Below are 71,294 nucleotides of genomic sequence, written 5' to 3'. Positions count from 1 at the left end.
GGTCCAGAGTGTGTTAGATCTCCATCAAACTGTGAATCCCCTCCCTTGACTAATAATCTGTCACAACTTTACAGAACACACACTGAGAGCAAAGAGGAGCTTCTGCCCTGGAGAACGGCCTTCCCCTCCCTTGCCGGTGGGGGCTTGATCCGGCCAAGGGGCGGCGGAGGAAAAACCGGGAGGAGGGAGACAAGGAGCGGACTCGTTCCCAGAAACTGCAGCGCATACCGAAAAGGTGCCCAGAGGCTTTCTTGGATCCAGATAAAGCCAAAAATAAAATAAAATAAAATAAAATAAAATAAAATAAAATAAAATAAAATAAAATAAAATAAAATAAAATAAAATAAAATAAAATAAAATAGCTATTTCATAGTCCTTAAAAATATGCCCCAGCTTTTCGTTGGCTTAATAAAAGGTATTGCCCTGAGATCGATTTTGTTTTTGTTTTCCCCCTTTCCTTTTTTCTTAGAGGCCAGCTACCTTCATTTTTAGTGCAGGATTTATTTGATGGGCATTTTTGCTCTTTTGACTCCAGGATCGTGTCTATCCGCGCAGATTCGTTCCTCTAACTAGACTGGATGGGCTTAAAATCCAACGATTCCGGCTGCCCGGTTTGAACGGAATCAACACAAACAATACACAAAAAGGAAACGACAGAAATAAAACAATGCCAACCAATGCGCTGGCCAGAAATTAGTTTTTGCACGGCCACCCACACATTTCTTTTGCATGTAAGTTTAGGGAACTGAAGAGAAGCCGCAGTCTGTTTAGGGACCGCGATGGCTGGCAAAGGAATGCGATCCGGGAGGTTTTCCTCTGTTTGAACGGAAGAAATAAATCCTGTTTTCCGAAGAGGCCCGATTCAGAAACCTCTCTTCCGGCGCCAGTACGAACGATCAGCCCGATCCTCAACTAGAAGGTTCCGCTGCAGCGCTGCGCTTGGCTTTAAACCTCACTCGGGACTAGTTGCTTGGATCCCTAGTTATTTCCGCGCAAACACCGAGAGAACTCGCTCAACGGGCGAAACGAAGATCGCCAAGCGCTTGGTGAAAACTCGGCCTCCTAAAAGCTGTCGACGTGGCATTTCGAGGGATTGTTTCGTTCAGGTCCCCTCTCCCGTGTTGAAATGAACGTATGAAGCGAGGACGCGCGCAAGATCCGCGGAGACGCCTTCTGCGACTCAAAGGCGGCGGTAGGCCTGGTGGAAGGAAGATATTGCAGTCCATCCAGTCACTGAACAGCCTTCCTTCTTTTAGGGGGGGCGGAGAAGACTTATGTTCACCCCAGCAGAAAGTTGCCAGAGTTGTCCGTCTGCCGGGAAGTGCTCCGGCCCCGATCCAACAACGCATTTGCACAATCCGAATGAAACTTTTTAAAAACGGAACCTTTGCAACGGAGGAGATTTCAATGAGACAGATGGACGGCATATAAATAATAAAATTATTATTACAATTACTCGGAAGCAAGTTCAAGTAACGGTGCCGAAGGAGTGCAGCGTCGGAGTCACAACGCTTTTTTTAAAAAAAAGCGTTTCGCTTTTTTTTTTTAAACAGGATATGTGACCTGCACACGCTTCTCCAAAGTGGGGTTAATTTTTGGTTTATTTGTGGAGAGCCCTCGAAGCTCCTCGCAGATCCGCTATAGTGAATTCCAAAAGACCAGTGCCCCCAATGGATTTAATTTATTATATTTTCAATAAAAGCCGAGCCTTGCACGTTTTAATCCCGGATCCTCAATGGACTCCCCCGCCCATGAAACCGATGTAAACGTACTCGGATCCACTTTAAAATGCGGGCCAGTTAATATATTTAAATATATATTATTATTATTTTAAAAAATCGGCAAAACACTGCGTCAAGGGGTTCTGTTCTGGCTTCTCAAGCGAAACCCACGTTGCCAGAAAGGTTGGACTAGATGACTATCGGGGTCCCGTCCGCCCCAAATCTCCAATTCTATGATTTTATAAAAGACCCGGGAAGCTGCGGGTCCTATTGCCTTGCCATGCGTCTCCTTCAAAACCCAAGGAAGACAGCTTCTTTTTCTTTTATATTCACCTTCCTCATCACCACACGCACACAAAAAAAGAACCTTGTTCTTTCTTCGGCTTGTTTGTTTTAGGAGTTTACATCATTTTTTTTAAAGACAAAAGAAATAAATCAGGTTCTGTTGTGTATTTCGCACGCACGCACACACACACGCCCGCCCCTGCTTGAACCCGGATTCCTCATTTCGCGCCTTTGACTTCTCGTGTGAATGGCAGTCTTTTGTTTCCTTTTCACAGTCCCTTAGAGAAAGAAAGTGGTGAAAATAAAAATTCTCCTTCAGATGCCCGGTCCCCGCTGACGGATCTGTTTCCGAAGGGGCCGGAAGCGAGAAAGCGAAAGTAGGATCCGAGGGGATGCGCGTTTCCTAAGCAGTTGCTCTAGTTTGAGTGAAAATGCAGATCTTTCCTCTCGTGAGGAAAGAGGTTTTAATTTTTAATTTTTTAAAAAAAATAATGTCGGAGGTGAGGAGAGAATGCGAGGAAGAGAAGTTCAACCAGAGGGATTTTTCAGGGAGCTTAAAATAAACGAATAAAGCCGCGCGCACATAATGCGTTTAGGAAGGCGAAAATAAAATAAAATCTCGGCCGGTATGTCTGCATTGTTACAAAAAAAGAAAAAAAAGAAAAACCATTTTCTCAAACACGGATCCGGGTCAACTTCAGGTGGGGGGGGGGAGAGCAATGCGGGGCGATCTGTCAGGAGTTTCCCTCCCTAATGATCACGCCGCGTTTGTTTGCGGACGTAACAATCGGATGGAATGTCTTTTGTCTTTTGTCTTTTGTCTGCGGGGGAGGCGGGAGTCTGGCCGCTGCTAACGCGCTTTTGTTACCCTTCGCTACCTCGCATTCCGCGGGACAAAAAAGTGGTGGAGGTACAATGGATCTCCGGACATTTCCCTGGAAAACGAAACCTTGCTTCTAACTCCCGCTTCGGTTATCCTTGCAAACCCCTCTTTCAAACATATTTAAATAAATAAAACTAAAACTATCCGGTTCCCCTTCTATTCTCCCCCCAATTTTTTTTTTTAAACAAAATATAAAGCGGGCTGCCTGTCCGTTACTGGGGTTTTTAGGGGAACGAATCTCTTTTCTGTTGTTCCTTGTAAGGCTCGGGACCTTGGTTATGGAATTTTAAAAGAGATCTAATTTTTTTTGGGGGGGGGGAGAGACCCCTCCCCAAAGTACTGAACTCATCAGTTTGGATAGACTTGAGGCGGCTTGAAAAAATACTGGGTGCTTTTTGTTTTTTGTTTTTTAAAAAAGCTCACTGTCTCACATCGAATGTAACTGATCTGTAGAGAAGACTCTACTACGACCTGAAAATACAGACCATGCACCTACTTTTGTAACCCAAGAAAATATTTAATAAATATTATTATTATTGTTGTTATTTTAAAAAAGAAAGCTCACTGTTCCCAGTCGCTGGGAACTGAAAAGCTAAATTCTCCCCAAAGCAAGGCACTTTACTCTTTAGCAAGCCCCGCCGGCTCCCGTGAAACTAAAGGATCGCAGCCTTAAAACTCTGGATCGCTGCAGCTTTGCGCCGATCAGAGGAGGGCAATGAATTCTAGTCTTGGCGCTGGGTGGGGTGCAGGGCAGAGAGAGATGGAGCTGCTGCGCATCATTTAGTCCCCTTTCGAGGGGTAAAAACAACCTCGAAGAAAAACCCCTCTAATTCTCCAAGGTATCGCCTTTTCCCCTCTCTGCAGGGAAAGAGCAACAACGACCAAAGATCCAACAGCGGTCCCTGGCAAGGATATTTGGAGACAACTTCTCCCGGAGCAGACACAACATTTCTATTTTGACTGCGATAAGAGCAGAGGATGCGAGGAGAAGACGACTACTTACATTTGAGGCGTGTGTGCCTGCCTTCCACCGCGCCCCGGCCTGCCTCCTGCGCTTATACATTTCTCCCCACAAACAAGTGGAAAATTTTGCATCCTACAGCACCATTTTATACATGATGAGCCGTCAGTAATAGGATTATTAAACAAAAACCGTCTCAGGCGCTGGCGTTAACCTTCTCCTCTTTTTTTTTTCTTAATGGCTAATTAGGTTTTGCACAGGAAAAAAATTAGATTTAACATTTGCTTACATTGCCTGCATTTTCAGTGGATGCTACAATAATTTGGGGGGCCAGGGCTGGTAAAACAATTCGGAGAGATAATAAAAAAATTAACCGTTTTAACATATATTACAGGCTCCCTATCCTAGGATAAGGCAAAGAATATTTCCATGATCGAATATTTTATACCTAAAACTAATTATCTGGGGCTTCTGCCTTGATCAAGTCACAGCCCGGAAGAGAGGCGAGCGGTGCCCTCTAGCGGCTGAGCGGAGACATGCAGCAACCTGGAGGAGCAGAATCCGTTCTGCAAAATGTTCATAAGCAATAACGTGTAAAATGGACGGGAGTCTGATTATCGGAGGACGGGAGTTGGAAAGCGATCGGAAACTCGGACGACCTGACTGTTATTCAGAACTGAGATGCGCTATAAATATAGAAATATACCACAAGAGTGCGAAGCTCTGGCCCAGTGGTTAATGCAGGATCAGATCCTATAACAATACCACCTCTATTTTGATTTGTTGCAGGGGCGCCGCACGGAGCAATAAATGGGCAATTGTTCTCGAGAGGATCTTTGAGGTTCATAGGAAGGGAAAGAAAGCCCCTCACAAGCGGGTGGGTGGGTAGTTATAGGAAAATCTGGGAGAAATGGCATTTAATAAGGCGATCCTCTGAAGGAGGTACTCAGAGGTAAGTCCCATTGAGCTCACCGGGATTTACTCTCAGGGAACTTTGTGCAGGAATGCTGCCTAAATGTAAATACTGGAGAAAACCAGAGCAACCGAACGTCTTTGAAACCACTAATAAAATTGCCATTTTTTCCTCTTCGGTGATTATTCTCTATCCCTCTCCACTTTTAAGCCCGTTGAAGCTATTGAAATCATTGAAATTTACGTTCAGGTATATTGTAAACCTGAACTGAGAAAAGGGTCCCATTGACCACTGTGGGATTTTCTTCTAAATAAACACAACATTCGTAAGGTTGCTGCCCAGTCTATTGTGTGCTTCTTCCGAAGTAATCCCAGTTGATTTCTATGGGACTTTTTACTCCCACAATAGGATTGCAATCACATACGACCTTGTAATTTGCTCGCGATTTTGCTCTAGTCTATAGCAAAAGCGACGGTATAATTTCTCTGATCTGTAGAGAAAATGGAAAGAGATGAAAATTAGGATATGGGTTTTATCATTTCCTTTAATCATCGGGCATGCGGGTAGATCAATATCACTTCTCAAAAGGCCGGCGGACGTCTGCTTTGGTATAAACACCAAATCCTACTGACATTCGTCCCAGTTGCGCATTGATCCTCTTCAAGTCTTTTGCTGTTCCTTTGAGATCTGACCCGGATCTCCTTAAGAAGTCGCTATCCCCAACAAAACATCTCCCTGTTTATGTGGGATGAAGGAATGGATCGATTAATCAGCGCGGGAGCCTCCCTTGATGCGATGCAGATTCAAAAGGCGTGCGTTTTAAATTCGATTTATATTCAGCGCTGAGCCCCAGATTTATTCTGTTCTGTCGATGGCGATTGTAGCAAGAATAAAGGGTAACTAAGGAGCCATTTATTTCACAGTCTTGGAAATGCCTCTTCAAGAAGTGGAGGACCACTGGCTATGCTCAATGGGCATCAGGTCCACATTTTTAATTTCTCTGCCAAAAAGTGATGAACTAAAGAATCGCAATGGAAGCACAAATAAAGCATGTACCAATGGTGGAATCCAACTGCCTTTTTTAAATTGTAACGTTTATAAAGTCACATTTCTTCCAGGGAGCTCAAAGTGGCAAACATGGTTCTCTTCCCTCTCCATATTATCTTCCTAGTGGGGTAGATTAGGCTGGGAGACAATGACTGGTTTAAGCCCACCCAGTGAGCTGAGCTGGGATTCGAACCATGACCCTGGAGCAGAAATTGGAAGCCTGTGGCTCTCCAGATCCATGTGTCTCGAGAAACACTGGAGTGCACCTCTGGGGGTGAAGTCAAACCGCTACTCTAGCAGCACTAAAGTGACCTCCCTCAAGGTGCAAACTTGGGCAGTGCATATGGAGGTCCTGGGCTGCCCAGATAACAAGACCCCCCCCCTCTCAGCCTTGCTGATGTGGTCCAAAGGAAAGCAGAACGATACGTTTGGCACCAACTTGGGCTCAGGAGTTGCCAGAAGGAGGCCTACAAAATATCATCCAAACATTTTAAGGACTTTATTCCAGATTTGTGTAGGATGTACTCCTTAGCCTTTTCTTCTCCCAAATGTATCCCACAAGGTAGCAGAAGTTTAGGGCCAGAGTTTCCCTTCTCCTAGATGGGCTACCTTCCCAGATTGATGAGCCCCATGTCCTGCCCCCTCTACAGCACATGCAGAAACCACCTTCCAAACCATTGGACCCACTATTGGTCTCATCCAATAGTGTGGTGTAGTGGTTAAGAGTGGTAGACTCGTAATCTGGGGAACCGGGTTCGCGTCTCCACTCCTCCACATGCATCTGCTGGGTGACCTTGGGCTAGTCACACTTCTCTGAAGTCTCTCAGCCCCTCTCACCTCACAGAGTGTTTGTTGTGGGGGAGGAAGGGAAAGGAGAATGTTAGCTGCTTTGAGACTCCTTCGGGTAGTGAAAAGCGGGATATCAAATCCAAACTCTTCTTCTTCTTATTCATCTGCTCAACCCTTCGGACTTTGTCTTCGCTTGCAGGCGTCCCTAACTCACTGAGGGCTCGAGACCCTACCCTTACCAGATTTAGCTAACAACTCAAAGCTGTTTCCTGGGGTGTGGTCGCTGTCGCAATCTGACAGCTTCTAGGAGCCACAGGTGAGAGCTGAGTGCAGGGTGGAGACCAAAGGTGGACAAACTGTGGGATGTGAAACACAAGAGCAGTCAAGTACAACATCCCTAGAGTGGACATAGAAGGGGATGTCTGGTCCAGCCAGTTGGAACTTCCTGTTTCTCCTGGGCTGGGACACACTTCCTCTACATGTGACTGGAGGTGGGTGTGGCCTCACCTGTGCAGGTAAAACAAAAGCAAAGGGGCCAGACGCCATCTTCCTCTTTTGTCTTTGCTCTTCAAGCAAACAGCATCTGCTTAGCTAAAGATGCTCTCAGAGGACAAAAGGAGCTATCTCCCCTATGGAATAGTCTCCAATAACTATGTTACTTTTTCTAAGCTTAAGTCTGCCTTCTGGGATCCTATTGTGAACAGGATGATGTCTGTAAGTAAACTTTTTATACTGTACTTTTATAAGAACACTGTGTCGTGTCTTATCTTTTAGGAGGGATTAAGGGGAAAATACCAGGACAGTATTATTATAGAGGTTTTAGCGAACTTGAGCAAGCATCCGCTGTGTGTGTTTAAAAGGGGAATGTAAACTCTGCTGATATTATTGAACTTGTTAATACAAGTCGGAATAGGATATCTTAAACAGTATATCCTCTCCTGCATCCCTGAACATTCCCACAAAAACTACCCCAGAAAGAGCAGGACAGGTCCCACACTACCCCCCTCCTAACACCCCATACACCCCTTGGTGGCTATGGCAGTCCAATAATATCTGGAGGGTCCGAGGTTGTAGTCCATAACAGCTGGAGGACCACCCCTGTGTATATGTCAATGGTCCATCATGCTCAATATTGTCATCAGGGGCACCATCCGGACAGAGTTTGGGGGCAGATGTCCAGGGCACTCCTCATCAGCATAAACAGGATGCCCCTCAGGTATGTGAGGGCTTCCCTGTCTTCTCAACTGGCAGGGTCTCTCCAAGACCTCAAGCAGAGAGGCCTCTTGTCTTCATCTTCTACCTACTCCTCTCAAGTGGCGATGGAACCACATCCTCATGAGAGCTCTGCTCCTGAGCTGCCCTCCATCACGTCTAATCTGCACCCAGAACAATTATTTTTACCAGGAATATCTTCTCCTGAGTCCTGACTCTCCCACTGTCCCTTGGAGAGTCATATTTCTGTGGCATTCTCTTCCATGCACCAAACCATCATTTCTTGAAAGCGAATCTGAATCATCTCCATGGACTTCTTTCCGAGGAAGGATAGATAGAATCATAGAGTTGGAAGAGACCACAAGGGCCATCCAGTCCAACCCCCTGCCAAGCAGGAAACACCATCAAAGCATTCCTGACAGATGGCTGTCAAGCCTCCACTTAAAGACCTCCAAAGAAGGAGACTCCACCACACTCCTTGGCAGCAAATTCCACTGTCGAACAGCTCTTACTGTCAGGAAGTTCTTCCTAATGTTTAGGTGGAATCTTCTTTCTTGTAGTTTGAATCCATTGCACCGTGTCCGCCTACGATATGTAGGCGAGCAGCATGGGGGGAGGAAGTGGCTTAATGGCTTATATTTTTGACTGCCATTTTAAAGTGTTTTTTAAAAAAAGATGAGGGCATTATTTTGCTAAGCAACATGAACTGGGAACCCATTTTCAGGAGCGTCTGCTGTTAATTAATCATATCTTTAAATGGGAGGGAGGGAGAGAACAGGGTATGCTGGTGGTTGCGTCTAATGTAATTTCACCCCAAGGCTATAATTATCTTCTAGAGCTCATATCTCTGCAATGCCATCCTGGATTCTTTATCTAATCAATCATTTCCTTCCTTCAACGGAGGGTGAAAATCTACAACTGCCAAGGGAAGCGGCATGTGCCAAGGGAACCGGGGAGCTGCTCCCTTTATCTTGGAAGTTGGCTTACACCAGGTTGTAGAGACGCAGGGGAGGTGCCCGTGTAGTGCAGTGATTCGAGTGTTGGACTAGGACGGGTTCGGCAAGGTTTACCTCGCTTGGGCCGGTTCACTCCCGTGGAGATCGCTCGGTGGGCCGGATCACGCCAGCGCAGATGCAATTTTCAGCATCTGCGTTTTCGCAGATGTGATTTCTGGCGCTGCGGAAGTGAGTCCCCGCTCCGCGCTGTGCCGAGCAGGGACTTGTTGAGCAGGCGGCTCAGTTCAGGGGCGGCTCGTGGGCCGTTTAAATGACCCCCGTGGGCTGCTTGTGTCCCATGGGCCGCAGGCTGCTGACCCCTGGACTAGGACCTGGGAGACCAGGGTTCAAATCCCCACTCAGCCATGAAGCATGCTGGAGCCAGTCCCTCCCTCTCAGGCTAACCTACCTCAAAGGTGGGTAGCCGTGCTGGTCTGCCATAGTCGAAACAAAATAGAAAATTCTTTCCAGTAGCACCTTAGAGACCAACTGAGTTTGTTCTTGGTATGAGCTTTCGTGTGCATGCACACTTCTTCATACCAAGAACAAACTCAGTTGGTCTCTAAGGTGCTACTGGAAAGAATTTTCTATTTTGTTTCTACCTCAAAGGGTTGCTGAAAGGATAAAATGGAGAGGAAGGAGAGCCATGTTCGCCACGTGGCGATACTTGGAGAAAAGGTGTGATATGACTGCAATCTCACAAGGGTGGTTAGCAATGGCTGCTTTTCGTATGGGCTCTGTTTGCGATCAAGAGAGGGGTGCGTGCACCCAAAGGTTTAGCTGCACAAATCAACGTCCGCCCCCTTTGTGCTGCTTGTTCCTGGCCCTTTTCTTTCGGCGTTTCATCTCTTCTGGCAGAGGAGACATCAGCGTCAGCTTCACCTAGTCCAGGGGTCTGCAACCTTTAAGACCAAAAGAGCCACTTGGACCCGTTTCCGAAGGGGAAAAAAAATCTGGGAGCCGCAAAACCATTGCGACGTTTAAAACAAATATAACACTGCATTTTATTTTTAAAAATCCGATTTAAATTTAAAAAAATCCAATTTAAATAAAAAAAATCCGATTTAAATTTTAAAAATCCATTTTTTTTTATTTTTTTTTTAAATCATTCATTTTTATCCACCCTGGGGACCACTACCAGGTCACAGCCTGATCCAAGGTGGGTTGCAACAGCATACAAATATTTGATTTGTTGTTGTTGTTTTTTTAAAAAAATGAGTCCTCAACTGCACACTTGTGTTAAATGTTTGTCCCATGTCTTATTGAAGACTGCTGGCTTTTACAATAATCTTAGTATCTTTTACCCTTAATATTCCAGACCAGAGGCTATGTTCACCTCTTCCAACCTCCTCTCTTGCTAAATAAAGCACAGAATTGCACCAGAGAAGCCTGTGATGTTTGTGCTGACTTGCATACAGGTGGCTGTAGTAGGTCGTAGTGTTCAAACCTTTTTAGGGGAGTTCCCTGCCCCCTTAATGACAATGGCGATAGATTTTGCACATAAACACAGATCCAAGTTAGGACTCCTCTCTTCCACGCCAACAGGTGCTTTGTCAAGGCTCCCCTAACACACACTCAGGACAGAGGAAAAACTGCAAAATGTCCCGGCCTTGCTCCTGAGGCCTTGCTCCTGAGGCCTTGCTCCTGAGGCTGCGAGCGGAACCAGGAGCGAAGGAGGCAGCAGCAGGGAAACAGGCGCCGCTTCCTCGACCATTTTTAAAAAGAGGGCTCCCCCCCTCGCCCGCCACCCTCCGCCCCTGGCCCAGCCCGCAGCTGCCTACCTCGGCGTCGCCACGACGCAGCAGCCAGCAGCCTTCCGAGAGGAACCGCGGCCAGCCCTCCCCCGCGGTCCCACAACCCAGCCGAGGAGTCCTGGCCTCCAGTGCCCGTGCGGGGACGCGTCTGAAGGCCCCCTTCCTGCCCCCATCCCGTCCCGCCTCCCAGCTGCCTCTGGATGCCCCGGGTCCCACATACCCGCCGACCCCGGAGCTCCCCTGTCCGCCCCAAGGCCGCCTCCCATGCTAGGAAGACTCCCGGAGCTGGGCAGGCTTGGTCCCGCCAGGCAGGCTCGGGGGGGCGGCCTCTCCCATGGGCGCCTGCTTCGGAGGCGGAGGCGGGGTCTTCAAAGTTCCCCCTCCCGCTAGCCCAGCTCCATCTCTTCCCGAAGGAGCGTGCGCGCCTCAGGCGCGCTCCCTGCCAGAGCCCTCGGCTGAGCTGCGCCACCTCTACTGCACCCCCACCGCCTCCAAGCCCCGCTGTCCCGCTGTTCAAGGCCAGGTGATCCTGGGTACGCCCCTGAGCAGCGCCCTCAGCCTCCGGAGGGCGGGCCGCCGGCCAGCTGGAGGGCGGTCGCTGCCAGCTGGAGAAGTGGGCGGGCGTATCCGCCCCGGAGCCGCGGCAGCCATGTAAAAGAGCCGCATGCGGCTCCGGAGCCGCAGGTTGCTGACCCCCGACCTAGTCTAACTGACAGGCAGCTTTGTCCGTTTCTTCACACTTCCCCCCTCGCTTGTCTTCTTGGCCTTTTTCTGTCAGGGTTTTGACACTAACATGTGAACGTTTTCTTAAGGTTGTTTCTCCATCCCTTTTGTCTCCCTTGCAACCTCAAACAGCCACAGTGGAATATTTGCGGAGCGGGCCGGCAATGCAGAAATGTAAGTTCCTGACCCGGCATGGTGGAACAAGGGGAATAAATATGGAGACCAGATGCCATGGAAAACAGCAGCCTGTTAACTTGAGTGGCGGTGCAGGTGCAAATTTCACCAGGTGCAGCTTTTCTTACCCTGCTGCACAACAAGTTGCACAGGCCAAAACCCATTCTTCAATGCAACTATTAATGAAAATGGTCCAGCCCCCCCCCCTTTTCTGTCGTGTGCAGTTGTCCCATCAGGCAGAACTTGGGGGCTGGTGTCCAGGGTTCAGCTCAGCAGAATAAGTAGCAGAGGCACCAAACATAGCTGGACTGGCTCACTACATTTGGAGGGAGGTGAAAACAGAGGTGTGAATTTTTTGGTAGGGGAACAGTTAGGGCCAGAGGTGCTCGCTTGAGAGGGCGATGGGGTGGGTGGGGGGCAACATTGTGACATCCTGACACCGTGTGCATGAGCATCTCACCTCCCTCTCTAAGCCGGGCAGAAGCTTCCTGGGCTTTGGGATGGAGGCACAAGACTTTAATACCAGTACTTTAATACTCTAATTTACCAGGAACATTTAGGAGACTAACGTAGTCCCCCTAGTCCACTGACCAAAAGCCACTGATTAGCATCTAAAGCAGAGGTCACCAAACTAAGGCCCGCGGGCCGGATACGGCCCACTGGGCTCGTTAATCTGGCCTGCGAACCTTGCAGACCCTGCCACCCGCTCAGTCAGTCCCCGTGCTAAACAGGCGCAGCATGGCGGCCTTGCCGCGCGGAGACTGACTTCCGCGATGCGACATGGCTTCTGATTGGCTGCAGGAAGCTCCTGCAGCCAATCAGAAGCCGTGGACACCTCTGGGCCCCCTTCCTTCCTGCGGTTGAGCGGGAAGGAAGCGGCAGCGGCGCGGAGGCTGCCTCTGCAGCCCAGGCAGCTAAGGCCCTCTGCGCCCCGCCGAGACAGAGGACGCCAACACTCCCATAGACGAGGCGTCATCGGCATGAGTGGCATCGTGGGGTGTGTGTGCTTTCGGGAGGGGGTGGGTCCGCCCCCCCCAAAAGGTCTGAGGGACAGTGGACCGGCCCTCTTCTGAAAAAGATTGCTGACCCCTGATCTAAAGTCTCTCTCTGTGTGTCTGAATGTTTGTGTTAAGACCATTAAGTCCTTTTTTTAAAAAAAATGCATACCCTCCAACATTTCTCTGATGAAAATAGGGACTTTCCCATTCCATAAAAATAACTTTACTATTTATACCCCACACATCTTATGGGGTTTCCGCAGCACTCTGGACAGCTTCCAAAATATATACTCGTACTTACAGGACCGCCTCTCCTGGTATGTCCCGCAGAGGACACTAAGGTCCATGAATAATAATAGCTTAAGGGTCCAGGGCCCTAAAGAAGCCAGATTATCTTCCACCAGGGCCAGGGCTTTTTCAGTGATGGCTCCGACGAGACTAGGGTCCTGCAGGACTTGATCTCCTTCCACAGGGCCTGTAAGACAGAGCTATTCCGCCTAGCCTTCAATTTGAATTAGCCTGATCCCACATTCCCTTTTCCCTTTCCTTTTTCTAAGAAGAAACACTTCTGGGACCCCAGATTTAAACTCTTCCCTGGTGTCCTTGCTGGCCCTAGCAGGACCAACTTGGCCAGTTAGCCCTGGCGATCACTTGATGTCATGGATGCTACATTTATGTTGTATTTTATGCTGTTTTTTTAATTATGATTTTTATTATTTGTTACATATTATTTCCAAACATTTTATCACATTCAAACCTATCTTAAACAATTCTCCGACTTCCCTCACTCTCGCCTGATGATTTCCCTCTTACTATAACATTTCTTAATTTCACAATTGCTCAAAAAGAGATATACCTTAACTCCCCATCTTTCTTAAATTATTTCTGCAATGTTTCAAACAATCCTCTTTACAGAACTAATTCTAGCCCTACTAGTGTAATCTGTTGTTTACAGCTATCTTTCAAATAATCCACAAATTTCTTCCAATCTTCCAAGAACCTCTGGTCCCGTTGGTTTCAAACCCTTCCTGTCATCTTATCCAGTTCTGCATAGTCCATTAATTCTTGGCTGGCATATAAATGGTTGCAGAGGGAAGGGAAGGGAGATAAGTGAGGTCAGAGGGAGATGAAATCTAAAAAGATTAAACCAGGTTAACTATGTAAACACAAGATAGGGAGTGTTGGTGGCATCACAAATATCCTGGCTTGGTGAACAAATTAAAATGTGTATTTTGATTAAAAATTCAAAATCTTGATTGAGGTAAAAAATTGAATTTCTTTATGAATGGTAATTCATTTTCCCTCCCCCTTTTCCATCCCCAATGTCGCAGTCTCCCCTTGCAATTCGTAGGAGGACAGTGTTATAACAACAGTCACTTCAAAATCTGTAACAGTGGTCTGGGATGTTGAATTGTTCTCTTCCTAGTTTCTGGGCATCAGTTCTCACTGTTTGCTCTTTTTGCACATTGCTGTCCTCTGAGCTCCCTCCTCTTCGATTCGTTTTTGTGGGAAAAATAAGGACTAGGAGCAGGATTGGCCCAATACATTTTGACCCCCAAGGCAATCCACAAAAGGGCTCCCCTCTCCCCACCGAAGAGTGAAAATATACATATCAGGAACAAGGGGGTAATAAAGATTTACATCGAGAGCTGCTGCCCCTGTGGATCCTGCCACCCGAGGCATCACCTCGCCTTGCCTCATGGGTGGGCCGGCCCTGACTAGGAGCCAGAAAGCCCAGTTTCATGACTGCCCTCTCATTGCCCTCAAAAAGAGCAGAGAGGCATTGCTGATGAGATCAGGGGAACTATTTGTTATTATAATTTATTGAATTTGTTACCTGCTTTATCTTGCCAAAGTGGCTTACAACCAACCACGCAGGCAAATGCCTCATAGATAAATGATTGTTGTTGTTGTTTATTAAATTTGTATACCCGCCGGTACCTTAAAATGGCAACTTAAACGGATGGAACATCAGAATACTCAGATGGGCGGGGTATAAATAAATAAATAAAATAAAATAAAATAAATAATAATTAGCGCAACTTGCGAATTTAACATATAGAACAAGAGAACAAGAAGAATATGCGTTTCAAGAAGATTGGAAATTTTTTTATTGACTACATGGAGGAAAATTGTGTACACTTGAAAACGTTGGCAGCATTAAGATAAATTCAACAGTGTAAACAAGTTTGATAGATGTAAAAATGGAATACTGAATGGTATGTTTATGTAAAATATGCAGGGATTTATGATAAGTAAAATGAACCACGGAAATAGAAGAAGGGAAGTCATTGACATTTTAAGGTTGTTTAAATGAATATTCTAAATTGTAAAACAGAAAATTTAATTATATATATATGTGTGTGTGAGAGAGAGAGAGAGTGAAAAATAAATGCATGAAAAGCACCCTGCCCGGTTCCAAAACTAAATACCAAATCGACCTTGTCCCGAAATCATGTGGCTGCGCCTCGAAGACTACATTACCCAGCATGCTCCACCGGATGACCGCCCCCTACCCGAACGACCCGGAAGCCGCCCCTCTGCGCCTGCGCGACGCGGGCTGCTCAGCGGCGGGGCTGCCTTGAGGAGTGTCCCTCGTTCGGTCGCCTCCTTCCGCGCACCTGCTGCCGCTGCCGCCGGCAACCGCCGCCTCTTCCTTCCTCGCTTCCGGCCTGCCAGATACGGCCCTCGCGCGCGGCACGAGCAGGCCCCGCTCTCCGCTTAACCCTCTCGTCGCCGAGCCTCTCCTTTCCTTCTTCTTCTTCTTCTTCTTCCTCCTCCTCCTCTTCCTCGCGCCCCGAGCGGAGCCGGTGGGCGGCGCGGCCATGGCGGACACGGCGCAGAACGGGCCCATGCAGGGAGGCGCGGGCGGCGGAGCCGTGGTGAGTTGAGTCCGGCGGTGGCGGCCTAGCGGGACGCGCAGCGCGGCCAGGCTTCGCGGCCCTGCTTCGACCCACGGTGGTGCGGCATTCCGACGCGCCGCCTCAGAGGGTTTTATTTTATTTTATTCGAAACCGGTTTCATGCCTCTTCAGCCCCCGGGATAGCTCAGTCGGTAGAGCCGGGGACTCCTAACCTCAGGGTCGTGGGTTCGAGTTCCGCACGTCGGGCAAAAGGATTCCTGCATGTGGCAGGGGGCTGGACTAGATGACCCTGGGGAGGGGTCCCTCCAACTCTGTGAACCGCCCTGAGAACCCCGGGTATAGGGCGGGATATAAATTCAATTAACAACAACAACAACAACAACAACAACAACAATGTCCTTCTGTGAGTCTATAAATGCGCTCCCATGGAGAGCCCTGTGTGGTTTTCTTCCTAGGGAGAGCTCTGATTTCAGGTCATTTAAAATCTTGGGTTGTCTCCAGTATTGTACCCACTTCTTGTAGCAGGGCAAATCTGCTCAAATTCTGAGATTGGAAATGTCCTAGCTCACCCCCCAAACCCAGTTTTCAGGGCTACGAACGAGGCAGTGTTAGTTAATTGATTAAGTTGTATGCTGCCTTTATCTTCCAAGTGGCTTAAGGTTGTGTACGTGGTTGTCCTCTACATTTTCATCCTCTCAACAACCCTGTGAGGCAGGTGAGGCTGAGAGATGGTGGATGGCCCAAGGTCACCCAGTGAGCTTCATGGCTGAGCAGCGATTCAAATTGTGGCCTCCCAGGTCATAGTCCCAACACTTTAACTGTTCATGTATCAATGCGCACATGTGGGAGCAGTTTGACACAGCCGCATGCCTCCCCCCACCACCTCCATTGAGGGTTTCTTCTGAATCTCTGATAGTTGTGTAGAGCAGTGTTTTTCAACCTTTTTTGGGCAAAGGCACACTTGTTTCATGAAAAAAATCACGAGGCACACCACCATTAGAAAATGTTAAAAAATTTAACTCTGTGCCTATATTGACTATATATAAAGTAATTTTTCAATTTTCCCCATGGCACACCAGGCAGCATCTCGCGGCACACTAGTGTGCCGCGGAACAGTGGTTGAAAAACACTGGTGTAGAGGAGGGAAAGTCTGCAGTGGCAGTTTTGTCACCGTGACAGTGTCCCCTGTTTCACATCTCCATTAGAAGTTGCCCTCTCTTGCCTCTTAATTTCCCTTGAGAAGTTTCAGTTCCTCTTAACTTTTTTAAATCTAAAGCTTCCAGGCTTTTTCCTCTCCACTGCTACCTTTGGCAAAGGTTTGTGGAACTGGCTGAAGGAGCCGACTAGGTGTCAAGCGTCCCAAGTTGTTCTGGCTGTTTTCTGAAACATGGGCTATGCAACAGATGTTTAGGTTACTGCACTAGTACGTAGGTATTTAGGAACTTGCTTGATGTTCTAAGACCATTGGTTTCTTTAGCTCTGTATTGCCTATACCATGGATGGGGAGCCCCTGGCTTGTAAGCCAAATTTGGCTTGCCAAGCCATTTTCCTCAAACCACAGACACCTGTCTCATGCTTACCACCATATGTGATGTCAGGTATATTGGAGTGGGTGGCGCTGTGGTCTAAACCACTGAGCCTCTAAGGCTTGCTGATTGGAATGTTGGCGGTTCGAATCCGCGCGACTGGGTGAGCTCTCATTGCTCTGTCCCAGCTTCTGCCAACCTAGCAGTTCGAAAGCATCCCAGTGCAAGTAGATAAATAGGTACTGCTGCAATGGGAAGGTAAATGGCGTTTCTGTGCGCTCTGGTTTCTGTCATGGTGTTCCATTGTGCCAGAAGTGGTTTAGTCATGCTGGCCACATGACCCGGAAAGCTGTCTGTGGACAAACGCTGGCTCCCTCAGTCTGAAAGTGAGATGAGCACGGCAACTCCATAGTTGCCTTTGACTGGACTTAATCGTCCAGGGGTCCTTTACCTGTGGGGCAAGTAGAAATGCGGTTGGATCCTTTTAGAAATCATGAATAAACTCCTTGTGCATCAGTTTAATCCTGCTTGCTTTTGGTGCAGAAAACAGGCTTGAGCACCCTGTGTATCAGCTGACACATAGGGAGTTAAATCCTGCTGGGTCACTATCTCCCTCCACTCCCGTGAGCAATTTTGACAACTGGGTGGCCCAGCACACTGTCAAAAGTGGTCTGCTGTGTATGCGGAGGTAAAAATCTGACTCACTGGGCCAAAATGATTCCCCTCCCTGTCCACACTGACTGGTAAAGAGACTAAAAAATGTGGGTTAAAGCCCAGTTCATCAGCTGTTTCCTCAATCTTCAGTTGTATATGCACACTGGATCTAATAGAAAAAAAAGTGTAAAGGTTGGAATGAAGTGGCAATAGGATGCCAAAACCATGTAGTAAATTCTTTTATGGGCTGGATGTGAATGCATTTGGAAATTTGCAAACCAACGAACCAAAAGCATATTTTGGAAAAGGGCAGGGAACTGGGAACAGTCAACTTCTGGGCAATTTAATTCATTTCTTGTCTATGTAGGATGGGTGTGACTGCCTTTCTGGAAACCAGATTTACCTTGCCCCATTTAGTTTAGAGGCAGGCAGGGCCATTGGCAAAATTTTCAAGCTAGGTGATATTTCCACATACACATAACAACTTGCAATGCCATATTAGTCATGGTGAAATGCACAAGCAGTTTCATGCTACAGGTGGTAGTTCATGCTGGGCCTGCCTAACTTGTGATCCACTAAGCCAGATGCAGACCACCAGCTATGTATTTGGACCCACAAAATACTTGACAGCCTATTTGTTTTTGCAATCCTGAGCAGGAACCAACAACAAAAGCTTTTCATGAGGTGCCACTTCTGGCTGATGGTGCTGCATTTGGCTTGATAGGTTTGCACAACATGTGGCCTTCAACAGGTGCTATGCCTTGATAGAATGTAGTTGTAGTACACTTTGCAATATTGCATTGGTGAAACTATTAGCAGGCTGTGTCATAGGTACTTCTATCCTCTTGCAGGAAACTTTTGAATTGGACCTTTAGATTGGAATCATACCTGATGCTAGATGGACTTCTGGGGAAAACATGAAACACTGAGTTCTGATAGCTTCCTTATCTTCCATGAACACACAGCCTAAAAGTTTTATCTGCTAACAGTTTAACAGAAGAAACTTTTTTTGTTTTCTGTTTTTTAATGAATGTCCCACAGTGTGGTTGTGACTTCATCATTTTCTACAGAAAACTACTCCCAGGGCATTTTATATGGTAAATGCCTGCATTACTAAAAAATGCCCCGAGAGCTCTTATAGGTGACTGCAGCCCACTGCTGTTGCCCTGACTGCTCAGAGATGGGAGGGATTGCTAGATCATTTAGTCACCACCTGTCTTAGCCATGAGGCAAAGTAGATACCTTCATTCTGTGAGCAATGGAGGGCTATACTGGGCTTCCTTGGAACCTAGACCGAGTAGGAATTGGTTTTGGGATGTCCTGTTCCATTCCAGAAGGTGGTGGAGTTCACCAGAACTGCTTCCTAGCCACTATCTGCCATGGGTGCTAGCAGAGATCAGCTGAGTTATCCTCGTGGTTCTCAAAGAGCAAATATCCAAAGTAAACCCTCTAATTATTATTATTTTAATTTATTGCCTGACCTTCACCCTATGATCCCTGAGTGGGTTACAACAGTTTAAACTGTGACATTAAAAACAGTTTTTAAAATTTACAGTTACAAAAATGCAATCATGAAACATAGGTCTTTAGAAGCCTCATAATTACCAGTATGTCTTCCAAATTTAAGAGCGGCTGTGTGGAGATTGCTTTTTTATCTGTTATTTACACTTGCATTTATGAAAAAGCTGAAGTTTTGTGTTCTTCGTATTGTCTGTTATCTATGTTGGTTCTGGATCTGGTCAGTTTGGTGGGGATTTGTTCTTTAACAGTGGGTAAAACAGTGGGCTCCTTTGGGAGGGTGGATGGGATAGAAATTTAATAAATAAACAATAAATAAATATTTATTAACTAACTTCTTTTCCTTTCATTACAGCAATTTCTGATTACTAATAAGTTGGATACAGCAATGTGGCTTTCCCGTATATTCACGGTTTACTGTTCTGCTTTATTTGTCCTGCCTCTTCTAGGGTATGTATAATAATGTTTTTAAAGCAGTAGTGCCCCTCATAGCCTTAGAAAGGACACTGCTTTTTTTTAGCGACAGAATGAAACAGAAAGCATACATTATGCTTAAAAGCTCTGTATCACATTTTATATGCACATACAGTTGTTCTAATCCAGCTAAGGTTAAGCTTTTTTGAAATCAGTGTGGTGTATAGATGTGAAATAGTGGTCAGTGATATGGGGCAGAAGATTTTCCAGTGCTTTATTTTTATGCGGGAATTTTAACTTTTGTTAAGTTCATTAGTGACAACAAAAGGATGCCCATTTCAACTACAGTATTAGGCAAGCTTAGCAATTTCAAAGTTTTTTGCTGTGCTTACTGAATGCTAAATTAGATCACTCTCTAGGCCATCAGAAAATGTTTAAATGCTGACTGAAAGATTTCCAATGCAAATTAGCCTAAATTTGCATAGGAAAAAATCCAGGAAACCTATATCACTGACTTTGACCAATATTTTGCAAATATTAGTGCTTGATACTTGGTTCTGTTTAAGAACCAACTTTACACCTATTCATTAACCTGTGCATTATACACCTTCAGCTCAAGTGAGTGTCATTTATTGTTTAGGTTTTGATACTGTCATTTAACTAGATTCCAGTTATTACCTTATTGTTTATCTGCCATTTCTCTCTCCAAAGAAACGTCAAATAGATAACTGCATTGAAAATACTTTTAAATGACATTCTCCCCTCCCCCCACTCCCCCAAACTTGGCACACCTGTAGAGTTCAGTGCCAAGCACCAGGAATGCTTCTCAGACTGAGTAACAGTTACATCTTGGCAAAGCTTAGCAGGGCGGGCTTCAGAGACTGAAATGATGATGCAATTCTCTTGGGAGGAAGACTTGAAGCCACAACTTGGTTTGTATGGTAACCTCTCCTTTGATAATTCTCAAGGTTGCATGAAGCAGCTAGCTTTTATCAACGTGCCTTGCTGGCAAATGCTCTTACCAGCGCCCTTCGACTTCACCAAAGGCTACCACATTTTCAGCTAAGCAGGGCATTCCTGGCTCAAGCCTTGCTGGAGGACAGCTGCCACTACCTTTTGTATTCCCTCATCTTTGTCAATTCCTACCCTGTTACAAGTATCCTTTCTACAAGTCTTGTAATACTTCCAATTCTGTAATAGTTTGATTGTGCTTTTGCTATCATAGAGTGCTAGACTTAAATCAGGGATTACTCCAGCTCATACCTTTGGTCAGCCACAAAGCCTACAGGGTGATGACGGGCCAGATTCAGGTTCTTGCATAGCTACATTGTTTTATACTTTCTGGATGTCCCATGATCATAATATTAAGTAGTTGTGTTCTTTGCTATAAATCAAGCACTGCTAGATGTTGTTTCTTTTTGTTTTCCAATGTACTTCTTATAAATAAAAATGTTGGTGTGGGGGGAGCAAAAGTTTATTCTGAAAGTGTGGCCCACAGAAAAAGGCTAGAGAACCACAGGACTGGAGTCGGGCGGAGGGAGGGGGGTACGGTGGGTGTGGGCCACCCCGAGTGTCACCACTGAGGGGGGTGACAAAATGCCAGGCGGCACTCACTTTGGGGCCTGCAGCGAGCCCAAGCCACATGTCCTGGCAGAGACGCGGTCGCTTGGGCGCACACAGGCTCTGCGCTGCCCAAACAGTCCACCCGCTTACCCCCCCCAGCTGTAGACCAGCTGAGTGGGAGGAGGTAGGGAGACCCCAGAAGCCCTGCGGTGCACCCTGCCCTCGTCCTGCCCCAGTGGGTGGCTTGCCTCTCCCCTGGGTGCGACACCCCAGGCGCCTGAGCAGCTTCCTCCGCCGCTCACTGGAGTAATCAAATACAAGGAGGTAAAGCTCAGGGGAGGGGTGCTGAACTCTCTCTCTCTCCCCCCCCCCCCCGCCTTATGTGTGTTTTTTGTTGTTAGTGAAATTACCACCTCACTTCCTGCTTTATATATGTATAGGACAGTCACACAAATTAAGGCCTCATCACCTCTAGTCTCACCCTAGACAGAAGCACCACCTTTATTAACTCTTATTTATTACCTATTGATGTAGGTAATATATCTGAATCAAAATAAACAAGTGAGCTCATATTTCTTAGCCCCATCAATTTATTTAATAAGGTTGCAATCCTATACCTGCTTCTGAGAAGACCTGTATAGGATTTCACTCTAAAACATTGATCTACTGATTTAAACTCTGGCCCTACATAAGTTAAGTACACACAAACTGCTGGATGCCTATACTTCTACAACTGCATACCGCTAACCCTCATTTTCAAATTCCACTCCATGATTAGGACTATGTTCTGTGTTACTAATCGTTTAATAAAGCTCCCTAACTTTAATCACCTGAATCTTAAGGTCCAAACGTTTTCTCATACAAAAGAATCTGAATTTAAAGCAAGAGATCACAGGCTTGCATGCTGACACAAGTGGAAGATGTGCTTGAATATTTAGACTATAGTGTAAGTGTAAAATAACGTGTGAAATTGTAATTCTCCTTAACTTTCACTTCAGTGAGTATTTTCCCAGTTCTGTTGTTTTCTTTGCTTCATGCTGCCACCTACACAAAGAAGGTTCTTGATGTAAGTATGTTGTTAGTGTATGATCTTGTGCCCCTTACATGCCATAATACTCTTTGTAAGGAGGACAGGATTCAGATGAGACATGGATTTTTAAGGGGTAAACTGAAAACAGGGATCTGCCTGTTTTCTGTCACAGTTTGAAGGGACAGCTGTAGCTCATCCAGTGCTGCTGTTTCTATCAAAGGATTAGCAAGTAGGAAAGAAAAGGATACGCATGGAGAGCCAGAATGTTTGATGAGGACTGAGGAGACTTGGGTTCAAATCCCTATGCAGCTGTGATGCTCACTGGGTGACCTTGATCATTATTCAATCTAACCTCCCTCGCAGGGTTGTTTGGGTTAAATGGTGGCAGCGGGGAACTGAAACTGAATGTCAGGTTGACCGTTTCCTGCGTAATAAACATTGTAGAAGAAGAAGAAGAAGAAGAGTTTGGATTTGATATCCCGCTTTTCACTACCCGAAGGAGTCTCAAAGCGGCTAACATTCTCCTTTCCCTTCCTCCCCCACAACAAACACTCTGTGGGGTGAGTGGGGCTGAGAGACTTCAGAGAAGTGTGACTAGCCCAAGGTCACCCAGCAGCTGCATGTGGAGGAGCGGAGACGCGAACCCGGTTCCCCAGATAACGAGTCTACCGCTCTTAACCACTACACCACACTGGCTCTCCAGTGTAGCAAGGTTTGCAAAAAATTTCAGTTCTCCTGCTTATTATTTAGACTGCCTTTCAAGGTTTATAAAACAATTATAGTACAGTGGTGCCTCACTAGACGAAAATAATTCGTTCTGCGAGTGTCATCATATAGCGAATTTTTCGTCTAGCGAAGCACCAAGGCAGAATAGCGGTTTTCGCGACAAAAAAACCAACCAAAAATATTTTTTTTCATCTTGCGAGGCAGCCCCATTGACTTTTTCGTCTTGCGGGGCAGCCTTCCGCTAGCGAATGCCTTTCGTCTAGCGAGTTTTTCGTCTAATGAGGCATTCGTCTAGCGGGGCACCACTGTATAGCTGAAAGTATTCTCACGGTTTGACTTTGTATGCATAGCACAAAGTTTTCTGACACTGCTTTTTTTACTCCCTTCTTTCAAGGCACGAGGTTCAAATAGTCTTCTTTTCCTAAGAAATCTCTTGGACAAGTTAAATGCGAATCAGCAAAACATCCTGAAATTTATAGCTTGCAATGAGATTTTCTTGATGCCGGCTACTGTGTTTATGCTTTTCAGGTATGAGATAAAACATTAACCTTTATTTTTATTCGGATGGTGCTCTATAACTGCTTGGGAATACAGAATCAGACTGTTTCTTGTTTTATCATTGCAATGTCCCTACAAGCGACCGTCTTTGCAGGCTGAAAACTAAGGTCGGGTTGTGATTTTCTCACCATTTCCTGACCCTGTGGCTGTGCTGCACTAAGAACTCTATTTTTAAGATGCATGGGGTTTGCTTGCTGACTAATGTAAGGATGGTTTCTTGATCCTTAAGGCAAAGATCAGCATAGTCTGTTCTTGTTCTTTTGGAGAAATTTTACTTTCATGTGCATGAAGAAAGCTCTGATTCAGATGCCAAAAAGACAATATTGCATTTTAAATGCCCGTTATTTTGTAGTATTGTGTTTTAATTTAGGGTTGTATTCAAAGTAGCATTAAGGAAAATGTTCTATCAGTGAAATAGTTTCTCTTTGTTCAACAGAATGTTCTGCCCTTCCCCTCCCACCGTGCACCCCCTAATTCTGTTCTGGAGTTCCCCCAACCCTCTAGAGCAGATTTGGGGGTGGAACAGGGTGTGCACAGGGGGAGGAGAGGAGTGAAGTCCTGTTGTGCAAGCGAAACTCGTTCCACTTGCGCAGTTATTTATTTAAATACCATCCTTTGTATCTAAGCCACCTTGCAGACCACTGGCGGAAGAATGGCATATACCAGTAATTTATTATAATTTCTTATTTATTTATTGAATTTATATACCTCCCTATACCCAGAGGTCTCAGGGGCGTTCACAGAACAAAATCAAAATATAAAACCACAAAATATATAATCAAAATAAAAACAATAACCCAGTAACCCCCCCCCAAACATCACATTTAAAAAGGGCATAGGATGTCAACCAAAGGCACCTAAAGGTGTAAAATGAAGGTGCCAGGTAGACATGTAAAATTTCCGAAAATTTTGAAGCTCGGAAAACCCCCCATAAAAAACGGAAATTTTCGGAAAAATTGAAAAAAATGCTACATTAGCACTTCTTTTTTTCTTTTCCATTCTGTTACTTTACAAACATAAAATATAATTATCACAACTAGCATATTAAAAATATAGCGTATCCAAACAATTACCCGGTATTACAAACAGAATTTACTTTAAAAATAATATTTATTTGTATTTGTAACAAACGGAGCAACAATCTCCTGAACTGTTTACTAGTTTATGTGGAGCAAAAAAAACTCCACAAAACAATTTTTAAAAATCCAGAAGTAACAATTACTCATATTTCCTCTCCACAGTATTTAAAAAAAACATTCTCATAAAAAGAACTGAAGAAGGAAGTGGGTCTAAGTTTCAATGAATGGGCATGAAATTTAATCAGAATCATTTTCTGAGCTGTAATTAAGTATATACTTTCAGGCCCTTTTTGTTGCTCTATATTTTCTTCCAGTGCTTTGAGGCCTAGTAAAGAGGAACAGAACCAATGCATGCCACACACATGCAAAAACAAAACTGAAACCTTTTTCTTGTCTGGTGACAACAGCACCTCCTAAAGGAAGAAATGTATCTTGTTCTTGCATTGGAGAGTTCAGTTTGTAACCTAGGACTTGCTTGTCCTCACAGAAATTAGAATAATCTGATATACCATACATATTTTTTAGAAATGATTTATAAAATATTTCAACCCCTTATCTTAAAATATTTTATTCATCATGTTAAAATAAAACATTCCATAATCTATTTTTTATTTTTTCAATTTTTTCAATTTTTTGGAAAAAAACAAGGCTTCAGGAAAAAAACTGAAAAAAACGGGTTTCCCCCCCAAATTTTTCCGTTTTTTTTTCCGGGCCTTCACATCTCTAGTGCCAGGCGAACTTCCCTGGGGAGAGCATTCCACAGACGAGGAGCCACTGCAAACTTCCAGGTCCCATTGAATTCAGTGGAATTTATTTCTAAGTAAATATGCACAGAATTCTGCCATAAGGCAGCTCCTTCCAGTGCATGCTTGTCTGAGAGAAAGGTTTACTGAACACAGTGGACTTGCTTCTGAGTAAACATACACTAAAGTTAAATGATTTCATGGCAGGAGGGGCAACACTCGTTCCTTTATGAGGTTTTAATGTTTCAGCCACCTTGACGCGTTTTATTTAATGATCTGTGGCTGTCGCGTCTGTCATTCGTTGCAGTGTGTGCATGTCAAGTGCTGTGTGAAAACATTTATTTAGTTGTAAGGGTCTTTTGAAGGTCAAAGCAGTTACTATGTGTGAAGAAAAACATAAGGTGGTGTCTTACTGCAAATCTTACACTGTCTCCTTTTAAATAAATCTACCCCTCCACCCCCCCCCCCACCTTTTTTCTTCTGTTCTTTTCAGTGGGCAGGGAAGCTTGCTGCAGCCATTTATTTACTACAGATTTCTTACACTCCGTTATTCCTCCCGCCGAAATCCATATTGCCGGTAAGAAACCAATTACGATTTAAAGTTGTAAAAGTTGTTGTTGTCTGTAAATACAGTTCTTGAAACAGTTGGCTCCTGGGTGTTGCCATATCATGGACTAAAAAGAGGAGATAAAGGAAGTAATTAAAAACATGAAGATGGGAAAATCACCTGGCTCTGATGGATTCTCAGCATCCTTTCACAAAACATTTAAGGAACAAACAATTCCACAAATGGCCAGGCTATACCATGATATTTTAGCCGGTAACCTACTTCCTGCAACTTGGAAGCATTCAAGAATCATAGTTATTCTCAAACCTCACAAGGACTCCACCAATATCACACCAAGCAATCTCTTTATTAAATCTAGATTATAAAATCTTTACAGCCAATCTGGTCAATAGATTAAAAACATTTATTGGCAGCTGTATACAGACAGACCAATCTGGGTTTGTTCCAGGGTGAAGAGTTACTGATCCAATAAGGAAATTATTGAATATTTTTATTTCATTAGAAAAAATAATAACCTTTGGCAAGCCTCTCACTTGATATTTTTAAACTATTTGATTGCCTAGAACCAAATTATCTAATGGAAATAGTTAAGAAATGTGATTTTGGCCAGTGTAATCTGTATCCACGGGGCCTCTTTTAAAGGACTCACCCTGTATAAAGATTGCAGGCCACAATTAGAATAAATAATTCAGATTGCTCCCCCCCCCAAAAAAAGATCAGTCATAAAACAAAACAGGAATGTCCTCTGTTGCCCGTTAGTTGTCTTAATTTTAGAAACATTGGTAATCAAATTACGCAATGTCCTCTCTGGTACGGGAATGGTTTCATCCCATAGTGTTGTGTGTTTAAATGTTTTTGTACTTCTGCAAACCTCAGAATCTCTCTGGCTATGGTAATATGGCTATGGTAATGAAGGCAGCCCTGTTTAGGGAAGTTTTTAATGACTGGTGTTTTAATGTATTTTTAATCTCTTCTTGGAAGCTGCTCAGAGTGGCTGGGGAAACCCAGCCAGATGGATGGGGTATAAGTAATACAATTATTATTATTATTATTATTATTATTATTATTATTATTATTATACCTTTGTCTTGTTTCTCAGTGGTCTTGCTTGCACACTCATTACCCGAGTCCCTGTGGAGGGAGAGATGAGAGGCAACCACTGAAAACGCTCTCCAATGTTAGGCTCCTCCTATTGTCAACCCAGCCAGATGGGCGGGGTATAATTATTTTCATCCTCCTCCTCCTCCTCCTCCTCCTCCTCCTCCTCCTTATTATTATTATTATTATTAATTTTTATGAAGGTTTAGGTTTGAGTGAGATGTAGGAGCTACTGTTGCAAAGTAAACATATTTCTGTAAAAAGTGTCTGTTATTTTCAGAACCCTCTTCACAGAACTTCGGATTGTTGTCGAGCATGTCATAATGAAGCCGTCCTGCCCGGCATTTGTACGAAGGCTCTGCGTCGGCAGCATTTCTTTTATAAGCAGACTGGCACCAACAGTTGCATAGTCAACCCTGGAAACATGCGTATGTTTGTCTGATGAACTTTCTAAGCAGCTGGTATTTCTGCTGGTGATTTATAAATTCTGGATCTCAGTCAAGGTTGTATGGAAACATGTTTTCTTCCAAGAGCCTGTTCTGTGAATTGTATCCTATACGTTTAAAAAGTCTTGTTTTTCAAGATGTTTCCGTGCTTTGTGGAAGATGAATGCTTGCCATCTTAGACAGAATACTTTCCAATGCAAAACAATGACGACAACCCTGCATTGTACAATATGGCTCTTGTGCTGTCACGTATGTCCTCTTTGATACTGAATGAAAATACTCATTCAAAAAAAATAAATGTCCAGGCAATACTAGCTGGATTGTGTCTAACAAGCTATAAGCTGTGGCTGCAACATAACTAGTAGCGTCATAGGGGTACCTATTGAAATCTCTACCCATGCGGTACATTTGAGTCAGTATTCCTTCCATTCAGTAAATGAGACAAGTTTAGTCAGTTGAGTAAATCATTGTGGTCAATACAAATCAATTGGCATCTACTTCGAATGTGAACAGTAGAACGAAGCATCAAATTTCATTGTTCTGATTTATTTAACGCTTTTGAAATGGAAAGCTCTCCACCCTTCCCTAAGCACTTTATTTCTTTGTAAAGTAAATATTTCTATAGATCATATGAATGCCCAATTTTTCCCCCTGTCTTCCAAAAAGCAGGCTTCTTAAAATGCCAGTCTTTGAAAAGTCTGAATAATAAAGATGGATGTTACATTAATTTTCAATATACATTGGAAGTGTTGCCCTTGTGAGGTAATTTTTAAAGTTCATGCAGTTAGGCTAGTCCCAAACACCATTGCATACTCACGGTGCAATGCTAAACATGACTGTAGCTGTAAATTACATTATGACATGGGTCTGCCTTCCAAGTTAGGAGCATCAGTCTTCTCTCTTCCTCCACCTTCAGTTTGTATGCATGGGCACGTGTCTCCTGCCCCAGCCCTTTCTCCTGTACACATGGTCAGGAAACTGAGAGGATGTGATTGTGGGATCACAGCTCTGTTGCGACCTCATAGGACTTCTGTCTCTGTGGATGCTGCGCCTGTACAGGGAAGCATCCTGTCCATCATGTCCAAACTAGAGGGACTATTGTGTAAAGCAGAGGTGTGGAAACTCTGGCCCTCCAGATGATGTTGCTCTCCAACTCGCATCTTCCTCAGCCAGCATGGCCAGAGGTCAGGGATGATGGGATTGTTAGTCTAAGACCTGGAGGGTCACAAGTTTCCCACCACAGGAATAAAATAATGTTGCAGTACTTCTTCCCTAGAGAAGAAGCGCTCTTCCAGTAATTGTAGCCTTATTTCAGTAGAAGTGGGGCTGTTGTCTTACAAAGCAGAGGTAATTGGAAGTCTGGTCATTGGCTATTTCAGCATACCAAGAAGGAAAAAAACTGTACAAATTGGTTCACTTAACAGATTCAGCGACCTAATAGTTTTGATTCCCATGATAAGCCGGTTATTGAATTTCCTGAGGACTGAAGAGCATTTTAAACTGAGTTGCTTCACACGTGCATAACTTGCCTACTTCCTCTTGAAGCAGAGCTGACCAACTTTTTAAAAATTTTGGTCTGAGGGTTACATTCCTGTAGTCAACCCACCTGGGGCTGCACACACTCGTACGCACAGGTACATAGCCCATCCCTTTTCAGTTGATCCTTGCAGATCAGCTGAGAAAAGGGCTGTTGCCCCCTCTCTGCTCCTGAAGTGGTAACTGGGGAAGGGTTATTTGCATATCCACCAAGAGTCTGGGCAGAGAAATTTAAGCCTTTCTGATCACCCCAGTGCTGTGACTACTCCCCAATTTTTTATGTCACCCCCGTATACTTGGTCTGAATCACGTAATATTACTTGGACCACCCAGAATGAAACCTGCTCCTGAGAAATACTCGGGAGAGGTTTTGCATAATGATAGCTGATGGTTTAGTGAACACATGTCCTAAACGCGCAACCCAGTCTGGGTATTTCCTTGAGATAAATCCCTACTAAGTGTTCCGGGCTTACTCTCGAATGTGTTCAGCCCTCCTTGAGCCAGGGATAGCAAGATCTAGGCATCCTAAAAAGGGCCAGGCCAGGAAGTATGTACCGTACGATACAACCATTGTCTTCTATGATATCTGATGGGGAACTTGCTCTGGGGAGATATGTAAACTTGTGTGTTTGTGTGTGTGCATCTTCTCCTTAAATGGAAGGCACTGCGCTGTCAACTTGTTGCTGTTTATGAAGATTAAATTATTTTTCCCCCCATTGAGTGCCTGCATTTTAGAATTGAGGAATTTGCCCAGGCACTATATTTACTCATTGATTCTTCTAAGCCACTTCATGATTTAGTGTCTTAACAACTGCATGAACCGAAGGATACATTTAAATAGTTTGGAACGGTGCCGCTGTTTTTAAAACTATGTTTCCTTGTAACTACCTTATTTCTTTTTGATTAAATGTGAATGTCATTTAGATTGAACTCATTCATTAGCTTTTCGATAGCCCACCCTGTGCATTGCTTGCTAAACTTCCGGGTATGGACTAATGCAGCTTTAAAAATGGCTAGTATGGCTGGTTGATTGCACTCCTTTTAGCTTTTTGGCTCATAAACACCTACTTATAGGGAAGGCGCACACTAGTGTGCAGGAATGCTTCTTGAGTTTTTTCATCTAGGCTCTCTTGCTTTGAGGATTTTATAAAAATTTCTACAGCAATAAAGTGACTGTTGTGGTGGCAGCCTGGAATGAAATGTCTGAACCTATTTTAACGTTATTTGTAGTTGTATGTTGAGTCCCGAGGCTTGGAGTATAATTCCATTAGAGGAAAAGAAACACAACAGAGTCCTCAACCCAATCCAGCTGCAACTGCAGGCAACAAAACACACATAACTGGCCACTCAGGAATGTACATCTGCATTCTTATGAATCTCAATAAACATAGCTTTGCCAATGGGCTGCTGCATCCAGTCCTCACCCACAATGCTCAGTGATCACGCTTGCAAAGTCAGAGTGAGTGAGTGTATGCCATATCTATCTATCTATTATCTATCTTTGGATCTCTTGGAAGACGGTTTTTCAGAGCTCTCAGGATTACACCGCTCCCAGAACTATTACTTAATCAAGACAACTGCTTCCTGAATATGATTTTAAACATCGGGAATTACAGCTAACTCAATTCCATTAGTGTTCTATATTTTATAGCCTTCTATATAAAAGCTGGGGTGCAAAGATCTGTTTAGGTTCCAGCCAAGGGTCTTGCAGGTCTATTACAAACAGCTTCTAAAAGTCCCCTCCAGTTTCAAAGTGGTGTATTGAGCAGCAGAGGGGCAGCAGTTGAGGGGCAGAGGTAATCCTGGGCTCCTAGAAGTTGTTTTGTGGTAATTGAATCTTAGCCGAAGGCCTTTGAACTGGAGAATGAAAAACCTTCCTTCTTACCTTGTGCCCAGAGCTGTATATTGCTCTCTGCTAAAAGTAGAAATTTGCATCCCAAAAGACGCATGTGAGGTCCTCTGTAACATATGCAAATGGAGTATATTTGCATAATTTCTCAAGTAACTCGAATATGTTGGCTATTTTTCATAACTCTGGTATTGGTTATGGGGGCCTGACCTGCCAGCTGCAAAATGGGTGACCCTGTTTATACTGTGGACCGGATCCAAGAGGACATGTCATGTGCAGAGCATCATCTAGGCCTGTGCATGTGGGGCCTTAGCTGGTGTGGGGAACAGATGGGTGCTAAAAAAGACCGTTGTCAGCTATTGGCAAGGGAAAGGGGCTGCACTGGTACTGAATCCAGTTCAAGCAGCTGTTTTAGAAGGATTTTAGCTTCCTGCACAGCCCCATATGTCAGATTGGGCCTACCTAAGAACAGATGCACACAGCCCTTAGTTGAATCAAGTTATACCGATCTGTTCAAATAGTACATTCCGTATATTTCCATGCAGAAGACCTGCTCCTTCCTTGGTAACGGCGCCATTTTTAGGTGGCAGATTGCTGCTGTACCCTGGCTGGCAGGGGCTGAGCATACATTTCAAAAAACCAATTGAAAAATTCATCACTTTCCCTGTCTTCGAGGACTGAGGCACAAAATGCTAATGCCGGCCTCAGAGGGGAAATAGTTCTCCTGCATATTTGAGAAAATGTGAAACCCTTTCAAGGAAATCTAATAAACATAATCATCGCAGCCTGCTGACACAAAGGAAAAAGGACCTCATTCGCTCTTTCTTTTTTTATGCTGCAATTTAGTGGCCCCTGCTGATTTACAAATTGGATCACAACCGTAAATTATCCATGCCAGTACCTGTGAAAGTAAGCGCCGAGATCCATATTTATTTGGAGTTCTGCTTAAATCAGCAAAAATGATAAATTCGATGGTCTGAAATTGGAAATACCGAGGGCTTTCTGCAATGATTGTGCAAAATGTCTCCGCTCGTAATTTATTGTGACCCTCTTTCATTCACGACGCTCTGTATGCCTAATATTTATTTCAACGCAAATTAAATTGCACCCTCCTATGTTGTCACATCTCTGGTTTTATTGATGTTGTCAAAATCAAATTGTGTTCCCCCATACGCTTCTCACCCCCAAATTGTAAGCAGTCATAGTCACACCAGTTTAGATTGCAAAGGAGCATCTGTTATTCGAGCTTGGATTCCCTTTGCTGCTTGGGTGATGCAAGACGCAGGAATTATTGTGATGGTTTTTTGGAACAGGATTGTAGAAGTGGGAAGTAAAAGGACAGTGAATCAGGATAAGGGCATAATACTAGATTCACAGCTGATGTAAGTGCACTGATGTACATTGACACACGTATCCTGAACTGCCTTCTTACTTACTACATTCTGGACACAATTCAATGAGCTTTGGCACATTCTCCTTCAAACAAGCTTTCTCTGCATTTCCCATTATCTCTACAGAGGTTGTGAAAATGAGGGGATGTGGTCAGGTACAAAGTACTGGCCTAAGGTTTGGTGGCAGCAGGAGAATGCTGCTAAGCACTAAATATTAACAAACATTCTTGGATGGTGCTGCTAGAATGTTTTCAAGCAACTGGGAGTTGTGCTTAATTGCCAAAGTTGTGCTTAATTGCCGAAAAGGTGTGATGGCTTAGGCCTGCACCTGAATTACAACACAAGTGGAAGGGGGTGGTGGGGAAAGGAACTCTGTACCTGCTCAGAGTTTTGTTTACACCTGGGTAAATATTCTATATATTTGAAGAAGGGGCATTGTTAGGTCCCTTATGTGGTCTGATGTTGCAGCACTGCTGCAATTAACTACCTGTGTGAACCTGATCTACCTTAGATGGAAGTCGGCCTCTGCCGAAATGCCACCTGCATTTGGTGATAATTGAGCCAAGGAACAAGCTTGTTTTAAGTTATGCCTTCTCAGAAACCTGTATTTTTGGGGGGGGTATGTCACCCCCCCCGACAGTGCTCTAATTGGAGTGCTGTAAGAGGACTTCTCTTTTGAAGGGCTGCCCAGTCCAAGTCAGACAGAGACCGAGATAAATACCGTATGTGTTTCTTAAAGACCTGGACAGCTCAGTCTGCTGTCCAGGTCACAATCTTCCCTACTATAGTGAAATGTGTTTCTATTTAAATCACAGCCGGTTATTTCTAAATTTGCATCCATACTCACACATCATTCTTCTTTTTGCAAATCTGTGCCTTCTTTTGGCCTGCTGTCTTGAGGTTGCATCTCTTCCTTTTTGGCAATGCCTAAATGGCTACCCTACCTGCAATTCTTAGCAACGCTTCATTTAGAGTAGGGGCTGCATGTTTTGAGAAAACTTATTTTAATCATTCTCCCAAACACTGCCCTCTGGTGGTACATTATCACATGTATCTCTGCTTTCCCTAGTCATATTGCAAAGGACCATTTTTCTCATTTGACTTTCGAATTGGTAACTTATTGAGGATTACCCGTCCATGGAAACACTTTGAAAGAATTAAGTTACAAAACAGCCCTGAAGCATTTTCACAGAGCGGGGTGCGTGGCACACTTGGATCCAATGGCGGCAGACCCTGGCGTAAGAACTGGGTTGCCGGAGAATCCCTATTCAGTGAGTGGTGGATTATATGAAATATATTAGGAGTGGGAAGGACAGAGGTGCTTAACCTTTCATTTGCCTGTGCATTCCTGTGTCTCCTCACCCCCCAACTGTGCCTCCTCAATTGTTTTTCTCCCTAGTGGTGCAGAAATAAAACTGCTAATACATTTGCAAAGCTAAGCAGGGTCTAGTATGGTTTCCAATTGGATGGTGGGCCATCTGTTGAGATTTCTGCATTGCAGGTCATTGGACTAGATGACTCTTGGGGTCCCTTCCAACTCTACAATTCTATGATTCTACACATACTATTGTCCATAATCCCAACCAAGAGAAAAAACAGCCGAGTTGGGAGGGCATGGATGAGCACTTTTCTCCCACCTGCCTTTCTGAATAGGAATTTGGTATCCCATGGATCAGGCTGCTCTGATGCAGGGGAACAGGAACTGAAACACTGTAGGGAGTAGCTTAGGTGCACCCAGCCTGAATTTATTAAGGCATTTTGCAAAATGCCACAGTGACCTTATTATATTTTGAATAGGCTAAGTAAGAAATTATCAGAATCACAATGGCTGTTTTATAGCGCTGCAGGTGTTATTTCAAGTAGGAGCAGAACAATCCTGCGGCTGTTCAGGATTTCAGCTACTCCATTCCATCCCACACCCCTAGTTTTCCGCCCTCCTCCTGCTTTGACAGTCGGCACTGCATTCCTATTGAGCATGTTCATTGAGTTGTTTTGCCTGGTCTCCCACTTTAGGGATTTTTCTCCATTCAGATTTTTTTGTATGTGTGTGTATGTGCTTCTGGAAACCTTGGGGCTCCCCCAAACCTGCTGATACCTTCTCTTAAAATACTTACCCTTTACAACCACAGTGTGAAAGCAGTATCATGTGTCCTACATATCCTCCAACATTTCTATGATGAAAATAGAGGCGTCCCATTCCATAATGATAATTTTACTATTTCTACCCTACACATTTTACTGCGTTGCCCCACCCACTCTGGGCAGCTTCCAACATATGTAAAAACACAATAATTTTTTTAAAAAATGTTTAGGGTCAGAGGTTTTCTTCTCCTTAGGTTGACAAGCCCCAGCTGCCTCTCACTTCCCTCCACCGCTGGTGCAGAAACCCACCATTGGTCTTGTCCGCTCAATCCGCCGGAGCCTGTCTTCGCATGCAGGGGAAGTCCCTAACTTACAGAGGGTTCGAGACCCATACGCTACCCTCACCTACTTTTGCTGGCCAAGGCCATTCCTGGTGGGGTGGTGGTGGTGGCTGCAGTTGCATACTGATAGCTTCTAGGAGCCACAGGTGAGAGAATAGTGCAGGGTGGGGACCAAAGGTGCTGAAATTACCCCAGAAGGAACATGATGTCTCCCCCTCCAGAGGTACTACCCCTCTGCTAACACCTCAAACACCCAATAATTAATTTTAAAAAACCCAATAATGTAAAATAAATATGTAGAGTAATTTGAATCTCTTTTGGTATTTTAACTTTTCTGTGTTTTAAAGTAGGGTTATAATTTTTTCTTGATTTTACTGCTTTATGTTTCGTAAGCCTCTTTAAGGTTATATTTTTTTCTTGATTTTACTGCTTTATGTTTCGTAAGCCTCTTTAAGGTTATATTTTTTTCTTGATTTTACTGCTTTATGTTTCGTAAGCCTCTTTAAGGTTATATTTTTTTCTTGATTTTACTGCTTTATGTTTCGTAAGCCTCTTTAAGGTTATATTTTTTTCTTGATTTTACTGCTTTATGTTTCGTAAGCCTCTTTAAGGTTATATTTTTTTCTTGATTTTACTGCTTTATGTTTCGTAAGCCTCTTTAAGGTTATATTTTTTCTTGATTTTACTGCTTTGTTTCGTAAGCCTCTTTAAGGTTTTTTTTTTTACACAATCAAGCGGTGTATAAATTTTATGAACCACACACACACACACAATCTATTCAAAACATACAGCTAATTGCAATAGAGGAGGAAGAATTGGCCACCCTGTTTCACACCGTCCCGAACACGTTCCCAAACTGCAGCGCAAGACGGGGACTCTCTCTCTCCTCCTGCCCGTTTTTCCCCACGTGGAGGTTGCGCGTGCGCGGTGGATCTTTTGATTGCCCCCCCCTTCCGCTTCTCCGCTTTATCCCGGAGCGCATGCGTCCTGGTGCCCGTCGGCGGAGGACGAACCATAGAGGCGCGCGACGAGGCTACAGAGCGGTCCCGCCCTCGCCTGTTCCGCATCCGGATCCTGCCGCTCAGAGCCTCGGCCGATGGAGGATGGAGTCGGCTCCGGAGCCGGTGTCCGGCGGGGGCCGGGCGCGTGAATGAGGAGCTCGGCGCGGCCGACCTTTCTCTTTCGCCTCGCGCCTCTCGCTGCGGCAGGAGGAGGAGGACCCCGCGGAGGATGCTGCCGGCCCTGGCCGCCCAGCGGAGGGGCTGGGGCTGCTTCTACCAGCTCCACCTGCTGCGGCGGAGGGGCCGAGGCCAGGCGGGGGGACCGCTCGCCCGGGCAGGCTGCCGCGGTGAGTAGGCTCGAAGGGTTGCGAGGGATCCCGAGGGTCATCCAGTCCGGCCCCCTGTGAAACGCAGGGATCTTCTGCCCAACGTGGGACTCGAACCCACGACCCTGAGATTAAGAGGCTGCTCCTCTAGGGCCGCGATAGCCTTTTTTAAAAAGTCTGTTTGAGGTGCCACATAGAATTGGAACGGGGTCATCTAGCACAACCTCCTTCAGCGCAGGAATTTTTGCCCAACGTGGGGCTGGAACCCACAACCCTGATACTAAGATTCTACCGAATGAGCTATTCCGGTTGTCATTGGGTCACCCCTGCTCCGCTCCCCGAGCCTGGTGGACCCCGCATCCTCTTGTAGTCATGAGGACTAGAAACCTTTTTAACAAGGCACAACAGTCTTGTTCATCCACCAAAAGCTGGTGTATGTACAGAGAGAGAGCCTACATCAGCTGCTCATTTCCTGCGGCTTGTTTGCTGCCCTCAGCATTTAACAGGCTGTGGTGGTGGCATGTTGTTATCAGCACTGTCCTGAATCTGTTAAGGCTGTGAGCAGTGCAGGCCTACCATGCAGGGTCGTTGTGATGATTACTGAGGTTAAGTTATACGAAGTGGTTTAAAATAATTTTTATGTGAGAGGGACATACCTTGCTAACAAGGTGCACGAGGTGGTGTGGGTTGGGGGGCGGGGAGCAGAGGGAGGACTTCTGGGGTCGCTGTCAGCAAAGGACCAGGCCGCCCAGTGTTTGGGCTGGAGGAACAGAGGACTGTGACACGGTGATTTCCCCCATGTGCAGCACTTTCCACTGGTGAATAGCAGCCTTTTACTTTCACATGGGAAAGTGAAGTGGTGAACCCCTTGCATTGCAGGGGGTTGGAGTAGATGACCCTCAGGGGTCCCTTCTATGATTGTAGGGAGTTGAACCTGCACCCCCTGACTGGTCACTCCAGCCATAGTGGGTGGATTCTTCTCCTGCCTGCCTAGTCCTGCTTCTTCATCTGTGCAGCTGCATCCTGGATCCTCTTTCTTGAGAATGCAAGAATGTGAAGGAATGTGGGGGGCTGACTTTTGTGTGTAAGGCTGTTATACTATTAGGCTGCAATAAGTCTCTTACATCTGTTTCGCTAGTCTGATCCACTGTTGTTACCCTATCCTCAGCAGCTTGAGATTGCTCTGCACCCATCATGGCATGTCACTTTAGATTTTTCCAGCGGGTTCAATTTGAGTTCAGATTCAGCAGGTCTGTCAAGCCCCAAAATTCACTAGTGCAACCTATAATTGATGTGGAAGTTCCTCTCAGTATGGACCTATTTAACCCCATTGAGTAACTGCAGCTACATACAGGTGAAACTTGAAAAATTAGAATATTGTGGAAAAGTCCATTTATGTAAGCAATTGTTTTCATTAGCTACTGGAGTCTAATATATGAGATAGACTCATGACATGCAAAGCGAGTCATGTCAAGCCTTTGCTTGTTATAATTGTGATGACTATGGCGTGCAGCTGATGAAAACCCCAAAGTTGAAATTGTTAATTTGGGGTTCTCATCAGCTGTTTGTTATAATCATCACAATTATAACAAATGAAGGCTTGACATAGCTCGCTTTGCATGTCATGAGTCTATCTCATATATTAGTTTCACCTTTTAAGTTAAATTACTGAAAGAAATGAACCTTTCCACGATATTCTAATTTTTCGAGTTTCACCTGTATATGCCTTGAGGGTAGCATGGCTTGTTAGCAAGCTAGAACCCTGGTATCTTTTTCTTTGGCCCAAATATTTTTTATTGGTTTTCACGTAAATACAAGAAGAATAAATAACTATAGTAACTTGCCCAGTTACTATAGTTAGGAGAAGGGGACGACAGAGGATGAGATGGTTGGACAGTGTTCTCGAAGCGACTGGCATGAGTTTGGCCAAACTGCGGGAGGCAGTGGAGGATAGGGGTGCCTGGCGTGCTCTGGTCCATGGGGTCATGAAGAGTCGGACACGACTGAACGACTGAACAACAACAACAACAACAACAACTTGCCCAGTGGTACATTAAGTTTCATATGTAGTACACAAGCAATCTGTTTATTCTACCTGTTTGTTTTGGGGCACAATTAAAAGCACTGGTGGTGATGTTTTAAAGCTCTGAGTGGCTTGGGAAACTTTAGGGACTGCCGTCTTGCATGCCAGCCTGCCTGCACCCTACAGTCTGACAGATCGGCCCTTCTGTATAGTGTTTGTTTTATTGGATGCATACATTTTTATCCAGTACTTTTGTTTTAATCTCAGCACTGGTTTTTCTTTAGAAACAAAACAAACTGTGCATTGTGGTTGCTTTAAATTATTGCTAGCTACCATGATAGGTTACAGGTAGGTAGCCGTGTTGGTCTGCCGTAGTCAAAACAAAACAAAAAATAAAAAAATACACGAAAGCTCATACCAAGAACAAACTTAGTTGGTCTCTAAGGTGCTACTGGAAGGAATTTTTTATTTATTTTTTATTTTGGTTTTTACCGTGATAGGTGTGTAAGCGCCAGAAGGGGAGAAGAATACAAATTCTAATACAAATAAATAGGTTAATGTATGTGTGTGTTTAGAGGTGGTAGCTACTTATCCCTGAGGATGAGTTTTGACAGCAGTTTATAATCCCAATTTAGAAGTCTGGGCAGGTGGCAGCTCTACATAGACAGGGCTGTCCCCATTGTTGGGCTGAGTGAGGTATTCGCCTCAGGCAGATGGTGCTGGGGAGCAACCCCCTACCTGTTCCTCCTGACACGTTGGCCAGCCCACCCTATTAGGGGCTTTTGCATGTGGATGTAGGTGCCTCAGATGTCTTGCATTTTGCCCTGTGCATCTGGGTAAATGGCCTTGCATTGCTATTTCTGAGACCCTGTGGCCCAGTGCCCTCTAAATGTAGCTGAGTTAAAAAAATTAATGTTATATTTGGGGAAGGCCATAGCCCAGTTATAGAATCTGCTTTGCATGTGGAAGGTCCCGGGTGGGTGGGGTAATAAATAATAAAATTATCATCATCATTATTATCCCCAGCATCTCCAGGTCGGGCTGAGAGAGACCCCTGCCTGAAACCTTGGAGAGCCATTTCCAGTCAGTCTAGATGATATTGAGCTAGTTGGACCACTGCTCTGACTTGGTATAATCCTGCTTTCTCTGCTGCATCTCAGTTAGCTTGCATTCCTGAAGAGCCTAATACTTCAACTAGTAGCTAATGTTTCCCTTTACCCTATTTTCAGGCCACATTTCTATGGCTTACATTGTGTCAGGTGTATAATTGCTTTCTGGTCCTTTATGAGCTGCCTTGTTGTTGTTGTTATTGTTAGAATTTATATACCACCCTATACCTGGAGGTCTCAGGGTAGTTCACAGAAAAGATCAACATATAAACCACAGTATATATACCGTAATCAAAATCAAAACAACCCAATACCCCCCCCCACCCCAGAGCCACATTTTTATAAAGGCATAGGATGTCATTTGGATCAACCAAAGGCTTGGCTTTTAGCAGTCCTTTGCTAGGCTACTGGCGGTGTTCTTATTTCAAGTTCTAAGTTTCTGTCAAGAACGATATATAGAAGGGCCACCTGGCTGCTCTGTTTTGCCACGAAGTCTTGAAATTTTGCGTAGGCAGTCCAGCTGCTTTGAGTCAAATCCAGCATCCCAATTAACCTCATGTTGCTATATTCCCCTTAAGTTCATGACAATGCCCCAGCCTTGCAAGGAAGTCCAAAGACATTATTCGTGCACATCAATTTGTACTGTAGCTCAACACCAAAAAAACTAAGATCATGGCCACTGGTCCCATCACCTCCTGGCAAATAGGAGGGGAAGAAATGGAGGCAGTGCGAGATTTCACTTTCTTGGGTTCCATGATCACTGCAGATGGTGACAGCAGTCACGAAATTAGAAGACGCCTGCTTCTTGGGAGAAAAGCAATGACAAGCATCTTAAAAAGCAAAGACATCACCTTGCCGACAAAGGTCCGTATACCGGTAGTTAAAGCTATGGTTTTCCCAGTAGTAATGTACGGAAGTGAGAGCTGGATCATAAAGAAGGCTGATCGCCGAAGAATTGATGCTTTTGAATTGTGGTGCTGGAGGAGACTCTTGAGAGTCCCACGGACTGCAAGAAGATCAAACCTATCCATTCTTAAAGAAATCAGCCCTGAGTGCTCACTAGAAGGACAGATCCTGAAGTTGAGGCTCCAGTACTTTGGCCACCTCATGAGAAGAGAAGACTCCCTAGAAAAGACCCTGATTTTGGGAAAGATGGAGGGCACAAGGAGAAGGGGACGACAGAGGATGAGATGGTTGGACAGTGTTCTTGAAGCTACTAACATGAGTTTGGCCAAACTGCGAGAGGCAGTGGAGGATAGGCATGGCTGGAGTGCTCTGGTCCATGGGGTCATGAAGAGTCGGACACGACTGAACAACAACAACAACAACAAAGCCTGCCTAGGCAACTCATACCAATGCTAGGCATTGGGGGCTCATCAGCAGCCTGGAAGATAAAAGGACCAGCCTTCTTTCAGCTAATTAAAAACATCTGATCCTGCTTGTCTATAGCCACATATTACTTGTCAATTGGCTATTTACAAACCTATAATTCCTTCCAGCACGGCTTACTGTGGCAGCAACTAATCTCAAAGCAGCCTCTTAGTGAGAGTATAATAATGTAATCTTTGTTGTATGGAATTTTATGTTCTGTGGTTGGTGTTCAGCTGAGCCTTACTCAGAGTAGACCTATTGAAAATAGTGAACCTGACTGAGTCATGTCCAGTAATTTCAGTGGATGTTCTAAAACTTAGTCGAATACCTGTCTAAGGGATCTACTTGATGAATATTTTAGTTTTTCAGCGGAATATTTGAGTAATGTGTCCTGAACAGTTTGCAAACAATTATCTGGCTGTTCTCTGTGCTTTTTCCTTGGTGCTTTTTCCTTGGTGCTGCTGCTGCCATCTCAAAGTACCCAAGCTGTTTTCTTTCCCATTTCCTTCAGGGTGGCACGTGCCCCTTAAATTTGGCAGTCTCTTGCCTGTGCTGCCAGGGAGTCGTCTGCCGGTTCATTCGAGCCAAGTAAGAGTTTATACCTCCGATGGTCAGAAGGACCGCACCGGGGCACAAGATGCAAGCTCCTCAGCCGCTGAAGGCAGTGCGCAGAAAACGGCAACAGGTAGGCACCACCTTGGCTTAACATTTCTTCTTGCAGAAATTAGCAGAGCTGCTAGCTTTCAGCCCTGAGCATGCTTTGGTTGCAACCTTTAATTCTCCTGTGGGATAGGGCACTAGGGCTATTTTAATTGTTTGTGGATTTTAATTGTGGGTGTGGGCAGGGGGTAAATTTGCAAGGGATGAATCTCGCTTCAAGGCAGCCTGCTTACTGGGCCTTACTGAAGTAAATCTTGGAGAGTGGATGTTCCCAAAGAGGTTTGGGGTGAGTTGACATCCTGTCTGAATTACCAAAGTGTTCCAAAGCATTCCCCCCCCCCTTCTGTGTGCACCTCTAATTAATTTGTGCATGCAGTGGCAATATTTCTGGTTATATTTCCGAGTGTCTTAAAAACAAACAAACCAGAGATCAAAATAACCTAAATGACTGTAGAGACAGTTTGTAATAACCTCGCACATCTGCTGTATGTGTGCGATTAATTCAAATGATTCCACGAGGCATTTAAGCAACGGTCTGTTGCTGAACCACAGCTTGATGTGAAGATGATTGCCAAGCGAGAACAAAAGCTTCAAAAACTGCTGCTAAAGTATTGTTATGTTGTCGATTGGCTTGAAATGGGCGTTCCAGAATCCCCCATTATTCTAAATGTTCAGATTCTAGATGTGCTTGCTTGGAATTAAAGCCTGTTGGTTTCAGTTTTGTGTGGCCCTGATTTATATTAGTTCTTGCAAGGCAGCTGTTTTTGAAGGTAAAACGGCAGATTAAGGAAGTGGCTTCCATAAGGAGCTCTTGCCCAATTCCCACACAAAGTGGGCGCACCCCCTGGAGCAGTGTTCTTCAAGCTTGAGTCCCCAGAAGTTGTTGGACTGCAACATTTTAGCTGTACTCTGTTTCCAATGTCCAGCAACAATTGTTGGCCTACCATTCTCCTCCGTCCTAGCCAGGACAGCTATGATCCCAAAGACCCTAGAGGATACCAGGTTGGAGAAGGCTGCTTTAGAACATGTCTGAGAATCCTCAGCAGCGTGCCCAGATTCTTCATCTTGAACTGACCTGCACCCTACGATTGTCATCTGAGACCCTTCTTTATGTACACTCGATGGACACAAACACAAATAAAAGACTAGTTGAGATGCGATCCACGGAAACATGCAGTTCTATTTCTAGTGGTATTTATTAGTTGCTTCTCATAAAAATGACTCAAAGTGACTTAGAAACAGAAGAGAAACAAACAAGCATAAATAAAAGACAGGTCTGAAGCAGGAATTGACAAGCTATGGCCCCCGATGTTGTTGGTAGAGCTGGGCAATATCTGGTTTTCAACATCGTGATATATCAGCAGATGATGATGATGATTATTATAGCCCGCCCATCTGGCTGGGTTTCCTCACCCACTCTGGGCGGCTCCTAGCAGAATAGTAAAAACACGATAAAACATCAAACATTAAAAACTTCCCTAAACACGGCTGCCTTCAGGTGTCTTCTAAAAGTCAGATAAATACGGCAATATGCTGATTTAGCATGATGTCTAGAATGTATCTTGGCTGTTTTTTCCTCGCCCCCTTAGAGGAAGAAGCAGCAGCCCAGATACATCGTTCAGTCCAAGCCCCAACGCCTCTCTGGCTCACGTGAGCCGCAGAGGAATTGGGGCTTTGGCTTGGCTGGGGGGTGGGATGCCTCCTGCCCCTCAGCTGAATGAGCCCCCATACCTCTCTGGCTTGCGTGAGCTGGGGGGCAGGGGACTTCCTCAAAGGTGCAGGCAGGCAAGCAGACGGAGCCCAAGAAGGTCCTCACCCACAACCTTCTCAGGCTCCGTCTGCTTGCCTGCGCCTTTGCCGTCTGCAGGCAATTCGAGCTGGCGTGATGTATTGTCCGAAACTGGCATCGCGATCTGAACCCCATACATTTGCCAGTATATTGCCCAGCTCCAGCTGTTGGACTCCCAGTTCTCATCAACCCCAGTTCCCACGCCGACAGAGGGATGATGGGAGTTGGAGTCCAGCGGCCTCTCTCTGGCACCAGTTCCTCCATCCCGGCTCTAAAGCTTTTCAGAATTCCTCAAGGAGAGGAGAAGACCAGGAGTCTTGGTCATGAATCCCAACTTCCCCATGATTCCCAACTTTCCCCTTCAGTGTGTAACTTCAAGGAAGAGCTGAGTGTGTTTTAGAGCAGAGCTCCCCAAACTCTGATCCGTCGGCCACAAGCTTCATTCAGGTGGCCCACGGCATGTCAGTGGGTTTGTGGTTGAAATTGTTTTTATATATGCATTTACTTTATATACATGTCTTTATTGTATTGTGAAGTCCTTTGAGAGGCTTTGTAGCAAGTGTGATTCATAAATTTAATAATAACCCACTATAATAAAGTGCAAGTGTCTCTGCGTCCAGTCCCTGTGTCCGTGGGATTGCGCTACTGCGCATGTGCCCCACGGACAGCCGTTGGGACTTGGAGCGCAGAGACACGCGGGCGGCCGTTGGCGTGAGCGAGCTGCTCCCCGGCGCTCAAGCCCGAAGAGGCCTCGCCGTTTTGGGCGCTGAGGCAGCACAGCTCCGGACCCTGCGACGATGACGGTGGCGGCGGCTGTTGTTGTTGCTGCTGTTGCTGCTGACCCCCTCCTGCCCCGTTGGCCTGCATGGCGCTGCTGCTGCTGCCGCCGCTGGCTCTGAGGGAGTTGGCAGCAGGGGGGGGCGAGCCTGGCGGAGAGCGAGGGGGACGAGGTGAGGCCTGCTCTGCCCGCGGAAGACCCGGGCTCTCCTGCTCCCTCCGCCGCCGCCACCGGGGAGGCCCGCGCTTTCTTCCGCGGTGGTGGGGAGGCTCCGCCAGTGTCCGAGTCGGAGGAGGAGGAAGCGGAGGCCAGAGTTTCCTTTCCGAGAGCGGCCGTGGTGGGAAGCCGGGGGTGGGAGTGGGGTGGGGGAGGTGGCGGGGGTGAGGAGCGGGGTGGGGGGAGCCCTGTTCTAGCACCCGTTAATTTAACGGGCTTAATGTCTAACTAGTAATAATAATAATACCACTGAACTATGGCTCGTCCCCCCAACCCCCGCAATGGTATATCCATATTCTACAGAATAATTTGCTCAAGGCTTTAAACAGTACCATTTAGACCCACATAACAGGGAATAGGTCAGTTTCTGCTTAATTCCAAGCACCATGTTTTCGTCAGGCCTCCTGGCCACTGTTACCCAGTATATATACATTTTTTAAAGGGCACATAACGCTGCCTGAATCTTCAGTGGTAAACCTTGACATTTGAGATGTGATTATTTTCCCCTGATCAAAGTTTATGACTTAACCTTTCTATGAAATAATGTCACTGTGTGTCCATTTTACAACGGGCGACGGGAGGGGAAAGGAGGAATCATTGCTACAGGCAGATACTTTTGGCAAACCTCAGAGAAACAGTGACCTTGCCAAGGTATATTAGTATAAATAAAGCCTGCCAGTCCAAGGCTCCGAAGATAAGGAGGAAGAGGGCAGACAGGCAGAACTTTGAAGCAGCTTTTGCTGGAGTCTGTTTTTAAGAGTTTATGTGTGTATATGTGAGTGTATATATATAAGTTGCTGCTGTGTATTCACTAGGCCTTCTTTGTACACAAATGGAAAGCCATTATCCAGAGTTTCCTTCTCTTAAGGAAGCTATTTACTTTATCCTTGCCCCCCCCCCTTTTTGTAAATGAAGGCAGGAGGAACTAATTGTTTGATTCTTTAAAAAGAAGTTGCATGGACCAAGAGTGCTTTAATAATACTGCACTTAACTTTTGAATAATTCAAGCCACTTGCCAAGCCTTCTCTTAATAAAAACACAGCTCCCTTTGTAGCGTCGTCAGGTTCGGAAGGCTAATCCTAACGTCTTCAGTTTCAGTGAAATTAGCTTCTCTTACCGGTAGCGGATGTCTGGCGAGCATCCAAACGCCAGAGAATAAAGCTGCAGTATATTGGCTGTTGTTATTGAAGTCATAAGAACTTAATTCCGTTGATATACTTAATTAAGGCAGAGATGTGCACGGGACCATCTGCAGGCAAGGCAGATGCTGTTCCTAGTGGGGAATACCCATGGCTCTCTCTCTCAGCCTCACCCACCTCACAGGGCTGTTGTGAGATTAAATGGAGGTGGGGGAAACCATGCGCCCTGCTTTGAACGTCTTGTAGGGAAGGCAGGATGTAAATGCTTCTAAATGAAATGTTTAATCTTTAGCTTAAATGTGCTTGGATTTATAGCACTTTTTGAAAACCAGAAGTTGGCTGTCTGCTTTAAATTATTTCAAATGTCGCAAAAAGCCAAATTTAAGCAGTGGGCTAACACATGTATTATTGCTGATTCCCCCCCCCCTTTAAGCAACAATGGCAATTTCAAATATGTACTCCCCCCCCCCCCCATGGCTTTCTGTCTTTGTCTTGGAAAGCAGTAAGTAGGATTAACTCCGACTAAGAATTAATTGTTGTTGTTTTTTAACAGCTAGCAGTCAAACGCCACCTTTGCCGCAAACCCCGATTCAAGTGAAAGGTAATTATTATGACATAGCTTTGCACAGGGGGTGGGTGGGTGGGTTTTGTGTATAGAGGTTGCTGCAGCCTCCATGGAGCAGTTGCTGAAGACAGACAACTCTTTGGACCAACTGCTCTCATGCCAGCATCTAGAGTTATTGGGTTGTAGTCAACTAAGTACAGTATTACTCGGAGAACAGTGTGATTGGCTGAGCAGGCGATGGAGGCGGAAGAAGCCAGAGCTGCAAGACCATTGGGTAGTGAGGAAGAGACATTGCTGTGGGGACCTCCTTGTTCCAAAATACTTCCTTTGTAGACAGAATCAGTAAACCTAAGTTAATCATGTCCATTAACCTCAATGGATCTACTAGCATGGAATACCTCCCATTGTTTTACTCTGCATGATCAGATCATGTAGTGCATTCATAGAGTGAAATATTCTCAAATAAGTCTGTTTCATAAATGATTTAATGTTTACACTATAAGCTGCTGCTTTAATGGGTAATTATCTATAATTCCCACATCTCCAGTTACTATGTGTATGTATTCAGCTTGCCATTAATTTCTTGAGCTTACCATTTGCTTTGTTTCTGCAATGATTTTGTCATGTTCGGTGTCTGTTACCAGATTTCAATTGCGGTGAGATGAACAGGTGAACACCTGTACATTTTCATGCATACTGGCTTCTCCGGCGGTAGAGCTCGTAACTGAGTCTCACCCTTTTCCTCTTTCTTAAAGTGAAAGCTGTACTTAAAAAGAGAGAATATGGACCAAAATACATGAAGAATAACTTCATCACTGGTGTCAGAGCAATAAATGAGTTCTGCCTTAAGTCCAGGTATGATCATTTATTTCTTTAAAAATTAGACTGAAATTCTGCTGCAGTGTGTTAAAGCTAACCAGTGAGATATGAAGTAGCCAGTGGAATGTGAGGAGGATCATGATACCAGAGGTTATGGGTAACATTTTGGGATTGGTGGACAGCTCTGTTCTTTTGGTTACCATATACTTTTCACCAGGGGTTGAGAGTGGTCAGCTCCATAATAAAGTTGGCACCATCTAAGGACTTCACGGTTAATGGATACTGTGAGCACAGTTCCATATTATGTAGACGTTCTAGGAGAGAGGCTCGGTTCAGCTATCACGCCAGACAATGGCTTGTGCTAACTATAATGAAGAATTCACCACTGTTTGAGCAAACCATGGTTTAGCGCTCCATGTCTGTATTTCTGTGGTGTGCATGGTTTCTGGGATACCTGGTGGCACAGCGACTCATTGCATTGAGCCCCTACACACAAGTAGGTGCTCACATTTGAATTTCACTTGTTGCAGAAAACAAGGACTTAGTGGCAGGGAGGAAAAGTGTGGCGCTGCTCCACCACCATATTTTCAAAAATTACATTTATGTCCCGGCTCCCCTCCCCTGAGCTCAACATGGCTCTTCCACCACCTCCACAACAACCCTGTGAGATAGGTAAGGCTGTCCTCAGATAACCCAGGGAGCTTCATGATTTAGTGCGGATTCAAACCCTGATCTCTCTGTTCTTAGTCCAACGCTAACTACTACACCACATTGCCTCTCTTGGATAGGGCTGTGCCCTAAATGTGAGCAACATGTGAATAGCACTACTCGGTAGCAGGGCTGTGGAATCCGTAGCCCTCCAGATTTCACTGGAATATAAGACACATCATCCCTGACCACTGGCCATGCTGGCCGTGTGGCTACAGAGAACGCCCCCTCTCTCTTCCCTATCAGCCGAGCCTCTGCCAAAATGGAGAAGAGCCTCTTCGCCAGATTGTAGGCAGCTGGCAAGTTGGTACGGGGAATGAAAAGAATTGGTCTGTATCTCTTCCTGACTTTTAATATGAGAGCAAGCTGCATGCTGAACCTGGGAAGGTTGTAAAATTGCTGCCTGCTGTTAGTGAGCCAGAAATCGCATATTGTGACGATCGCTTTACTTTTCAGTAAGCAGATTAATGCCTGGTGGTAATACTGCCTTCCTCTCCACAAAACTGTTTCTGTTTTCCCAACAGTGACCTAGATCAGCTCAGGAAAATCAGGCGGCGAAGCCCCCATGACGACACAGAGGCTTTCACTGTGTTTTTGAGGACGGATGTGGAGGCAAAGTAAGAGCGAGTCTGACAACATTTCCTGGGTTTGGTTATGCAAAATATATACAGTTGTACCTTGGATCCCAAACGCCTTGGTACTTGGACGTTTTGGCTCCCGAATGCTGCAAACCCGGAAGTGAGTGTTCCGGTTTGCGAACGTTCTTTTGGAACCCGAACATCCGACGGGGCTTCCACGGCTTCTGATTGGCTGCAGGAGCTTCCTGCAGCCAATCGGAAGCCGCGCTTTGGTTTCTAAACGTTTTGGAAGTCGAATGGGCTTCCAGAACGGATTCCATTCGACTTCCACGGTACGACTGTATTTAACTTCTAACACTTTCCCATATATATATTATATATATTATAGTTCGTGGTAGTGCCTTTGCCATTCCCTGTGTTGCTGGGGGTATCCGGGCACAGATGAGTAAGACCTCATGCCATATTACTGTGAGAAAATTAAGGTCACCAAGTACTTTCAGAATCAGCAACGCCTCTCTCTTCATTTCAGCTTGGGGTGGTGTCATACTTCCACACCGACCTGCGTTTAAAATTTCAAGATGCAGAAAATGCATATGTTCCCTTTTTTCCTCATAGTCAAAAGCTGGCTTCCCCGACTTGGGGCAGTCCAGATGTTTTGGTCTGGTTTACTGGCTGGAGCTGATGATAGTTGCAGTTCCAAACTACAGGTTGGGGTCAAAAGCCATAGAAAACAAAGTGTTATTTCATAAAGCATATTTTTATATGTGCTGGAATCCGCCCAGAGTGACTGGGGAAAACCCAGCCAGATGGGTGGGGTATAAATATAAGAACAACAACAACATATTATATCATCATCATCTTCATCATCATCATGCAAGTTAAATGAAGTTTTTTTCTCCACTTCATATCACTTTCTCTGTTCCTTCCTCCTGGTACAGGTCTTTAGAAGTTTGGGGGAGCCCAGAAGCTCTTGCACGCGAAAGAAAAAGGCGTAAAGAAGCAGAAATAGAATACAGAGAGAGTAAGTGTGGAATGCTACAAAAAACAAACAAACGCTTAACAGTTCCGACTCCTACACAGTATATTTGATCAATGCACCTTCTGTAATGTCACCCCTGGGTTTGAAGTTAGTTGTGTGTTGTCTTCAACACGAATAACTTGGGGGCAGACAAAGTCTTGAACATTTCTATTTTCAGCTCAGGTTTCAGTTTGGCTGTGAACTACAGGTGAAACTCGAAAAATTAGAATATCGTGGAAAGGTTCATTTCTTTCAGTAATTCAACTTAAAAGGTGAAACTAATATATGAGTTAGACTCATGACACGCAAAGCGAGATATGTCAAGCCTTTATTTGTTATAATTGTGATGATTGTGGCGTACAGCTGATGAGAACCCCAAATTAACAATTTCAACTTTGGGGTTTTCATCAGCTGTAAGCCATAATCATCACAATTATAACAAACAAAGGCTTGACATATCTCGTTTTGCATGTCATGAGTCTATCTCATATATTAAACTCCGGTAGCTAATGAAAAAATTGCTTACATAAATGGACTTTCCCACGATATTCTAATTATTCAAGTTTCACCTGTATCTGTGGAATGTTTTGCCGTGCATATTCCCCTCTGTTGCTGGCATTCAAGGCTCCAGAAAGATGGTCCATTGTGTGAATGGTCAAAACCAGGAAGGAGCCAGCATGAGCCTCAGATTCATGAGCTACTTTGTTGCTGGGAGGCAGACTATTGGGATGGACTTGCCATTCCATACCAGCAACAAACTGGTTGGCTTAACAAGCTAGCTTCAAACCTGTATTTCGAAGCTGGCTCGGCTTGAAATTTACCAGGGTTTATTTGAAGCCATGGTGCCTATTTTGCACATAACAACAAGCCAAGATTTGTAGAACATAGTGCAAAACTCTGCAGAAATTATCCGGGCCATACAGGTTGCAGGGGAAGAAGTGGGCAGGGGAGTGTGGCTTGCCCTGACCCGGATTCCTTGGGCTAATATTTGCACGCTGCATAGTTTTGTGTATTGTGCCAGGAAAAAGGGGCTCTATATTCTGCTTCTGTCTCCGCTCACACTGCCCGCTTCATAATTATGTATCTTTTCAGATTTGTTTAGAAACCAGAGGTTGCTGAAGGAATACAAAGATTTCCTAGGAGAAACTAAGGTGGGTGAATAATGTTTTCCATCTTTGCCATTCCTTTATAAGACATAAGCTGCAATTTTGTGCATCTTGTGATTTTGCAGGAGTACAGAAAAAAAACACGCAATAGCCTGGTGAGCAGGAATAAGTTGGTTTAGGATGAGGGTAGGGAACCTCAAACAGATTGAAAGTGACCCTTAAAGGCCTCTGTCTGGCCATCTTGCCAGGCCACGCCCCTCACCATCTTGCCCCACCCCCTTCTCGAATGCTTTTGCCTCACTGCAATGTGCCCTTGAGCTGTGATTAGGCACCAGGTTTATTTTACAAAACACAAGTACCGGGGTGACAAGCACCTCCTTAGAAAAAGCATTCCTCCTTTCTCTCTCTTTGCAGGAAGGAATGTCACTTCTGAAATGCTGCGTTCCTTCATGAGCATGAGACGCTTAATCTCAGGGTTGTGGGTTCGAGCCCCACGTTGGGCAAGAGATTTCTGTATTGCAGGGGGTTGGACTAGATGACCCTTGGGTCCCTTGCAGGTCTATGATTCTGTGATTCATCTAAAAATAAAGTGAATCTGTAAATAACGCGTGGGTGGGATATAAAATAAATTCAGTTGGAGATACATTTAGACTTAATTGAATAGCCATAATTAATTGCAACTCACACATAAACTTGCTTAAAATTTATTTAACCTGGTTTATATCTTGTAGGACTAGTAATTATACAGTGGTAGAACTTAGCATTCTGCATATATGCTTTTCCATAATGCAATCAATGAATTTTAAATGGTGTACTTGTGTTTAATTTAGCCACGCTCCAGCACATCAACTATGTTTCTGAGTGGACCAGGAAAAGTTGTCATGTTTGCTATTTGCATGTAAGTTTTTATTTTATTTTTAGGCGTACACGTTTCTAGGTTTCGGCATGAAGATTAAGGTTAATGGGTTGTTGTTGTTTTGTTTCAGTTGTGGGTTGTGCAATCATATCCCGGAAAGCAGGATTTCACTTTTACAAGGAGAGCTGAGTTAGCATATTTGCTAGTAGTATGCCCAGCTTAGATGTACATTTTTAAATTTGTGGTCTCCGGTCAATTTTTACTTCATGACTGCAAAGTTACCTTGATCCATTCCAGCTGTAACTTTCCGCTTGGACATCAGGGATGTGTGCTGTGGACGTGCACTTCATCCTTCCCTCTCCCACACACGTCGGACCTTTCCAGGGTTTAGCATTGGTGTCTGCCAACAAGTTCCTCCCTCCCTCTCTCTCTCCCCCCCCCCTCAGGCCCATAACTAGCTATTCTAAGCTTGATGGTGGGGAAATCTTGTAAATACCATTTGTGGTTAATGCTGATGCAGACATAGTGCTACACCATGATGAAAGCAAAAACGTGGAAGGGAGATGGAGCTTGCAACATACTCCCAGTCTCCTACCTCCAGTTCTGATGTAATGTTCCTATTATCAGCCCTGCTCCCCCCCAGAACTAACCCCGATAACTTGGTAATTTGGACTGTTTATTCAGTCCCTTCTTTATCATAAAGGCAGCGATTGTGGCATTTTAATCTTAGTATGGTGCTTAGAAAACGTAACTGTCAACACTTTATCAATAAGGATTCCCCCCCCTCTATCCCCAGAAATGGCTTAAATTTCTTCTTCAAACTTCTCGCTTGGGTTTACACGGGTTCTGCAAGCATGTTCTCCGAAGCCATCCATTCTTTAGCAGACACTTGCAATCAAGTGAGTATTCTCTATTTCATTGGCCATTTCTGTGTCGGACTTACATGTTGACCCTTTGGTTCATCAGCTGCACTTCCCACTATAAGCGCAGCAAAGTGTGGAGAGGAAATGTGTATTTATAAAGTGGCTGGGAGACTTGCCAGGAAGTGCATACAGGCAAACAGATTGCTGGAGCCTGTCCATTGCATTATTGTCTCTGTTTCGCAGTGCTTTGTATTTCCTGATACAAACGATGGTCTGTATGCAGCAGCTACACTTGCTTTGTCAAGTATTTAATATACTTTTGTGTCCGGGCCACTTCTCAAAATAGAAATATCTTCTAAGGTGTATGGCAAAACAGAGCGTTTACAATGAATAACAGTAAAACAGGGCAGTGCAATTATTTTATTCTAAAACCATTTCATTCTTTTCGCACAACAGTGTTCAACGTGTGGTTGCTGAAAGAAAATGATGAGATACTGGGGCATAGCTAAAACAAAATAAAAAATTCCTTCCAGGAGCACCTTAGAGACCAACTAAGTTTGTTCTTGGTATGAGCTTTCGTGTGCATGCACACTTCTTCAGATAAGTGTGCATGCACACGAAAGCTCATACCAAGAACAAACTTAGTTGGTCTCTAAGGTGCTACTGGAATGAATTTTTTTATTTTTTATTTTGTTTTGACTATGGCAGACCAACACGGTTACCTACTTGTAACTGGGGCATAGCTGTCAACCTTCCCCCTTTTTGTGGGAAATTCCCTTATTATAGCATTGGGAAACAGCAGGGAGGGTTGACAGCTATTTACTGGGGGCGGGGCCAAGAACACGACTCCTCAGAATAGGGCTAGAATGAATAGGAAAGGGGAACTGAAGACAGCAGGGAAAAGACAAATCACTGCTTTTCCTTTTCAACTATGTTAAGAACATCACTACAGCTTTAAATAATGAGAAACAACCCCCAACATCTAAAGCTTTAAGTCTGCAATGCCATTCTTTCAAACAATTAAGAATTCGAGTTTGCCCTCGCAACCTTTTTGTTTAATTCTCTATATGGGTTTGGCCCTTGAAGTAGTGGGATGTTTGGGTTGGCAGCAGCCTGGCAGGGGTGGAAGCCTTTTTTGGGGAGCTAGGAGCGGCTTCCTTCAGGATTTCAGGCACCCTTCTCTTCCGCAGCTAATCTGCTATTTACTGGAACTGAGACATTTGCACACCTGCCAGCGTGGCTTAAGATCTTTTTTGTTTGAAACGTTGCGCTCTCTATTAAAAAAAGACTAGCCTCCTTAGGCTGTAAAATTGTAAGGTCAGTTCATTTGGCACCAGCAGACCTATTCTAGTGATCCGCCCAGCTTTCAAACAGTGACTGGTGCCGGAATTATCTGCTAAACTGCAAGGGGCAAAATCCGCTTGGGGAAAGGGGGAAAGCCCCTTCACGTCCCAATTGCTGGTGTGATGGATTGCTGTTTTAAAGAGCAGGTGTAGCGGAGAGACATTTCTATGGCGTTGCACATGCATGCTGAGTTTTTTTGCTTTTGCTGAAACGGTTCTGCCTTGAGCGCAGGTAGAAATGAGGTTTGTTGAAGCATCTGGTGGGCTGAGTGGGGCCTCTGGCGAGCATGTGGCGCAGGCCACCCGTGCCTGCTCTTCTGAATGAGATGGATGTCTTCTTTACGTAGTTGACAAAGCAGCGTGCCACCAATGTTGTTCTTGATGCCTTGAAACCACAATGGTTCACAATGAAGATCTGAAATACTTTCTGTGACCACTTTCCTGGTGGGTTTTTGCCAGGTATAACCTGTTCTGTTTCAACTAAAATTTCCTGATTTCTTCCCCAAACATTAAAATTGTTTTGTCTGCAGTAAATCTGAGTTACTAGAGTGGCAATTCTCTCTCTCTCTCTTTTTAAAATATTTTATTTTTCATTTTTTTAAGACAATATTCTTATACATTCACATCCTTTTCAATTTCTACATTTCTGGGATTACTCAGATCCCTTTGGCTTCCCCACCCCCACCCTCCACCCCCGGTTTCCAATTTTTCATTATTAATAATAATCTCCTTTTTTACCTTAACTGCTAATGTTTTTAAGTATATACAGTGGTCTTTAAGATATTCTATAAACTTTTTCCACTCTTGACTGAATTTCTTGTCATCTTGGTGCCCGATCCTCGCCATCATCTTTGCCATTTTAGTGTATAGAGTGGCATTCTCTGTTTAATCTCTTTCAAAAGCGCTTGATGATTTTGAAATTGTCCAATTCTGCTTTTTTTTCATATCCAGGCTTTACTAGCATTGGGAATCAGTCAGTCGGTGAGGACGCCAGATCCCAGTCATCCGTATGTTATCTTTTTTTCCTTTTTATTTTTAAAAGTCCTCAACTTCTAAATTAGTTTAAAATGTCTTTCAAAGCCCAAATCGGACACCTTTTCAATGTTTCCAACTTACATTGCGGCTTATTGCTGCGTACATTCAGGTTCAAGGTCTGATGAAAACAGCTGGTAGCTTGGGCTTTTCACATGTAAGGTCAGTTATGTCCATGTGCTCTTCTCTTTGGCACCTGCCAATACTGGAAATCGATTTGCTGCAAATGACAAGTTCTAAAGTATTGTGTTTCAATGATGGACTACAGTCTTTGAGGTTTTCCATTTAGGTTGTGTTAGCTTTTTCTTTCTCATTACAGTTGAATAGTTTTTTGTTGTTGTTTGTTTTAAAAGCACCTCAAAATACATGAGAGCCAATATGATTTTTAGCTACCCAGCAGGCTCCCAAACATGGGGAGGCATCAGGTTTTCACTTTTTCTTGTAAGACAGGGACGGACAGCCATGTTGCTTTCAAGGCCGATATATGACAGCAGGTGATCAGGGGGTCCCATGCTGCAGGGCAGGCCAGACCCAGCAGTGGGCAAGTCCATCACTGGAGTCCATTGCATATTTATTTACATACACTCTTTCACATAGAAATGTACACACAGGCACACACCTTCCTCCCTTGCGCATGTACACACAAACTCGCCCTCCCCCTTTCTTGCACAGACACACTGTTTAGCCTCCTCCCCCCCCCGCAGCAACTGTGATGCAGCCAAGATTACCGAGAATAGCATCACAGAGATAGTGGTTTTGGGTGCGTTGGTGTCCAGAGAAGGAGACAGTTCAGAATTACAACGGGGGTTTGAGGGAGGTCACAGCTCAGAAGCAGATGAGGGGGAAAGCTGGGAAATAATGGGAGAGGAGGAGGAGGAGGAGGAAGAAGAAGCACCAGGGGAGCGACAGCTGACAGACTCAGTGTCTTTAGAAAGCATTCCAGACTTCCCTCTCCCAGAACACGGTGGGCCTTGAAAGTAGGAGAGCAAAGAGCTCAAAGGCAAAAGGCACTTCCGAGAACCCATAGCGTTCATGACTCATGAGGAAGTGGGAGTGACAGAGGAGGTGGGGTTTCATTCGGAGCAACACCATTACAGTGGTACCTCGTGTTACATACTTAATCCGTTCTGGAGGTCCGTTTGTAACAGGAAACTGCTCGTAACATGAGGTGCGCTTTCTCTAATGGCACCTCCCGTTGCTGCTGCGCTGCCGGAGTGCGACTTCCGCTCGCATCCCAGGGCAAAGGTTGCAACAGGGGGCATCTACAGTGGTACCTCGGGTTATGTACGCTTCTGGTTGCGTACTTTTTGGGTTAAGAACTCCGCTAACCTGGAAGCGCAACCTGACGTGCGCGCGATTTGTGCATGCGCAGAGCGTTTTTCGCAGTTTCTCCCGGGTTTTTCTGCGCATGCGCAGAACGAATTGTTCGTGTTACGTCCTTTTCGGGTTACATACTGTAACCCGGAACGAATTAAGTACGTAACCCGGGGTACCACTGTACTTCCACGTTAGTGGAGCACGTAACCCACAGCATTCGTAAGGGGGGGCGGTACGTAACATGAGGTACCACTGTACTCCCAAGAGGCTGCATTTCTAAGCCTCTCTCTGTGAATATTGAATAAAAAGCATCGGTAAGAACTTTCCTTGTCTTATCCATTCCTGGCAACCTACCATGGGGGGTTGGATCCTCTGACGCCTGACATGGATTCGCTTGAGGGGTGGCGGTGTCATAATTAAACCATCCGCTCCCCAGCACTCACAATGCAGACAAGATCGCTCATGATAGCTTAGGAACAGTGATCTTCTGTATGCCAGGGCCCTTGGAAGTGGAGACTTAAAACCCATGCACACACCCAAGGATCCCAGTGTAAGCAAAGTCGCTTAGAAGTGTGGGGACAACAGTCTTCTCCCTGCCACTGAGTTGATGGTTGATCAGCTGGGAAGCAGGGGAGGAAGCGAGGGGGGTTGACCTTGCTTGGTGAGCAGCCAGTCGGCTGCCTGTGTAGGTTGTCAAGGGTGGGGATCGCCATAGCTCAGTGACACAGCATGCCCTCATTCCACAGCATCTCCAGGTGGAAGGACATCTGTCTAACCCTAGAGCAGGGGTCAGCAGACTTTTTCAGCAGGGGGCCGGTCCACTGTCCCTCAGACCTTGTGGGGGGCCGAACTATATTTTTTTGGGGGAAATGAACAAATTCCTATGCCCTACAAATAACCCAAAGATGCATTTTAAATAAAAGGGCATATTCTACTCATGTAAAAAACACGCTGATTCCCGGGCCGTCCGCAGGCCAGATTTAGAAGGCGATTGGGCCGGATTCGGCCACTGGGCCTTAGTTTGCCTACCCATGCCCTAGAGAGCTGGCTGCTTGTCAGTATAGAGACAGCCCAGACTTAGGTGGACCAACGGTCTGACTCCATACAAAGAAATTTTGTACACCAATATTGCATGCTCTCTCTCTCTCCTCCCGCTCCCAAATCTCCATCCAGATATGGCTTCACAAACATGCGCTACATTGCGTCCCTGATCAGTGGTGTTGGCATTTTCATGATGGGCGCAGGGCTTTCATGGTATCACGGCATCATAGGTCTGATGAATCCTCAGCCCATAGAATCTCTTCTTTGGGTAAGTTGTCGTCGTCTTTTGAAAATTGCAGTGCGTTAGTGAAGTTTAGCAGAACAGCAGCGTTGGACTCAGACAGTGGGTAGTTTTTGTGGGGCTCGCCTTGCTGCGTTTAATAGCTTCTTTAACCTTTTTTGGGGGGCAGGGGGTGGGCAGCTGGCAGCATTTGGCCTGCAGAAAAAGTAATCCAGCTTGTTCTTGAAGTGAGTATCGCAAGAAGCAAGACATGTTTTCAGGCTGTAAAGACAGAGACTGTGTCTTAATGCTAGATCTCCCTTTTTTATGCAATAAAATTTTGATTTTGGATGCAATATGTCAATAGTGTTGTATATTATGGTATGCCTGAGTTATGTGTGCTTCAGAACTAGGAAGTCATTACTGCTATAGAGTATCACCATTGTAATCGCCTGACCAGTTTGGCAAAACACAGTCCTGGCCCTTTGCCTACTAGTCAGGTGACTAGAGTGCTTCTTGAGATTACCACAATTTTAATATTTTGGCTCTGATGCTTCAATCTTGTCCCGCGATATAGGAAGGCATTCTACTATATAACTACATTCTCCCCTGTTACTTCTAGGCTTACTGTATTTTAGCAGGATCATTGGTGTCTGAAGGAGGTATGTATTCCAGTGGGAAAATGCATTATTACTTTGCCATTACTTTGCCAATGCATTAATAGGTGTTTTTTTAAGGTTTGAACTTGCTCCTAAGTGAGCATACAAAATTAAGCATGTAACATTTCAGGCTATTATAGTTTGACTTGCGATTTGGCATCTAAGTGTGCTGATCAAATCACTTAAGTTAAAGAACTTGATGCAAACAAACAGACAACTGGTGCTGTGAGAAGGGATTTTTTTTGTTCACGGGCTTCTCGGATTGCACAGCAAACATCTTTTGAAAGAGGCTAGATGCAAAAAAGCAAGTCTCTGATATTGGTATGAAAATCTAATTCAGCGGAATAAAGAAGGGTGGTCTCCCCCAAATTCTTAGGTTCATCTCAAGTAGGTCTTCAAGTCCCAGCCTAGAATTGGATATACAGTAGAACCTTAGTTGCAGGCAGTTAAGCCAATCTGAATTGGTTATCTTAACTCACTTAGTCTAGAGCAGTGGTTCCCCAGATCCCCTCTCCCCATTTGAAAATTAGCTGATAGTGGACCACTTAATTCTTATTATTTGCCTGTTGTAGTGGTTGCAGTGCACTGTATGCTGTACCCGATACCATTTTCTTTTCATCAGGAGTTGAAATGTTTCCCTTGTGTTCTTTCTCTTACTGAAACAATTCTTTCACTGCTTTTATTTCAGCTACTCTTCTTGTAGCTATAAATGAAATTCGAAGGAGTGCTCGGGCCAGAGATGTATCCTTCTACCAATATGGTATGTAACACGAGATGAATTTACTCATTTTGTAAAACAGAGCGAGAAGCTGTGCTGGTTTCGTTTTTACTTATTTTGAATTTGTACAGCTTAATGTCTCCTCTATTGTTCATTAGTGCTTCCTGAAATTTGTTGCTATTGAACTCTGAGATGTCCGTAGAATCATATTTTAAAACATTGTCAACATTTAACTCTACTTTGCAGCAAACACTTTATTAAAAGCTTTGGCAAGTTTTCATTTGTTTAACTCTTGCGTGGCTATGTCAGTACCTCACTCTTGCACCCATGTTCAATCTTCAGTCATGCAGGCTCGTGATCCCAGCACAAATGTTGTGTTGTTAGAAGATACCGCAGCAGTTCTGGGTGTGACGTTAGCTGCTACTTGTATGGGTCTGACTTCTCTAACAGGTAAGCCTTTCTATGAGTTTGGGTCCTGACAGAATTTTCTTCAAACCTGCACGCAGGGCAAGTTAGAAGAAGCTAATTGGCAAAAACAAGAACAACAGTAATAGCCAAGTGCTTAAAACAAACTGAGGATAAGTAGACAAAACTTTCCTAGACTGGACTGCTGCAGGTTAGAGATCACTTGTTTGAATCCTGCTTCTATAAAACCCTTGCACATAGAAAAATTGCATGTTGGAGTCAAGGCTAGTCTCGAACTCCACTGATCTTGTGCAATTTTCTAACAGCATGCTAATTTTGATCTTCCATTCTCGTGCATTTTTCCTTTTTTGACATGACTTTTAGACTGTAAGTCTGTGGGCAGGGGCTATCTTGGCTGTGTGTGTGTTTTTAAACATGATTATTTATCATGATTAATACAACTTTTTCTCCTGAAGAGCAGGTTACAACCATTTTAATTAAATGCAGACCTTAATTGGCCGTTTCTGCTCCTAACTTCCTTAACTCCCTCCTCCCCCTCTGGTTAGTGATGACTTTTATATGTGTGAATTGCGTAATGCTGTAACTTACATTCGTCGCTCTTGTCCCATCCATTACGTGGCGTCGAGAGCAAGCCGGCAGTAAATCACACTGTGCAAGTTGGAGTTAACTTTTTTTTTTTAAAGCAAGAATGCAGTCTGCACAGACTTGGTGGAGTGTCAGGTCTAATGAGCACAGAAGCTCATCCCCAGTAGGTCTTGCCCCATGGATCAGTTGTTGAGAGTGAAAGTCCCCGCCTCCACACAGCCGTCCAAGTTCCCTCCTCTCCAGGGTTTTCCCCCAAGCAATCAGAGACTGTGCCTCTATGAAGCCAACCTCTCCTCCGCCCGTTTCATGCCTCTTCTGGTCCTGGGAGATAAGCGGGGAGGGGAGCTTGTTGCAGGCACCTGTGACTCTTCACTAGCCCCACTCATCTCCGCCTCTTGGCCTCCTCTCCTGCTTCAGCTTCTGCCTCTGGTTCTGGGCTCCTCTCCGCCACAGACTCTCCCAGGTCACTAAGCCCTGTTGCCTCTTCAGCTTCCAACACCTCTTCCCTCCCCAGTCTTCTCCCTCTGCCCCCACTCATCGTTCTCCCGCCACCAATCCCCGGGCTCTGGGCCTTCTTCCCTTGGTGTTTCCCCAGCTGGTTCTTCCCATCATTCCTCTGCACCCAACCAATCCATGACATCAGGTTACGTAACGAAAAGTGTGAGTGCAGCATAGCGTGGCTAGCTTCATCCCTATGTGACCATCTCCACCGAGAGAAATGGCAAAAGGCACACAACAGCAATCCCTTTTGAGAAATGAATTTGTGTCTGTGTGTATCCTTTCAGGTAACCCATACTACGACAGTCTGGGGTCCCTTGGTGTGGGGACACTGCTGGGAGCTGTATCAGCCTTCCTTATTTACACCAACACTGAAGCTCTGCTGGGAAGATCCATCCAACCTGACCAGCTACAGAAACTTACAGAGTTACTGGAAAGCGATCCTGCTGTAAGGTAAGAGAGTTGGGTGGGGAAGAACCTATTTGATGGCAAAAACCATGATCAACTAACTAGCCAAACAATAAAGACAGAGCATGTAATGGGTGGAATAATGAGTTCTTGTTTCAAGTTAACTTTGGATTTATTTATTTTTATGGGAAGAAAGTCAGTTTTGGGTCATGTGGCCGTTTGCTTGGGCAGTTCGAAACACCTAATTGTTTTTGCTTTGTCCTACCACATCCTACAAAATATTTATCTCAGAGCCATTCATGATGTTAAAGCCACAGATATGGGAATGAGTAAAGTGAGATTCAAAGCAGAAGTCGACTTTGATGGACGGGTTGTTACTCGGTCTTACCTGGAGAAACAAGACATTGAACAGCTGCTACAAGTATGCATAAATACGCGTGGTTGTTTCAGTAGTTTTTCTTAAGTGCACTTTTTTTTTAAAAAAACCCAGATCAGTGGTATATGTACTTTGTATTTATACACAATTCCTCTAAAGTTTATAGGCTGTATACAAATCTGCCCTGTGGCGTAGAACACTTTTGATAAGTACAGTGGAACCTCAGTTTTTGAACGTAATCTGTTCCAGAAGACCGTTCGACTTCCGAAACGTTCAAAAACTGAAAGCGGAAGCTTCAGTACAAATAGGGAAACTCAAAACGGCAATTGTTCGAAAACTGAAGCAGTTACTTCTGGGTTTTCGGCGTTCAAAAGCCGAAACGTTTGTCAACGGAGACATTTGACAACCGAGGTTCCACTGTAAATACAACAGGGAATTATTTACAATGTAGCTTTACTTCACAGCAACATAAATGAGGTATTGTTTAATCCTACATTAATGAGAAGGGTTTTTTTTTTGGCTGAGCTGATGTGATGCCTTAGAATGTTCACAGACATTCAGCTCTAGGAAAGTTAAAACAAATGGAATGTAAAAGGCTAACTTTTGCCTGGATCATGTCCTTTGTCTTTATTTCTGCTCTGATAATTCAGTTTTTAGTATGGTATTGTTTTCATTACCATAAAACCTATGTGTGTGTGTGTATTTTTTTTTAAAGGAAGCCTTGTTAACTTCTAAGGAGTGTGTTCTTAAAAATGAAGGGTATTGTAAACTGTGAATAATAATGGGGTCTACTTGTGACATCTAGTTAAACAGAAAGCTGTGCTAAGCTAATTCATATTCTGCACTAAGGATTCTGCAACCTGAGTGAGTAGTGCAGTTTAAGCAAGTTTGTGTTCATCTCTTTGGTGGTTGTAAGCATGTTTCTGCATTTATGGAGAAGGACAGCAAGCTGCCCATGTTTTATCATCTCCCTGCCAAAAGTTCAAATAAAATTCTGGCTTTGGAGATTTCACCAGGCATTGCCTGTAGACTTTGAAGCTTAACCTTGCACCTGTAAGCATTATAAACTTGCATAAAAAAAAGAAAGAAAAGCCTGAGATTCTCAAGGGTCCTTAGCTCTGTGGGTTTTCTGCACCTGCTCACAAACTTGGAATACACATAGCATGAATATAGCCAGTTAATAGCTATCGCTGCCTGCTGACAGTCCAGTTCTGTGCCAACACTGAGTTTAAGCAGTTAGTGAAAATAGGTTCATGCTCCCGTTTTTTGAGGCATGGCATTACCCGTTACGTGGGAAAGTCTTTGCGTTTACAAGATAGGAAAGTGTATTTGTTATTTCCCCCTTGCCACTTTTTAAAGCTTGCTTGCTTAACTTCACGGCAGGAAATCCAGCAGGTGACGACGCCTGAAGAATTAGAGAATTTCATGCTGAAACATGGCGAAAATATAATTGACACTCTAGGGGCAGAAGTCGACCGGCTAGAGAAGGAGCTGAAGGTAAGAGTTTGGCTGGCGAAAAGGGAGAATGAGTACTTCTTTGCCAAACCCGACCTCCGCGGGAAATGCTCTCCTTCTGTAATTGAGGCTCCCTTAGGCTAATATGCCCATTTCAGGTTCACGGGTGGTTTAAACATTGTAAACAAAGACCCAGAGCAGGGAAGGGAAACCTGTTTCGGTCCAGGGGCCAACATTCCCTTATGGACAACGTTCTGGGGGGCCACACATCTGTGGTGGGCCAGATGCAAAAGCAAGCTAGTTGCCCTACCTCCAAAAGCCAGGCAAAGAGAGATGCATGATCAGATTTCAAGGACACTTTCCAGCCAGGCACAAGCAGTCAAGGAAGGTGCAGAGAGTGAGGGGTGCGGCTACAGGGATGGTGTGTGGCCTGGGAAGAGCCCCAAGGTCCAGAAGGAGAGAGGCCCAGAGGCTGGAGGTTCCCCATGGCTGGCCTCAAGGCTCTTGTACTGTCTTCTCTGGCCACCTCGTTTTGGGAACAGCCTCCTGAAGAAGCCCCACTGCGATGGAAGGGAGCCCTTCAGAAGAAGTAGCTGAGGATGCCCACATCAAGAATTTGCTGTTCACAGTCATGGATGCTTTAGTTTAGATTCCTGCATTGCAGGGGGTTGGACCAGATGACCCTTGGTGTCCCTTCCAACTCTTCTATGATTCTACTTGCCCAGAAACGTAATCAGCAAGTCCACGAGGACAAAAGTGGAGCAGTGACTGGAGTGTTGAGTTTGGAAGCGGGAGACCTGGTCCCTGCTCAGTTGTGGAACGTGATGTGTGGCCTCTGGTCAGTTGTTATCTTGCAGGCAGTTTTTCATGGTAATGTGAGTGTCCGAGAAGACCGTGGAAACCACCCTGAGCTGGAATAATTAAATGTTAAATCCAAATGATTTCTTCTGCATATATTCAGTACTGATCACACGCTTCTTCTAGGGAGTTTAGGGCCGTGTACATGGGATTCTCCCTTTTTATCCTCTCCTCAGCCTGGGGAGGTGAATCACTGCAGGCTGCCAAGAGAGCCTCTGAGCAGAGCTCTGAACTCGGGTCCTTTCCTCAGCTCAAATCCAAGATTTGCTCCATTGTGCAGTGTTGACATTCTTCCCGCGTGCTTGTTTAAAAGCATAATTGTTTTCATTTCAGAAATTGAATCCTGAGGTGCGCCACGTGGATCTGGAAATATTGTAGTCTTCACGGAAGCAGCTGTTAAAGTCTTCCGGATCGGCCGAACTGAGGAACGGAGCAGCATCTGACACTGCCGGGATCTCAAAAGATGTCATCACATTTCAGCTTTCCGGTTTTCTCAGTGCCAGTTTTCCTCCCAGAGTGACGGCTTCCTTTGAACTGGTTTTCCAGGACAGCTGGTTGCCGCCGGAAAGCGTAGCGGAGAGGAATATTTTGGGACTAGAAACTTTTAATTTAAATAAGTTATTGAAATGTCAGTTTCTGAAAATGCACACTATATATTTGCTGCCCTAGACCAAGGTTTTGTATCTTGTTTGCACATTAGCTCCGATGCAGCTGCTATTTTTAAGCGTATAGTAGAGTTCCATGCCCAATTTAAAGCCTTCGTTCCTCCTTGAGTCAAATGGCTGTGTTCCAATTCTGTCCCCGCCTTTGGCTTTTCATGTTATGAACGTAATGAGAATTCTGTCCCTTCCCCCAGTATCATGAGCTGGTAACCTTCCTCCTTGTAGTAGCGTTTTGATGGTTCTTGACAATTTGATTAGACCCACTTGTTGTTCTAGAGCAAGAGTGCAGAGAGTATATGAGTAAGTAGAAACTTGTCATATGGCTCCTTCCTTACATTAGCGTTGTAGTCCAATAGTGGCTCCCAGCAAAGCCTGCAAATATTCCACCCATGGAGTCGGGGGAAATGGCATTGTTTTGTAGCCACTGCTGTGTTGCGTCTCCCTAATAGTTCAGCCTAATCCCCTGGATGAAATTTGCAGGTTTCACTTGGAATGGTGTGGGGGGCAATTGTGGTGTGGCAGCACCTTCTATTCAGAATCTTAGGGTGGTATTATTTTATCATCCATTGGGTGGAGAACATTTAGCATGCTCTAAAATGCATTGAGGCTATTTGTAATACCAGGAAAAAGAGGTTCCAGAATCCAAACGACTGTGCAACCAATTCCATACACCTAAGATGACTTTAGACATGTGTTTCAGAGGGTAGTGTTTTTTTTTTTTAAAAAAAGCTTCACCATAATTTAATGCCTCTGCTTTGTGAAGAAGAAGACACAGTCTAAAATCCCTCTAAAACAGCATGAAGCAGAATTGGAAGCAACCATTTGGATTCCAGCTAGAATATTTATAACTTGCACTGCTTATGTAGCTCTGAATGGCGGCAGGCTATGGTTTATAACATGAAACTTCTCGTCTGTGGGGAATAAAACAGTGACAGTTCACTTAAACGTAGAAAGTTCAGTACTGGGGCTTTGAATATTGTTTGCAATGGGAGCCAGGAAGAAGCTCTTGAGGCTGGGTGACAATCCTGGCACTGTTTACCTTGGACGAATTTTGTAAAAGTCAGAGGAAATGTACTCTGAAGGTAAGTGGTAAGAGGACTGTAACCTTTATCATTAGCAGAGGCTAAAACTGAACATGAATCATGCATTTTTTGGGCTGGTTCACACAGGCACATGCACCGCTCAGCACTTGATGTGTAAACTGAATTTGTTGCTAGGCAGTGTCACACAGCGTTATCTGTCTTTGGTCCTGGATCTGTGATGACGTTTACAGAAATGTGTCATCACCATTTGATGTCTGCAAACGTGATGTGCACACATGTGCCAGCCCAGGTCTCAGTAAGCGAAACTTCAGTGATAAAGTTGCGCTGTAAGGGAGGTACTTTATGCACTTTTAAAAAAATAGGAGTTGCTTATTGGAATGACTTTGGCCCGAAGGCTAAATCCCCAGATTCAGTGGCCTTGATACATACAATGATACATAAACCTGCTGTGCAAAGCAAGATATATGGATAATAATAATTTTAAAAAAATATTGTGCTGGAGACCAAAATGGATCAGCATTGGCTTACTTTCTCAATTTAAAATGTCGCTTTTTAAAGTAAACGTAACTTATGCCAATAAAGGCCAATACCAAAAGTAAATAAAACTTTGAACTAGCATGCCTCTTGACAACATGAAAATTAACAACAGCATGCATTTTTATGGTACTGTTTTGGATTTTAGGTTTCAGAAATGTACATATTGTAATTAGTATGTAATGATAACTTTATTACATAAATTTAGAAGTAAAGGCGCTCTTTGGTTTTTTAAAATCTTGATTTCTCAAGGGCAATTTCTTAGTAAATGCTTAATTGCAGCTGAGTGTCCTCCTCACCCCCAAACTATATTTTGGGCGACCTGTATTTAAATCATTTGCACTTCAAACAGGCATCTTCCAGCATGCAGGGAGCATCTCTGCACACACCTCTGGTAGAAGCAAGAGGTATGCACATTAAAACAAACGGAGATGTAACATTCAGTTACGTATGAACATCTGTTGAATGGTTCTGTCTGCTGAGAGCGTCTTAAGGGCACTTGCAGAACTCTGGATCAAGAGAAGTATAGGGACATTAATTTAAATGGGAACTTCCATTTCCTCGCAAAGTGTGCTTCAGGTAGGTTTGCAAATGGGTCACTCACTTGGTTACACGTGGCAGGTAGGAATCTCCTCTAGGCAAATGGGCAGGGAAACTTAAAAGTTTGTTTTGGGTTCCAAGCTACCTACATAAGTAAATGGAGGCAGACCAGGATGAATTGTCTGGGCTACTACCCTTTGCAGACTTATTTGCAAGGCTGGATTTAGACTTCATACTAGATTAATAATACAGTTACAACTGTGTTTGTTAAAAATGTAACTTAGTGCTCTGTTTAAAGTATAAGGTATAAACTTTATCTGTTTAAAGGTATCTGTATAAACTTTAATAGGCAGCAAATTCTCATTTGTAGTGCACTGTAATCAATCAGCGGTGGCCTTTGATCTCCTGCTGGTGAGTGGACTTCTCCTGTGCTTGTGAACCTGGTGCCCCCTAGATGTTTTGAACTGCATTGTCCCCAGCCAACGCAGGCATGTTTTGATCCGTAAAGGTTGGTTCTTCAGTGGTTCTCCAAGTGTGGGGCAGGTCGTTCTTAGTCATATGCCTGAGCAAGGGTGTAAAAGTGCCTGGTAGGGGATAGGGTTGGGAAGGAGCTAGAGCAGAGTTTCCCAAATTTGGGTCTGCAACTGTTTTTGGACTACGGTTCCCATTATCCATGACCACTGGTCCTGCTAGATAGGGTTGATGGGAGTTGTAGTCCAAAACCAGCAGGAGACCCAAGTTTGGGAAACCCCTGAGCTAGAGTGTCCTTCTTGCATAGGCCAAGACTAGAGTGGGCTGAATGGCTCTTGAAATGAGGGCCACCCTTGACCCTCATTGGGATTATGGGATAAATGCTCCTCTCTTGTCTCAACATCTCAACCTGCCTTGGGAAGAAGAGAGTCTGCTTTGTTCAGATAAAGTGCCCCTGCTCATTCTGTCCCTGTTTTAATGCTGCTGTTAGGTAAAGATTCCACTCCACAAATCCTCCCTTGCAGTGAAAAGTTGCACACAACTGCATTTAGGTATCTGCACGTGCCTCACCATGGAAGAGATTGTTGATGTAGTATTGACATCTGAATGAAACAATAAGGGGGGGGGAACCCTCTGACATTTGTGAACAGTAATCTTCTGGTGGTCGTATGCCTCGTGTCCAAACCACTGTGAAATAGAAGTTTGCACATATATATATTTTTGGCAAATGCTGAGCAGTCATGATACTGGCAATCCACTTTTCATGGAATTAATTGTGTACCAGCATAATAATGGAACCTCTGGGTTGTCGTTCTTTATGTTACACAATTAGCACTGGCCCAAGACTAGATCTACAGAATATTTTTTTATAGACTGTATGCAGAACTGGGGTTGTATTTGGTAGTCCTGTGTTTGTCTTCTGCTTTGTGGTCTTAGCTCTTTGAGCTGTTAAGATGTGATTGTTTGTGCCTACCTTTTTATTGAGGCCATGGATGGTTCTGATGTAGAGCAAGTAAGGCTAATCTGTGGTCCTCTAGATGTCGTGGAACGCCAACACACATCATCCCCTGCTGGCACGACCAATAGTAAGGGATGAAGGGGGGTGTAATCCAGCAACATCTGGAAAACCACACATTCTGCATCTCTGTTATAGAAGCCTGAAGAGCCTTGGGTTAGGCAGCTGAATGTCGAGTGGGGCGTGGCGGAACCTGAGAATTGGAATCCTGAAGGCCATGAGCAACCGCAGCTAAACGGCATAAATACTGGCTCAATGCCATGAGTTTTTGAATGACACCTTGTGAGCAGTTATGGAGATTTTGGATGGATACCACCTTAAATTTTTGATACTGCATGTCACAACGTAATTTGTCTTTCCTGGGTATAATATTTTAACAAGGTATTTCCGAACCGTCTGTGAAAACCGTTAACGCCGGTTTTTGTGCGGTATTGTAGTTAGCATAGTAACTAGATTGACAAGTTTTTGTGCTTTTGGTTTGAAAACAACAACAGAGAGTCCTGTGGCACTTCAAAACACATTATAATAATGGCATACCCTTTCATGGACTCTAGTCCACTTCATCACACATTTTTGGTTTGCTTTCATGAATGCATTCAATGTGGTTTCTATGCAAAAGTATTTTAAGAAAACACACCTTGATTTTTCTTTTTCTACATCCGTGTACCAATCATGGCAGCCAGACCAAATTTCAGGATATGTATTTATGTTTTTAGCCAAACAAGCTTCATCTGGTGTACTAAAGACATGGAATAAAATGGTGAATCTGCAGATATATTTTTAATGTTGTAAAATCAATTGCAAGTCTGATGTGCTTGACACCTGCGTTTACAGATGTCCCGTTCACTTTCCAAGGGGTTGCATTGAATGTAATTGTGCTGTACTTGTGACAGCGAGTTTGGACAGAGTTGCACAGTCTTTCTGAGCTGAATTTGGGGAAACCTAGATTTGCACCTATACAGATAAAAATTAGCACGTACACATTTTATGCAGACCTGGGAATAACTAAGGGGTTAACTTTCTGGATCAAATAATTCCCCTTGGATCACTCTCTTGACCTGTCCCTCCTTGGTATCTTTCAAATGGCATTATGTTAAGCTTGCTTTTGCTTCCAGCAGATTCTTTCCTGCACCATTTTCTTACTACGTCTGGATTGACACTGTGCTATGAACAACCCGGGGTTCCCCAGTTTGACTTGTGTCACCTTGGAGGAATCCCACTTGGCCTTTGCCAAGTCCCAGATATCTCAGAAGCACCCCACTTCACCATGGGTTTAGTCAGAGTCCAATGCACATGCGTAACTCATGCTTGAGTAACGAAACAGCATTTCTGACACCCAGTGGGAAATTGATTTGCTCATGTTGTGACAGCCTCTGTTTGGGCTTCAGTGAATAGCCTGAGCCTACCTGAGCTCAGATACCTCCCTCTTTCTTCAAAAACTTGCTTACTGAAGAAATCCCCTTAAATTATATATTGAACTTAATAGCAAAATTAGTATGTGGTACTTAGGCCATATGCAGACACCCCCATAAGGAGGTAGTGGGGTCTGTACCATAAAAAAAAAACACTTTTAGACTGTATTATTGTGTTTACTCCCAGTAGTCTTGCCTCGGTAATTGATAGGATGAGAATCAACAAACTGAAGCTCAGTCCAGATCAGACTGAAGCACTGTTAGTGGGTGGTTCCCTAGACTGGATGGGTGGGAGATTGCCTGCTTTTGATGGGATTACACTTCCTCTGAAGGAGCAGGTTTATAGCTTGTGGGTCCTCCTGGATCCTTTGCTGTCCCTCGAGGCTCAGTTGCCCTCAGTGGCCCGGAGTGCCTCCCATCAGATTCGGCTGGTGGCCCAGCTACACCCCTATCTGGACAGGGATAGCTCAACTTCTGTTGTCTATGTTCCGGTAACTTCTAGATTAGATTTTTGCACTGCCAAATCTTGCAGGGGGCCATTTGCAGGTGTTTGGCACCGCTTTCGAGTGAACTGGACAATGTTGGACTGTCTCTGATAAAGATGGTTCGAAAACCTCAGCTAGTGCAGAATTCAAAACTAGGTTGCTCATTGGGGGCAAGATGGTTTGAGCATATTGCACCGATCCTGCCCCAACTGCACTGGCTGCGAATTAGTTTCTGGGGCCCAATTCAGAGTGCTGGTTTTGGCCTATAAAGCCTGAAACGGTTCAGGACTGCACTACCTCAAGGACTGCCTCTCCCCACGTGAACCGACTCGAACCCAGTGATCATCATCTGAGGCTTCCCTTTGTGTGGTTCCTCCCAAGTGAGGTTGGAAGGTGGCACCACGAGAACGGGCCATTTCCGCGGTGGCTCCCCATTTGTGGAATGCTTGATAAACATTCTGCACACCAAACACAAGGCAGAGGCTGTTTTTATTTTTATTATTATTGTGCACTCTTATGCAACAGAACAAATGGAGGCATGTAGTAATAAAAACCCAATATTTAAATAAGAGTTAACACCTGAAATAGTAAACTCTAGTAACAAATGTCTCTTTATAATCAAAAAATATTCACTGTTTTTAAAAAGTTGTCTAAACTTTTATGCACTTACTTCCTTAAAAGAAAGGTGTTAGCCTGATGTCACATAGAAAACAATTCACACATCCTATAGAAATCCTCACCAAAACATACTAGCCTATATTACACTATTCACTTTGTACAGCATCATGAATTTGTCTATCCCTAGGTCTCATTTACTTGACACAGGACAAATTGTTAATAGAATCAACGACACGAGAACGAGAGGAGTATTAGGAGTAATGAGTTCTTGGTCACAGTATGGCCACAAATATTTTGTCATAGAAAATAGAGCAAAGGCATGTCGGCACTGGGGTCCGTGCAGAAGTGATACACAAGCTTCAAAAGCTGCTACGGAAATGGGAGGAAGATTCAGAAAGAATAAGGCAAATGACAAATTTCCCCAGAGGCCATTGGAATTGCTATGGCATTTGAACCCAGGAATTGCTGTCGCTTGTATGTACAGTAGAGGCTGCCATGAAAGGGTTGGGCAATCAGTCAAATGTACTGGGGTGGGGAGGAAGGTGGTAGCTGTGGGTTGGGTGGAAGTAATTTGAGGGTTTTTTGTATTATTATCTTTTAAAAGCCTGTTCATAATAGAAGAGGTCCTAGAGCAGAGGGAGCCATCTTGCTGCCCCCATCTGTTGAGGACTACAACTCACCTCATCCATAGCTGATGGGAGTTGTAGTCCACGATATGCTGGCTATCCCTATTCTAGTGAGGAAGCCCAAACCAGATGCGGTGCCGTAAAACAGAAGGCTAAACGTGGTTTAACTAAGGTAATATTGCTGCAGAACGGGGGGGGGGGGAGCAGCTGAACACCGTAAGCTGTTCTGACTTTGCCAACTATCAGGTAAGTGGTAAAACTGATCTTGGACGGTATCGTTTCAGGTTGCAGGTGGGGGACTTTCATGCTTTCCTCCATATTGCAAATGCACGTATGACTGAGGAGAGGATTTGGGCAAGGGGCAGTCGCTAGGGCATCCTCTGCAAAGGCCTTAGAAAGATACCTGCTCCCAACCAATCCCCCGTCTCGCCGTGCTTAATGCTCACGGGGCTGCCACTAGGGTAGGTCGCCAACCTTTTGCCCTTCTTTCCAGCCTATCGGCAGGTAGTGCCCTGGGCACTTGCAACCCATGCTACGCCACTGGTGACAGCAAATGATTGGCTCCATAGTTATCCTATTACTATTTCCAGGCTCTGAGGCATCGGGATTGCATTCTCAGTGCAAGGCCTCAACAGTGAATGAGAATGTATTCTGTGGTTAGAATAAGGTGGCAAGAGTGGTTTTGTACAAGATGAGCTCCAAAAGGGTATTTCCCCATGTCTGAGTGTGTGCATGTTTACACTAATGTTAAAAGAGCACAGCTAAGACAGCTAAAGAAGTGTCAATGTTCAGACAAACTGTTTAAAGGGTGGAGCACCTTAAATGAGAGAGAAGTAGATTTCATGCCCAATTTCGACAGTAAAGCTTTTGAAACTGCTCTACTGAGGTCTGTCACTTGCGCTGAATTTTCAAACTTTCACAACAGTGAATCCTTCAGCTGGATTAAACACTGCCCTGCTTATACTGACAATGTAAATATTGTAGGCATTCTACCTTTAAAAGATTTTGAATGGAGAGCAAAACAATGGCTAGCATTGCTGCAATGAGGCGTTGGGAAGCAGGCAATAGGTTTTATGGCTACAATTTTCTGCAATACTGGATGGCCACTGTCCAAACTAAAGGTGCCTTCCTGCGCCGCCTCAATGGTGTGGAGGCTGGAATAACATGGGCTTATTCGGTGACAACCTGCCAACGCCACACCATGACCCCAGTTCCCAAGAAGGGATGGGAAGGAGCTGCACCTTTGACTCCATTTACGTGGACTGGTTCTGCTGACATTACTGGAGCTTTGTGGGAGGAGAACACACTGCTAAAGTAAGACTTAAATGACCCTTTAGATCTTACTGCGTTGCCAGCATGATGTAGCAGCTGCTCTAGCCTTGCCCACAGAAGTAATGTCTGTTGAAAGTATTCGTGTGGATCATACAGCTCACTTGCCCTCGGAGTGACAACCCTGCTGTGAGATGTAACCGTCTCTCTGACTTGACCCAAATGGTTCCTCTTTATAGATGTTACCATGAGGCTAGGGATAGATGGATGGATGATCAACCTATGTCAGTTTTGTGTCAGTTACACTAACACTGGGCC

General features: G+C 44.7%; 2 protein-coding genes across 2 annotated transcripts; both read left to right on the top strand.

Moving 5' to 3' along the window:
* The first annotated feature begins 15,011 nt into the window (after positions 1 to 15,011).
* TMEM33 (transmembrane protein 33) lies at positions 15,012 to 31,749 on the top strand. The gene is made up of 7 exons (XM_033159718.1): positions 15,012 to 15,337; positions 19,372 to 19,466; positions 20,399 to 20,586; positions 21,992 to 22,059; positions 23,144 to 23,277; positions 25,623 to 25,706; positions 27,076 to 31,749. The coding sequence occupies exons 1-7, from the start codon at positions 15,281 to 15,283 to the stop codon at positions 27,203 to 27,205; spliced, it is 756 nt and encodes a 251-aa protein (XP_033015609.1). The 5' UTR covers positions 15,012 to 15,280; the 3' UTR covers positions 27,206 to 31,749.
* A 3,783-nt stretch (positions 31,750 to 35,532) lies between these two features.
* Positions 35,533 to 62,971, top strand: SLC30A9 (solute carrier family 30 member 9). Its single transcript, XM_033160140.1, has 18 exons — positions 35,533 to 35,788; positions 40,782 to 40,955; positions 45,406 to 45,453; positions 46,173 to 46,272; positions 47,469 to 47,561; positions 48,461 to 48,543; positions 49,633 to 49,691; positions 50,477 to 50,544; positions 51,299 to 51,401; positions 53,660 to 53,715; positions 56,231 to 56,366; positions 56,941 to 56,980; positions 57,666 to 57,737; positions 58,038 to 58,145; positions 59,492 to 59,657; positions 59,904 to 60,033; positions 61,372 to 61,485; positions 62,635 to 62,971. Exons 1-18 carry the CDS (start codon positions 35,671 to 35,673, stop codon positions 62,677 to 62,679), a joined length of 1,713 nt encoding a protein of 570 aa, XP_033016031.1. The 5' UTR covers positions 35,533 to 35,670; the 3' UTR covers positions 62,680 to 62,971.
* The last annotated feature ends 8,323 nt before the right edge of the window (positions 62,972 to 71,294 follow it).

This window comes from Lacerta agilis, chromosome 9, assembly GCF_009819535.1.
Source record: "Lacerta agilis isolate rLacAgi1 chromosome 9, rLacAgi1.pri, whole genome shotgun sequence".
NCBI classification, from domain to species: domain Eukaryota; kingdom Metazoa; phylum Chordata; class Lepidosauria; order Squamata; family Lacertidae; genus Lacerta; species Lacerta agilis.
This window is presented reverse-complemented; position numbering and strand designations above follow the sequence as displayed.

Bases quoted from the DNA above. Each gene is read 5' to 3' on its own strand.
- TMEM33 (XM_033159718.1), top strand. From the start codon at position 15,281: ATGGCGGACACGGCGCAGAACGGGCCCATGCAGGGAGGCGCGGGCGGC. The intron at 22,060-23,143 runs GTAAGTATGTTG...CCTTCTTTCAAG, and splicing joins ACACAAAGAAGGTTCTTGAT to GCACGAGGTTCAAATAGTCT. The intron at 23,278-25,622 runs GTATGAGATAAA...TGTTCTTTTCAG, and splicing joins ACTGTGTTTATGCTTTTCAG to TGGGCAGGGAAGCTTGCTGC.
- SLC30A9 (XM_033160140.1), top strand. From the start codon at position 35,671: ATGCTGCCGGCCCTGGCCGCCCAGCGGAGGGGCTGGGGCTGCTTCTAC. The intron at 56,367-56,940 runs GTAAGTTGTCGT...TGTTACTTCTAG, and splicing joins CCATAGAATCTCTTCTTTGG to GCTTACTGTATTTTAGCAGG. The intron at 60,034-61,371 runs GTATGCATAAAT...ACTTCACGGCAG, and splicing joins ACATTGAACAGCTGCTACAA to GAAATCCAGCAGGTGACGAC.